At 42.9% G+C, this 70,636-nt stretch overlaps 3 protein-coding genes across 7 annotated transcripts; 2 read left to right on the forward strand and 1 right to left on the reverse strand.

Moving 5' to 3' along the window:
• Positions 1-2,427: 2,427 nt before the first annotated feature.
• On the reverse strand, positions 2,428-6,644 carry LOC148221981 (uncharacterized). Its single transcript, XM_088173723.1, has 3 exons — positions 6,444-6,644; positions 5,555-5,609; positions 2,428-2,655 (listed from the first exon to the last, which is right to left on the reverse strand). Exons 1-3 carry the CDS (start codon positions 6,528-6,530, stop codon positions 2,447-2,449), a joined length of 351 nt encoding a protein of 116 aa, XP_088029849.1. The 5' UTR covers positions 6,531-6,644; the 3' UTR covers positions 2,428-2,446.
• A 125-nt stretch (positions 6,645-6,769) lies between these two features.
• VDAC1 (voltage dependent anion channel 1) lies at positions 6,770-22,314 on the forward strand. 4 transcript variants are annotated; one of them, XM_088173720.1, is made up of 10 exons: positions 6,770-6,845; positions 12,391-12,435; positions 13,264-13,333; positions 13,892-13,941; positions 14,160-14,312; positions 14,403-14,455; positions 16,629-16,856; positions 19,829-19,979; positions 20,486-20,543; positions 21,386-22,314. In XM_088173720.1, exons 2-10 carry the CDS (start codon positions 12,409-12,411, stop codon positions 21,475-21,477), a joined length of 882 nt encoding a protein of 293 aa, XP_088029846.1. In that variant the 5' UTR covers positions 6,770-6,845; positions 12,391-12,408; the 3' UTR covers positions 21,478-22,314. The 4 variants fall into 4 exon arrangements, with proteins under 4 accessions (XP_088029846.1, XP_088029848.1, XP_014747278.2 ...); XM_014891791.2 differs by lacking the exon at positions 6,770-6,845 and adding an exon at positions 7,178-7,260; XM_088173722.1 differs by lacking the exon at positions 12,391-12,435 and having other exon boundaries at positions 6,770-7,405.
• A 944-nt stretch (positions 22,315-23,258) lies between these two features.
• On the forward strand, positions 23,259-29,475 carry C15H5orf15 (chromosome 15 C5orf15 homolog). 2 transcript variants are annotated; one of them, XM_014891794.2, is made up of 3 exons: positions 23,259-23,417; positions 26,227-26,813; positions 27,849-29,475. In XM_014891794.2, exons 1-3 carry the CDS (start codon positions 23,315-23,317, stop codon positions 27,978-27,980), a joined length of 822 nt encoding a protein of 273 aa, XP_014747280.1. In that variant the 5' UTR covers positions 23,259-23,314; the 3' UTR covers positions 27,981-29,475. The 2 variants fall into 2 exon arrangements, with proteins under 2 accessions (XP_014747280.1, XP_014747281.1); XM_014891795.2 differs by lacking the exon at positions 23,259-23,417 and adding an exon at positions 25,827-25,953.
• Positions 29,476-70,636: the final 41,161 nt, after the last annotated feature.

Consider the following 70,636-nt stretch of genomic DNA (forward strand, 5'->3'; position numbering starts at 1 on the left):
GTCTTACTTGAAAGACAAGATAATGATGATATTTTAAAAATACTGTGGCCTGTGATAATTTTGGATTTGGTATTTTTTCTGAGAAGTGAAGAGGGATGACACATTCTTCAATATATGCAGAAGAATGTATGCTAGGAGGTCATGACTTCAGTTTCTTTCTTCTCTTTCTTCTTTTTTTCTCTGAAGGAGAATTCCTGGAAGTGCTGGGTTAAGTGCAGTTGGACTTGATGATCTTAAGGGTCTTTTCCAACCTAAATGGTTCTATGATTCTAAGATCTCTTCAATACCTGCAGGCACAGCTCCTTGCAATAATGGCACAGTTGATGCCTCTGTGTCACTCACCACTTCCCTGTGGTTCCAGATGTCATAGAATTGTAGAATGGTTTGGGTTGGAAGGGCACTTAAAGGCTTGACACTGCCTGCCATGAGCAGGGGCACCTTCCACTATCTCAGGTTGCCCCATCCAAAATGGCTTTGGACAATCCCAGGGTTGGGGCAGCCACAGCTTCTCTGGGCAACCTGTGCCAGTGCTTCACCACCCTCACAGGAAAGAATGACTTCCTAATATTTAATCTAATACTCTCCTCTTTTAGTTTAAAACCTTTACCCCATCACTATCTGGCTGTGTGTATGTTGTCCATGCTCCGGTTTCAAGGAGGCCTTACCTGATATACTGAATTTCCGCCTCTCCTCAAACAATTCAAGTTGTAAAAGCCATGACATCTGCTTTGACAGGTTGCACCTCACAAGGAGCGTATGTATAATTTCCCTCTCCCCTGCCTGGGCTTTTTTGCCCCTGCAGTGCAAAGATGAGGTTACTGAGACCATGGGAGTTGCCGCTCCTGCAAACAGCTCTGTTTGAAGCAGACCACTGGATCAGGACAGCGTGAGAGAAAGTGTTGCAGCCTTTGCAGATTTTGTCTGGAGTGAAAAGGAAAATATATAGTGATGGAGAGGCTCTTGGCTTTGATTATTACTGGTTCGTGGAAATAAAAACAATAACCCAGAGGGAGAGAGCGAGGGGTGTAATAATGTCAGGTCAATCTCTGTTATTTTCCAAGATCAAAAGGAGCTGTAGGAGTTTAGCTTTTATTGCCTTCCCCTTTTGTTTTCTACTTTTTGTCTTTCTTCCTCAAAAATCAGTAAAGCCCTCTCTGGACTTCTCACACTCATGTTCCCCCCATTCCTGCCAGTCCCAAGCCTACTGCAGGCTGTGTGGCACATTACTGGTGTGGCACACTGGTCAGGGGTGCCCATCACTGCTCAGCCTGCCAGGTGCTACTTTAGAAGATATATGGTAATAAATCCTTTCTTCAGTGTTTTGAACCAGGGTTTGCTCTCTTGGCAGAGCTCACTCCACCGTGTTGATGAAGGATGTTTGGGTGCAGCCAGGACATAAGTCTGAACAGGGCTCTCTCACCCCAGAAATGTGCTGATCAACATCCATTGACAGAATTCCATTAATAACCTCTTTTCCCTTCAGTGTCATCTCTAGTGTTATTTTCAGTATCATGAAGGACTGAGTCTGCTGTGCTTGGGAAAACCAGGTCCTGGGCTGATTTATCTGGATAGGGCAGAACACAACCTTTTGTGGGGCCACATCTTGATTAAGTAGCTGAACAATGGCTGGAAACTCTGGGGAGGTGGTAGAGTGGACAAATGGGAATAGGAACAATCAGTGACCTTTCTGAGCTGAGCCCACATTTTGAACCAGCTCGTTCCTCCCCCTGTGTGAAGCTGCGGTAGCTTCAGCCTGTCCTGGCTGCAGCTGGGCTGGCTGGCATGGCTACTCTCTTGGCTGCTTGGCCCAGAGGTTAGTGGATCCTCAAGGATAACTTGCATGATTAGTCAGTCCACTGTGTTTTGTGAAAATAATCAGTTAAAACTACACAGCTATTTTAAAGAGTTTTAAAGATATTTGTCTCACACTGAGAGAACGGGAAAGGAGGGGGCAGTGACATGGGTGGGTGTGAGAGGGCTGTGCTGGTGGTGGTAAATAGCTCCTGATGCTCATTTGTAAAGACCAGCAGCAGCCCACTTCCACTGGCCCAGGTAAAAATTGTTTATTCTGACACAGTGATGCTCCGTGGAGCATTAGAGCTGTGTAAGCATCCCCAGCGCAGGGTTTTCTGCAGTGGAAACAAGCTGTCTCTGACATGGGCACAGCAGGTAGAGAGGGCTTGGCTCTGAGCAACACAGCCTGGGTGAGTTTGTAAGTTTAAGAGGCACGAAGATATGTTTACATAATGTGATACGCAGCAGTGAGGCATCCTTGCTTGTTTTATGATTCCATCAGCATGTTCTTGACTGATTGTCCTGGTTTAGAGCAAATTTGGGGGAAAACCTTCGGAAGGAGCCCCCAGGAAGCAAACCCCCACGACTCCTCCCCCCACCACCGGGTTCGGGAAGAATTTCCTCAGAGAGGAGTGAAAAAAACCCTGTTTATTTAACAAGCAAAACCACTCCCCAGTACAAAAAAAACCCCCAACACCAGATGACAAAAAACTCCTTCACCGCTCTGAATAGATGACAAACTCAGAAAGTCTCTCCGGCGAGTGGTCGCCCAGTTATCAGTCTCCGGCGCTGGGGGATGACTGCTGCAGGTCACAGAATGCAAACTCCCGGTGTTTCCCAGGTCCCCGTCCGGAACAGGTTCTGATGGTATTCAGGAAAGGAAGAGGGAGGAAAAAAAAGATCATTGCAGTGAGCTGGGCCCTGGCATATGCTTATCTCACCCTGCTAGATACTGTAGGGCAGCAGACAGAGGAAGGGGGACAGGGAGATAAATCAGCCACTATCCCAGTCACTCAGGCTGCAGCCAACACCCCAGGCTCGAGGCCAGCAGCTAAACCAGACAGCGAGCAAAAGCAAAGCAAAGCCAAGCCCTGCCAGCCAGCAAGCGAGCAAGCCTCTCATAAAACAGAGACCATGGGGGAGGTGAGCCGGCTGATAACAAGACAAAACAAAGCTTCACTTTCAGATTCAGTCCTGAAAGCACAGGACATAATACCAAGCACAAACACAACACACGATTGGAGATACAAGCACTATAACGTCACCCTAGGACACTGATTATGAATGGATTCCTTGCAGGTTAACAGGCTGAAAACATTTTTTTTTATTAAAGAGAGCCAAATCAAACTTTATTGAACACATACATATTGGATCTCTGGCTAATGAGATTTCTGCTGTTCAAACATGTTATGTGATATGAATGAAACTGCAGTTGAATCAAACTTAGCTGTTAATGTGGAATTCACAAGCTGCAATTTTTTTCTCACAGCTTTATTTTAGGCAGGTAAGTTATTTTTGGAGGAAATGACAGTTTTATACAATTTGGCTATGCAAAACTGATTAATGACAATAGTATTTACTGGTTCCATTTTATGGAGAAATTGAATCAGAAGCATACTTTGAAATGCAGAAGGGCTGATCCTTTCATGCCTCCCACCACTAACTCCTGAATAAAACACTTGTTTCGTGGTTTGCTTTGTAAGCTGCATGCTGCAAGCCCAGCCCCAGGACTGTCACTTGAGTGAAGCCCACATTTTCGTACCTGCAGTGACCCTACTGACTTTGATTTATTCCCAGCTAATTTGATAGGAATAGTATCAGAACCAGGGTCACAGCTATATCCATTAATGATGCAGAACAGAGCTTAAAAATAATCCTCTGACTGACATGCAGATTTATATAATGGAAGATGGGGCAATTCCAGATTTCTCCAGCAAACTGGTGTTAAACAAACTTCTCTAAGTGCTTGAGACCTAAAGCCTGTGATGGAAAAGAACATTTAGACAGAGCCTGTATGTGAACTATTTGTGGAATTACTGTTAGTCAAATCTATTATGATGCAGTCCCTTAATGTTCCATTTTCACCGGTTAAATTAAGCTGTAACATTACTAAAGACCAAGAACTTCCAAACTAAAAAAGGAGACTGATGTTTAGAGCATTTTGGAGATTTCTTATATGGTAGAAGAAATTTATAAAATTTAAACTGAAGTCACAAGCACAGATTTTCTACGTTGAGAACATCTGGTGTAATCCTCCTATTCTTCTGGCACTCCCCAGAATAATCTACAGTTCATAACCTATAGAAAAAAATAGAACCCAGGAGAACAGATGAGACTGATATCCAACTCCATATGAGGAGATTTGCTGCCATCTTTTGGTAGATGCATGTTCCAGAAATTAATGAAAAATTATCTCTCACAGATACTAAACATTTTCTCCCTCTGCTCATTCTTAGCCCACCTGCAGCATCAGCCCCTGGAGGGATTTAAAATTGTGTAGATGAGGCATTTTGGGACATGGCTAATGGTGGACTTGGTAGTGCTGGGTTAACAGTTGGACTTGATGATCTTCAAGGTCTTTTCCAATCTAAACAATTTCAGGATTCTGTGATTCTGTGCACTCAGCCTCTACTGCAGGGGCAGACTGTGAAAATTAATCTCAGCCTACGATATTCCAAGGAGCTCCTAATAACCCTGAGGGTGCCTGCGGGGCTGGAAGGGATTGATGTGGAGCAGGGGCTGGGCATATTTGTTCATGGTCTGGCTGCTCAGAGAAAAGCTGTAGGGAACAGGTTGCAATCTCTGCATGTCTACAAGTAATAAAATACTTCTTTACGCCCAGAGGTAATAAAAGAATATATTTGATCATATGGGGCAGCAACAGGATGATGCAAGGGGAGGGAGCAAGGTTGGGAGACAGTGCTCCACAAATCACTACTGTCAGATATACCTTTGCAGAGGGCAAAGAGCTGAGGCTGCACTTTGAGAGGGGCAGGTTGAGGAGCTGCTGTTCAGGGTGAAAGTGGACCCTGGTGACTGAGCCAAATGGATAATGGAGAATGTGTTGTGCCCCTGCTCCCCTCCATGGTCCTGCCTGCCTCTGCATCAGCAGCCCCCTTTCTTCCCTTGCTCCTCTGACTCCTGGAGGAGAGGTTCAATGCACCCCAGCAGAAAATTGCTCACTGTTTTTTTGCTGGGCTATGTTTTTTCATGGGACAGTGAGTGAAATCCAGGGTAGTCTTTGACAAGCCCCAGCATGCAGGAAAAGAGGGACCAACTGCTTCCAGAGGGAAAACCTCTCAAGAGGGTGTTGAGAGCTGATACTTCACCCTGACCGCAACTCTGTATGCTGGTTACAACACCCACAGTCATAGTGGTGTCTGGATCAATAAAATGACTGTGGTTAGAAGACCTTTCCAAATTTGAAAGAGACCTCTTATTTCCAGGGGCACACTTTATTTTAATGTGGATTTGGTATCCAGCACAATTCCTTCAGCCTTTGCTACCTCAGCTGCCTTTCTAAGGTCCACATGTGACTACACAAAATCCTTTCCCCTCTACCACCTTGTCATGCCAAGAAATTCCTCAGGTCCCACTGAATTCCACAAGCCACTTCATTTATACACTTCTGTTCAACATTAAGTTCCTTGCAGGGTTTATTTTGTTTGAACCCTGACCAAAGTTCCCAAGTGCTATGTGTGTGCTCAGCTGGATGACTCCAACATCACTCCTGGGCTGTGCCGGGGCAGGCATCACTCACCTGCTTGGGGTACAGCCCTGCCACGGCTGTGGGAGTAGTGCCCTTCAGAGAAATGCTGTTGGGAAAGCAAAAGCATGAGGCAGGTAAGAGCCCAAGCAGGGAAACTACCTCCTCTCACCATCCATTCCCACTAGGCAAGGGAGAAGGAGTGGGAAAGAAATTAAATTAAAAACAAAAACAAAAACAAAAACAATGTTCCCGTGAGTGAGATGTAAACTCTCAGCAATGATTCTTTTTTTAACACATCCCTTGTTGGTGGGGGCAGAAGGGTGACCAGCCAGACCATCAGCAGTTTCCTGGTTGAGATGATTCCCCTCTTGATCTTGGGTGATTCTCTGAGCGTCCCAGGGACCTCCAACAGTGTAAGACTGGGTTTATATCTCATCCTGAAAGTAGTCCAGCTCCATCTCTGTTCCCCTCCGATAGCAGAGCACTCCCTGCATGACCTTTTGTCACCGGGAGAGTGTTGCCCTGGACCCAGTCCAGCTTCTCTGTAAGCTGTGAGGGCTGATTCGTGTGTGTGAGGGAGAGTTAGGAAAGACGTCAGCTCCCTAATTCATGAGAGCCTCTCTACGCACCTCAGTCAGTCCCCACGGGGTGAGTCATGCTGCCTCCCTGACCTCTGGCCCTCTGACAGCTCCTTTGGACACTCACCAGATATCACACACAGCCTCACCTGCTCACAGATCTGCTTTCAAATTCTCCCTTCCTCCTTTCCCACCACTACTTGCCTCAACCAGGATATGGAGAACTGAAATTTTAACAAAACCGGGAGTTAGAATTAAAGTCTAAATTGAATTCTAGGTAATTCTAATTTAGCTAATTCAGACTAAATGGGAACTTTAACCGAATCAGTATAGTAGGGTTGGAAGGACCATTTAAAAGTCACCTCCTCTCGTTTCCCGCAGAGCTGGGGATCCTGACACCTAGGCGGCTGCAGGTGTCCTGGGTCGTACCGGGACTGGCACTGGTTCATCCGGGGGCCGGTGCGGTCCCGGGGGCCGGCGCGGTCCCTTGCGACGGTGCCGCTGGGGCACCACGGCCGCCCGGCGGACACCCCGGCGCCGTGCTCGGGGGGCGGCTCCGCAGCCCACCCCGCCCCGCCGGTCCCCGCCCCGCCGGTCCCCGCCCCGCCGGTCCCCGCCCCGCCGGTCCCCGCCCCGCCGGTCCCCGCCCGCCGTCACGCAGCCTCCGCCGTCGCAGAGCCCGGGGAGGCACCGAGTAGGGGCAGCCATCGCCGGAGGAGGCCGAGGGGGAGTGGAGCGCGCAGCTGCCGCCGGGGAGGGGGCAGGTAGGGCTGTCCTGGGCAGGCCCCCAGGCCGCTCCCTCCGAGCTGCAGTGCGGGGCGATGCGGGCGGCGGGACTCGGTCACGGGTCACCCGTGGGAGCCCGCAGCGCCCAGGGCGGGTTTGCCCACCCGCGGCCCGTCGCAACGGGGATAAAACTGTGTCCTTACGTAATGCCGGGCATTGCGACACAGGGGCCTGCTTGGGAGGCGTGGGTGGCCGGGACATCGCTGATTGCGGGGCAGCGGGCTCGGCGGGGTCTCGGCGCCGCATCCCGGGATGCCAGCGGAGGCCGAGCTCAATGAACCGGCCTCTGGCCCCGTGACGGGAGCAGAAAGGTCACTGGGCCACGGCGGGCGTGCGGCTCCTGATGAGCGCTTCAGCAAGCGGGATCGTTCTGCTCCTTTCCGGGAAGCAAAGGTCGAAGGTGGCTGGTAACTGGCTGGGTTTAGCAACGTCTTGGCTCTGACATCCCTTTCACCTCGCTCCTCCGCACCCCCGGGATTCTTCTTGCGGGTTGGCAGATTCATTCTGAAATGTACCAAAACCCCAAGTCTCAAGCTAAGTAGGCAAACTGATTTCTTCTTCCATTTTATTCTGATTATTCTCAGAATGTAGCTTTTTACTTGTGGGGAATAATGTCAGTTTAAAAATCCCCGTGCCTCTGCTTTCCCCTCGCATACCGAGCACTGTGGGGCAACAGCAGCAGCTGCCTCGATTCTGCCTTGACACAGTCCTTGCTGCGAACAACTCTTGCTGGAGGGGGAAAACGTCTTTGAGTCATTCAGTCTTTAGGTATTTGCAAAAAATTAAAAAAAAAAAAAAGAAGGGGTAACAAAATTTTCACAAAATGGAGTGCAGCTGACTCATCGTCAGTGACCAATGCAGGGTTGTGTCTCTGGGAAATATTTATAGTGATTCCAGCAGAAACAGATCCCAGCTTGTTTCTCAGATGGATTAGTGAGAATAGAGATGTGTTGCAGTTTGGTTGGTTGGGTGCAGTGGGTGGTTGAATAATCACCTTTCTCATGGCATTCACCTATGAATTTTTGTCAGAAATGGGCTTTTGCACTATAGCAGTGACATTCCAGAATAATGCCTCTCCCCAGTACTCTCCATCAAAGGTTTTCACTGATCCACTTTTTTTTTCCTGCGCACATTTTGGGGTGTGTGTATGGGGGTGTGAAGGTGTGGGGGGCATCACTGATGGCTGCTGTAGCAGCAGGAGGATGTCCCCAGCCCTATCACTGTTGGGATGGAGGCAGGATGCACAGCTCAGGCCCTTGTGGGCTTGGAATCTGCTGCAAGTAGGGAAAAGCACATCTGCCAGTGTAGCAGATGCTCCTTTTCTGTGTGAGCTGTCACATTGTGCTGGAAGACAAAATTCCATTTTAGTTACTCATCCCCATTGATCTGGTGCTGGGTGTTCCTGAAGTGGGGCTGGGAGCAAGGGACATGTCCCTTCCTGAGTGTGCTGCCGGGATGTGCACTAGCCTGGGCCCTGCCATGCTGGTGGCATGGGATGGGACAGCAGCACTGCTCTTCTCCTTCTCTGCAGGTATTTAACAGAAACAGTTTAATTTAACATGTAAGGACTGTGGTTCTGTGTTCTTCCCTTGCAGTTTAGTGACTATGATAGCTACAGCAAGCTGCAATATCCCCAAGTTCATTTAATTGGTACTTACATTTGATAGTTTAATAAGGGGCTGCCAGAGAACACTGCAGTTCTTAATGTATACCCATACAATTAGGAGCGGGCTGTCTCTTTCTTTAATTCCATAATTAGTATAGCCTAAATAATAATATTTACATTTGCTTTTAAGGGGTTTATTTCCTTTATGCTCCTCTGTTTATTGGGCTACAGAGGTACTGCATAAATCCTTCTTTAAATCTGCTCCATCATGCATGCAGTTCCAGAGCAAAGCTCCAGCAGGAAGGCTGGGATCCTGCAAATGTCACAGGGACGCTGCACACTTTATAATGCCTGCAACAAAAGAAATTATGGACTCCCTATCTTAAATGTTGAGTCATAATGGTGCATGGATTATATGATGTTGGCATAGTAGCAAGTCGGGACAAAAAGTGTTAAGTATTGTGTCTAATAATGCTGAATATTTACAAGCCACGTGCTTTTACTGGCTTCTCAATGAATGTGCCCAACTTGATGTTTGACCTTTGTATCACTGTGCATATGTTTACAAGTAAGTATGTTCTTAACTTTCTGCACAATGAGGCTGCTGAACCTGATCTGAAGCAGACTGTGGGCATAACTTGAAGGGATTTGGGGTCTGGACCATACAACCCGAAGTGTGAAGCCAGCACCGAGTTCCCCTGGGAGCCTGGGATGTTGTACAGGGACACTGGTGCCAAGTGGAACTGGTGCCTCCAGCCAGCCATGAGATGGGGAGGGAGCTGGGCTGTGCTCTGTCTGAGAGCAAAGCCCCATCATTTGTGGTATATTGACAAAACAGACACTGACTGGGAAATGACACTGCCCAGACTAGGGGTCCAGAAAGGTGCCTAAAAGCTGCTTCATTCCAAGGAATTATTTTTCCTGTAATGAAGGAGATAAATTACAAATAAATTAGTATTCTTTGTAACCTTGAGGCAGAAGACCCTCATATGGGTTTTTCCCCATGCAGACAGACTGTACCTGGTCCCATAACCCAATGCTGTCTGTTCCTCCCAGCTGTTCCCAGCAGCTGTAATATGTCCATCCTGCAAGTAGCATGTTTTCATGCTTGTGGAGACAGGGAGCTGGGATGTTCAGATCTACTGGTACCATCAAGAAATGGTACACGAGTTCAGATTTATTGGGGAAAAATGTGGCTAGATAAGGATAAATTTTTACTTTCTTAGCCTTGAATCTGATAGACTTCCATTGTCTTCACGAGAATTTTATTCTTATAATGGATTTGATTCTTATCTTAAATATTTTAGATTGTTCCTTTCCCCACGTAAATATCATAAACCTGATAAGCATGTGCAGGGAAACTTTAACCTAGGCGTGTATGACAGTTATCAACCAGAGATGAGTTTTCCTTTGATTGCAGCCAATCCTTGTATTTGCCAGGGCACCCTGTGGGTTTGCTACTTTTTGGACTGAATTTGTTTTAATTGCCAAGAACTGCATCATAGAGTGAAAACTTTGCCATCTGTGACACTGGAAAATATTAAGATTTGGCCTTCAAATGAAAATCAAATGAAATCTTGGGGCTTCCTCTTGGGATCTGCAGCTCCAAAGGGAGCTCCTGAATTTCTCCCTGTGGCACTTATAAATCAGACATTCCTGGAGGTACACTCACAGCAGCGCTTGGAGCTTATTCCTCCCCAGTTCAGGTTTTCTTCAGTCATCACTTTTGCTATGGTGTTTCTTATTCAAGCAAACCTAAATATTTTCCCACTTAGAACACATTACAGATATTCTACTTGGCCTGCTCTGTGTGGGCATTGAGGTCCATAGTCATGCTGAGCTATTTGCACCGTTGGACAAGAATAAAAGAAATGAATTAATTTCCGTCCAAACATAATCTGAGTTAATGTGCAGGGATCCCACTGGTGAAAACCAAGGGCACTTGGCCGTGGCCATTCCTTGATCCTTTAAGAGTTTGAATCCCTGCTAAGCATGCTTGTCTTACAACCTGTACTTGCATGGGATGTAATCAGTTTTATTTTCCATCTGTTAAACAAGAGGCTTCTTATTAACCAGTGAAAACAAAAATAATTATTTTTGTTTTGTTCTTTCTGACAACAGCAAGGTTAACCACCAGGTACATAGCTCCTAGCATTTTCCACACTTAGCAATTTTAAACACCATGCTCTGTGTGTGTTACGTGATTTGCCTTAAAAACAGCAGGTATTTGGCTTTCAGTATTGTCCCCTAATTACAGTAATTATCTAAGTGGAGCTGTCGTGTCTCCCACTGTTCTGGACTCTGACTGCAGCAGTGGAGCAGCCTGGCACAGCTCATGCACCTGATGAGCCTGACCGTGGCCAGACGTGATACACAGGCATCTGGGAACAGAAACTGTATTCTTTGGGTCTGGAGAAGGATAAAATATGACTGAGAAAGTCCAACCCAAAAGCATACAGCATTCATTTATGGAGAAAATATTTTGATTTTATGAAGTGACTCAAAGAGACTGTTGATAAAATAGATCTAATATATTCCAAGATGTAGGTGGCAGAGTGGTGCATTATTTTTCAAAGCAATGCTTTTTTGATTTTTCAGATGTGGAGATTTCTAATATTTTAAATTTTTGATTATGCTAAATGGCAGTATCCATCAGAGGGTTCTGTGAGGCTGGTCTGGTCTGGCAAGGCAGAAGCATTTGCTGTACACAGACAGCTCTTAGTGACTCCTGCCATCCCTCTCCTGAGTGTTGCCTGACTTTGGCTGGTGATTTCCAGGCAGGGCATTGTATCTGCTTCTAGTTACTTCAGTGAGGAGGAGAGGAATTACACAAATATAGTAATACTTTCTTAGGGTTTTTTTCTGCTTACGTTTTTGGGTTTTTTCCCTTTTTCTTCCCCCTTTTTAAGGCTGATTTTGTGTATAAACATTAAAACCCTGGTTTATATGTTTTCCCAAAACAAACCCAAAGCAGAGAAATTTAGGTCAAATATAAGCAGCTAAAACTGCTTTGGAATATGAATTAAAAAAGAAATAACTTTTTAACTGGTTGAGTATTTTGGGATACATTTTAATACTGGACTATAACTGGAAAGAAATGACATGCACCCAAGTACTCTGCAACTGAAGCTACATCACAGTACGTGTCCCTGTAGCCTACTTTATGTTCTGAATAGATTGTTTGCTTTTATTTAGCCACCAGATCTGTTTTGTTCCCTCTAGGATAGGGATTCTTCCTTTATGCAATAGCAATATCCTTTAACAGGCACCAGCTTGTTGTCTAGGGTGCTTGGGGCACTGAGTGACTGCTGAAAGTCCCTATCTGATCTTCATGGGGTGGTGAGCTTGCCTGAGAACTGCATCCTAGTCTGCAGCCAGAGAGATATTAAAGCACCCTTGTGTCCAGAGCAGATTTGTGTGGTATTTAAAGGAATAGTTTTCTTCTGACATTCAATACTGTGGAGTAAGAATGTCAGGCAGTTTTTTGCTGACATTGAATACTATGGAGTAAGAATGTCAGGCAGTTTTTTAAGCATTTGCATGTACATGTAGTAAACTGCTTAGTACTTTTGAATAGCCAAAAAGTTTGTGAATATGGAATTTTAGTGCAATATCTGGTATTGAGAGGATTAGCTTTATAAGTACGATTTATCTCTTTTGCTGTGAATTTGGAAATCTTGTCTACAAAGACAGAAGATGTGCACCATTTCAGATCGCTTGACTTTGTCTCCCCTAAAGAAGTGACTTTATTTGAATAAAGGAGTAGAAATTTTTGTACTTGGATAAGAAAGGAGATTCGCTTGGTTTGTTTCTCTAGGATCCTATTTTCCTATATAGGATCCTGTTTTCTCCTCTGCATATGGTGAGACAGTTTTCCCAGTGGCTGAGAAAATGAGATGCATTTATCTCTTTTGTAGGAGGCCACGGAACTAAGAATGTCAGGGCCTGCTGAAGATGGGAAAGTAAGGACCTCTGTGGCAGTGGGGGCATCCCTAAGAAACAAAACACAGTGGAGAAAGTTGCCCCTGCAGTGTCCCCACCACTGGGCTGTGCCTTGCAGGGAGCTCCAGTCTGCATTTTGCTGCTGAAGGAGGGTTGTGGCTGCCCTCCCAATGGCCTGACTTCACAGGATGGCCTCCCTGCAGTCTGAATTTTTCTCAGCAAGCTCATTTTTTCTCAAGAGCACAGAAAAACACTTAAAGGTCAATGTCTAAGGAGACATCTTAACCCGTTAGTACCGATAGCAAAGTCAAAGAAAACTGAAGCATAAGAATGACCATTTATTGATTTTGCTGTCATAAATATTATCCATTTGCTGTTCTGAATTAGAGAAAGAGTTCCTAATGGTAGATGCATGTTCTGGTTACATTTCCTTAGTGAATGAGTTGGGGCCCTAATTCTTCGCATCAGAATGCAGAGATCCATTGTGAGAAACAGGAGAAATATTTCCAAGAAATGGTTTGAAAAAAACGTAAATTATTCATGTAGTTACATTGATAAGAAAACAACAGTTAACCCTTCAGAAAGGCATAGAAAGTTCCTTTAATTTTAATATATATTTCTCTGCAGCCTCTTCCACATTCTCAGTGGCAAGTACATTGCTGGCTCCCTAGCAAAATGAAATCACACTATTTGCAATAGTTGTTTTCTTCAGGCTGTTTTTAAGTGGTGGGTGAGGGATACAGAGTGAAAGGGGCTGAAATGGGCTTAAGTTTCTTGTTGCTTAAAGGAATTAAGTAAGTTTCTGAACACTGGTTTCCTTTTACTACTTCTTATATCTTCCTTTCCAGAAAATGGCTGTTCCACCTGCTTATGCTGACCTGGGCAAATCTGCCAGAGATATTTTCACCAAGGGATATGGTAAATAAAACCAAAATAAGTTTGGTCCTTTGCTGTCTACCTGATTCTTGAAACTGTTAGGATTTTATTACTTTCCCCTGAGAAATACTCCAATTATTTCCATTAGAATCCACAGAATCGCAGATTCATATTGCCCTTGGTGTTTGGAAAGGGAGGGTAACTTACTTTCCTTTTGATAAAATTCTTCCTGTTCCCCATAGAACTGTTGCTGGTTTTGAGAGAAAATTCTGTGCTGTATTTTGGCTGTGCCCTTGTGCTGATAAACAGGATAACTGATGGCAGTAGTTTGCTTATGAACAGAATACTGCTCACTGTGAATAAAAGTGTTATTACCTAATTTGGTCCCAGTTGTATTGCTGAGGTCAATAGGATTCATCAGTCAAGTGCTATCTGAAGTGAGTACAAGCTGCTTCTTAGAAACACATGGTTTGATAACTGTGCCCTTGGTTTAACTATTTAGTAGTTCACAGGTGATTTAGAAGAGAGTTTTAAGAAATAATTTAGAAATGCTTTTCAAATCAACATATATATGATTCATATTTTTTACTCACTATCTAGGTTTTGGGTTAATAAAGCTTGATTTGAAAACAAGATCTGAAAATGGACTGGTGAGTTTGGAAGCACATTGAAATTGAAAACATTGCTATGGTTTTGTGATTACCGTGTATTTCTTTTCAAAATAAATATATTTGTATTTATATTAACTAATACTTAACAAATTATAATTACTGATATATTCTACAAGTATAAGCATTTGCTGGATTGCATATATGTAGGTATTGACAAATGCATATATTACATGTATAAATTATTTTTTTTCTTTTAGGAATTTACAAGCTCAGGTTCCGCAAACTCAGAAACAAGCAAAGTCAGTGGTAGTTTGGAAACAAAATACAAGTGGGTAGAATATGGACTGATGTTCACAGAAAAGTGGAATACTGACAACACACTAGGCACTGAGATTACTCTTGAAGATCAGGTAGTTTTTGGCTCCAAAAAAGCAATTTGCAAATTCACGTATGCTGATCTCTAATTAGAAATCCAACCATTGAATTTCTTTTCTGTTCAGCCTGCGCAGGGCCTGAAGCTGACCTTTGACTCCACCTTCTCTCCTAACACTGGGTAAGAAGTAAGCTAAAGTGACAAAAAACGCATTTTAAATTTTTTTGTCCTGAGATATCGAGACAAGTAATAATCAGCCTGTGTAGGATGAAATCATGTACATCTCACTTAAATTTTAGTGTTAATAATTCCTTTTTAATCCTTAACTTTAGCAAGCAAACTTAAACGCAATAGCTTGAAAATTATAGTTAGAATTAGAGAGTGAAGAAAAAGTTGTGACTTTGCTCCATTGTGTATTTCTGGCCATGTCGGAGGATGAGTTGCTGCCTTAATAAAAGCACTAAATAATTCAGCTGTAATGCAAAACTTAACAAGCTCCAGGAGCCAGTTGGCCACAGCTCTGATAGGTTGACACAGAACTGGGCTCTTGTCCCGAGCTGAATTTATCATCCGAATTCTTGCAGGCTACAGTGTGCTTTGGTCGTGGATGGGTATTTCTGACACAGTGATTGGATGCCATGTTTTATGTTGGCCAGAGGGATTAAGCAGCTGCTGTAGGTCTAGATGTTGGTTTATTTTTTTCCCCGATTATGTTTGTGCGAGACATGCTGCCAGTGAGTCAAAATACTCTGCACGTTAGCTTCCCAGATGAGCAGACTGCACTGCAGGTTCTCAGAGTAATAGTCCTAGGGGAGCTTTCACCCTGTCTTTCAGATTTAGTGTTCTGCATTGTCAATTGTTTTCAGTCCACTCCTAATTCTAGATTAATGAGATATTTTTGTTAATTAGAATAATCTCAAGTGGATTTTTAGAATTATTTCTTAACTGGTAGGATTTGTTGAGAAATTAAAAGGAAAAACCTTGTTCAAGAATGATGTTACAGGTCCAGAGCTATTTCTTGGGCACTCCACAGACACTGTTACGATTGCCTCAAGAGGACTGTTAAATGTGGGGAAATGGAGTGAGAATCAATCCTGGTGTGACCTGGCTTAGTTTGACAGTGATGCACTATGTCTGATTATGAGACTTCTTCTCCCCCTCCTTATTACTTACTGACTGTGATGAATCTTTCAGCAGGTAAAGTCATTTTTTGGAGCACTCTGTGTTCTTACCTCTCTGTCTCTATGACATTGGTGGGAGAGGTACTGCTGACTTTTACAGAAGTTGCAAATGATTGCTTTTGGCATTCCTGCACTTTATTTCTGATTCTGCAAAACACAGTAAATTCCTGGGACTGAGCTAATAGTAATAAACAAAGAGATCAGTCTCTGTGTGGGTCTGATACAGCACTGATACTGTTCTTGGAGGTTGTTTTTGTTAGCTGACATGAGAGGTTGATATGAAATTTCAAATTAGCCTGACTTTTCCAGAAAGATTTCAGTAAAGATTTGGTCAAAGACAGAAGACACTTGTAAAAAGAGATGAAAAAAAGTCTTAAATAAGAGTAGCTGAATATACTAGACATAACTCTGGCCTTGTGAGGGTCTGTACCCTTGTTGTAAATCAATCTAAGGACACATGAGAAAATACTGTTCTGGCCAATAGTATAAAAATAAACAGGTGACTCAGGAACACTTATTTCTGCCTTAATGCGGTAGCTTTCTGGTGGCTGTAAATGGCTGTAACCATTGAAGTTCACAAAGTACTGTAAGGATGGTGGGGATGTTAGAGCCACTGAAGCAGCCTGCTTGCCAGCAGAGACTTCCCCCCCGGAAGCTGCAAAGTAGTGATTTCCTAATGTCCGTCACAGTAAATAAAATTACGCAATTGACTAGGATTGTCTAAAAATTGTTTGCCTGGGACAGGCAAAAGTCGTTTGCTTGGGATAGGCAAGCAGGTCCACTACTGTGGACTTCTGTTGGCAAACCTGTAAACTTCTACAGTTTCCATTCCTTCCCTGTATGTACCTAATGTCCAAAACCATAGTATCAGTTGGAGATGAGGATATGGTTTGCCACTTCCCATCTATGTGCAGCTGCTTTTCAGAAAACAGTCCAGAAGTGCTTTGTGAGGCACCACACCACATTTTATAGCTCATTTGCAAAGAATTCACTCTAGCTGACTTAGGATTTTGTAAAGATGAACACTAAAGCAGTGACATATCATATGGCTCTCCAGGAATATTCACATTGTGTTCAGGAACTATTACACTGAGTTAAAGTAAGTGATATGATGGAATTGCTACCTACAGGTGTACCTTTCCAAAGATATGACATCTTTCTTTTCTCTTTAGGAAAAAAAGTGCTAAAATTAAGTCGGGGTACAAAAGGGAACACATCAACATTGGCTGCGACATGGATTTTGATATTGCGGGTCCTTCAATACGTGGAGCTCTCGTGCTTGGCTATGAGGGGTGGCTGGCAGGCTACCAAATGACTTTTGAGACAGCGAAGTCTAGAGTAACCCAGAGCAACTTTGCTGTTGGCTATAAGACTGATGAATTCCAGCTTCATACTAATGTGTAAGTACTGGCAGGCAGGCACTAAAAGGAATTTGGAAGGATTTTGCTGCTTACTAAATAAGTGAAAGGATCAGAGGTTCACCAATGGTGAACAAGGGAATGGTGAATTTGGAATTAATTCTTCATTAAAGATGTCAAACTGTATTTTTTCAGCTGCATTACCTTTTCTTTGAATTGTGTGGGTGAGGAACTCAATGAGCACCCAAGGGTTCAGTGTCTGTCTAGCAAATAAGGACTATTAGAATCCATTAGTGATATAATAAAAAAAGCAAGTTATAAAAATAGTCTTTGTGAAAGCTGAAATAAAAGCAGTGTTTTCCTTTTACACCTGTCAACATCAAACAAAATGGTAGTTTGATGTGTAGATGAAAGGGTTAATTAGAGGATGAACAAGAACAGGTGAAATGGAGTGACAGGAAGAGACAGAGACTGTGTTTGTTTTAGTTCTGGAAGGGATATGGTGTAAAAGTTTATTTGGCATTGCAACTTCTATTTGCACAAGTATTTGTCCTTTCTGAATGTATCAACAGTGGAAAACCAGGATCAAATTCCATGAAAACCTTAATTTCTCTGTCTCCTGTTCCTCCTAAAAAGGCAATTTATGTCTTTGGGGAAGACAGTTTTTTAAGATTAGGCAATCCCTAATCTGTTCTCCTGGTCCCCCCTTTCCGTGGCCTTGGGTAATTCGATATTTGGCATGTAGCAGAGCTATTCCAGGCTGTTTCTAGCAGGGGGCTGAACAACCATTCTGCCTTCTAGAGCTACTTCTATAAAGGCCTTCTGTTCTGTTACATGCTGTTTTACAGCGATCCGGTTTAGGAAGCTCCTGCTGCCTTACAGAGCAGTCGAACCCCCGCAGCCCAGACAGTATGTTTGAAGGATTGCCAAAGCACAAAAATGTGGGCAGAAAACTTCCATCAAAACAACATGTGGGGTCCCCTTCCACTCAGGAGTTAGAAGTTACTCCTTTAAATGCAATGACTTTCAACTTAGTTGTGCTGTAGCAGTTCAAAACATTGTGTTATTGGCTTTCACTATAAAACGCAATGGTTATTATTACTCTTAATTAAAGCAACAGCAAAAATTAAATAGCAGCAGAGGCTCGGATCTGTTTCTTGTATTCTCGAGGGTCTGTTTCCTGGGTTGCTGTTATTGTACAAAACCACAGATGTATGATATGAATAGAAATCTTCATATTATTAACAATAACTACTGTTAATAATAGATTAGTTAGGTGATTGATGTATTTCAGCTTTGAAAACGTGTCAGAGCTTTTATATAATCCCAGAAAGAGTTATGTGTGGAACTCCCCTCACTAGGCTGCTTCACATCTACACAGGTCAGTGTTTCACTGGGATGCTGTGGCAAAGCAGATAATGTAATTAGGTAGGGCTTAAAGTATGTTTTTTCCTGGCATTACACAAACCAGTTGCAGGCTCTAGCAAGTTACTTCCCTTAAGGGTGCCTTAATATATTAATTTTCATAGTGGGCTAGTGGTTTTTTCGTTTTGTTTTTTTTTTAATCTACAAAATGTGCTTTTATCTGCATAAAGAAGTTCTATTGTTATTAGAGTTAAAAAGAGGTTGATTTTATTATTATTATTACTATTATTATTATTTAATAATAAAAACAAGGGAGGTAGGGCTGGATAATTTCTAGTTTTAAATATGACTTTCCTCATTTTTTAAGCATAGCTCAGACCGCCCCCCCCTAATGTTGCAGGTCAAGACAGAGCTGTGTGGGAACCTTGCACAAAATCTGCCTGTATAACCAGCTCTCCTCAGTCCTTTTTAAACCCTCCTTTTCTTGAGAGCCAAGCACATGCAGTTAATGTGAGCTTCAGTCTTAATCTGAAGTAAGTATTGTAGTGTTTTTCTGGAAGAATTGCTCTAACAATTTAAAAGGCTGTTGCTATTGCTTGAACTTTTAAATAGGCATATGCCTATTACCGCTGTTTGTGCAACTGTTATGAACTAAAGAATATCGGACCAAAGGGGTAAAATGAAAAAAATCTACCCCTTTTTGTAATCACTAAAGGTTTGGTGTACTCTAATAATTGGAACCAGATTATTTCACAGTTTAGAAAAAAAAGCCCAGATCTTCCTATGATTAAAGCCTGTTTTCTACACAATGTTTGTATCCTCTCTTTAAGAAAATAAGCAAAAATGGAAATTCTGGAAATGCTCACTGGTTTATGAGGAGCGCAAGGCCTTTAGGAGTCTTTTGGTCTTGTTTTTATGATCTGCATGCTCTTAACATTTTGCCTTTTATTTGCCGCAATTTATTCCTATGTGACTTAAGGGGCAGTAGTAATTGGAAGTTGTGCTACTCATCATTCAGCTATGGGCCAAAAGCAAAATCAGTTTCATTTCTCTCTGCAAAGCAAAATTAGTTCCATTTATGTTTCTACTCCACAGACCATAGCACAGATGTACCATAAGGACTGTTGCAAATGGAATTCATTTGCAAAAGCCTATAGACTTGCACATTAAATTGGCATCTTCACTTGTGATACAGTTTCTCTGTGTCTGGTAAAAGCATGCTGACATGGCAGTTTTGGGATGACTTGGGCTCTGTGACTGGGATACAACCCTATCAGGGCACAAGGAGACATTTGCCAGGGAAAGTAATTATTTCAGAGACATGCAGGGAAAAATATATCTCTCTACTACAAAGACTCTCATCTACAGGAAAGGGAAAATTGGAAGCTGTCATTGTTGGTCTAATTTTTGGTAGTTTGTCATGAGGTTTTTTCAGTTTCAGAAGTTGTTGAAATATAATAATCTGCAATGAATTGAAGTTATCTAAAAATAACTTCATAACCAGTCTGGCCTAATATCTCTATCTTAGTTGTTGCAGGGATATTTAATGAAGTGTAAGTGGATGTTTTGCAAATAAAGCCCTTACTGTAAAAATGAAAGACGCTTGTTTCGGGGTAGTGTTTAAAACTACACCAATGCATTCCTTCCAGGAATGATGGAACAGAATTTGGTGGCTCCATTTACCAGAAGGTGAATGATAAACTGGAAACTGCTGTGAATCTTGCTTGGACAGCTGGAAATAGCAACACTCGCTTTGGAATAGCAGCCAAGTATCAGATTGACCCAGATGCCTCTTTTTCTGTGAGTCCTGTGCATGTACATTTATATGCATTTGAAAATATGTGCTTGTAACGAAAATGGAAAGCAGTCTTTCCATTAGCAGAGCACGGTCTTGATGCAGTTCTGTGCTGTGTAGTTGGCACATGGATCTGTTTGTTTTAGTTTTTGCAGCCTGAGAGCACAGCTGCAAAAACCGCAGCTGTGCAGCAGTTTTGGACTTTCCAAAAGAGAAACAGAATGTTTTATTGTATTACTGGGCACTATTTTGAGACAGTTTTTGTGTCAGTCTGGAAAAAATTAAGAATTATGTTAATAAAATCATTCTTTTCTACAGTGACTGTAGATTCTTTGAGATTTAAGTTATAGAAAAATTAACTCCATTTATTTGGGATTTAAAACTTGAAATCCTTTCATGCTTAAAAGCTGTTGCACAATTCTCAGGTATGGAGGACTTTGAAGAAAGATACTAAATTATTTACTAAATTTATTATTTATTACTAAATAATGCTTTATTGTTTCCCTTTAAGGCTAAAGTGAACAACTCCAGTCTGATTGGGTTAGGATACACTCAGACTTTAAAACCAGGTAAGTCTATGCAGAAAAAAGAATCAATAAAGTGATACTTTAATCTTGAAATATTAGAAGTTTTTTGGTGATAGAGTATGATGGATTTTGTAAGATTGCTCTTCTGTAAGATTGCTCTTCTGGTTTGGCGAGCCAGTGATGAACTTTTCTAGAGACTGTTCTGTTAATTTTGGATATCTGTTGGAAGCAGAATTATTAGAGACCATTGTCCACTGGCCAGTCAAATAGTTTTTCATGTTGATATTAAATATGTCTATGATTATTTGTGTCACAGATAAGTAACTAAATTTTTAATATTTCAGAGGCTTCCTATTGCTGAGTTTATTCTTCTTAAAAATGTGACTTTCTCAAGGTCCCCTGGCGCTAGAAGAGGACAATCTTACTGCTGCAAATTTGGTTTTAATGTAGTGTAATAAATCTGCTGCTAGAATACTGAGCAGATTGATATGAGATATTACAGCAGATGGGGCTTAGGCTTTTTTATACCCAGATTTTAAAGTGATTTAGAAAGGTATGTATCAAGGTCCTAGGTTTTTGTAATTCTTTACTCTAAAATTAGATCAATCAGTACACCACCAGCAGTGAATTGGCTCAGAGCTTTAATTACTCAGAGCGATAAAATGTGGAATCTGTCATCATGGTTTATTATAAATGTCCTAATTCAGAAAGATTTCTTATCTGCAAATTGTTTTAAAATGCCCAGTCCTTCCAAGGCCAGCTGCCAAATTCCATTAACTTGGCTACCCAATAAATTAAAGCAGTAACACACATGGCACTTCCTGAACATAAAGCTCATCCCAAGTTTTAAGTTGACTTTTCTCTCCCTTTTCTCTATTTTGCAGGTATCAAACTGACGTTGTCAGCTTTGTTGGATGGCAAGAATGTCAATGCAGGGGGTCACAAACTTGGTCTAGGATTAGAATTTGAAGCATAAGGAATGATTTCACAATTGCTAATCTGGAAATACAGCATAGCTACCTTCAGAAAATAGTGTACCTTTCAATGTTTTGTCTGGGGTGCAAGTGTTGCTACTATCTGTCCTGCTAGTCCTGGCTAAAGACAGCTAAGCTTTAAAAATTATGTTGTTAAAGAAGTGGAGACAAAATCATAAATAAAAAATCCTAGTTTTTTTCTTTATGTAGTTGCTCATCACATCTGTCAACTGCCACGTGATAAGAAGGAAAGTGTTGATTACCTCTACTAATACATTGATGGCACAGGGAATGTGTTAATGTGTTATAAAATGTAGAAATTGCAGACCACTGTATTGTACTGTTCATTGTGTATGCAAAATGTTCTAATACCTAAGGTTTCAGTCAATGAAGGAATGTTTTGTCTGAAAAAAGGATTTTAAAATTTATTCTTTTAGATATGTGTTTTATCAATGGTTTGTCTTACTTGGTTATCCCACACCTACTGCTGTCTCCAGAATGCTTTAGGTTGTCCACCTTGTTGAAGTCCTTGTGGAGGAAGTTTGATGTGACTCAGCCAATACTGCCTGTCCTGTGTTGTGATTCCTTCCCCTTGCACTGATGGAAAAGCTTTTAAAATGGACATAATCAGGGAAGAGTCTTTGCAACTGCAATCGTATAGTTGCATCACTAATTCTAAACCAGAGTTTTCTTTTATTACTTTTTTTTAGCAAGTAAATGGGTACATTTTTAGAGAGTCTTCCATTTTGTGTGGAACTAGACCCTAAAATGCTGTACTTGACACTACTAAAAATGGATAAAAACCCCAAACCTGACTTGAATAAAATATTGAAATGTCATCTTTTACTCTGTATTATTGTGAAAACAATTTCATCTACATTTGTGGCTCCAGCAGAAGACTGGCAACATCTTGGTACGTGCTTTGTACCACACAAACCAAAAATACTTAGTAGAATTAAATTCCAGACATGGCACTGTTCATAGTGTGAAGTTCTGATAACTGCACATTACTCATTGTTTTTCTCATGGATAAAACAAGACAACATGACTTATTTTTCTTCTATTACAGAATTCAGTAAGTGAATTACCTCTTTATAAACAAGTAAGTGTGGGCAATGAACATTTATGAGTTTGGATCAACTTTAGTGGCTGTTCATTAGTATTTTTATTTTTTCACGCGTCGGCCATTGCCGTGGGTGGCTGCAGATGGCAAGAGCTGCGGTGCAGGCTGCAGAGCCACCTCAGCGACAGCCCACAAATTGGGCAGTCCCTCTTACCAGGAGCCATTCCTGCGTATTTCCTATCTCACGCTTCTGGGAGAAGTGGACCCCTCCAGACATCACCGATCCAAAAGAACTGTGTGAAGTCAGCTCCCAGGAGCATGGCAGATGCCTGCAGTGAGAGGACCAGAACTGGCCGAAAGCTGAGATTGGAGGAGTCAGATCGGATACTAAAAAACCTTTTCACTGTCGGGGTGGTCAGGCACTGTACCGGCTGCTCAGGGAGGTGGTGGAGTCACCATTCCTGGAGGGGTTTAAGAGGCGCCCGAATCTGGCGCTGGGTGATGCGGTTTAGGGGTTACAGTGGCGGTGCTGGTGGAGGGTTGGACTGGACGGACTAAAAGGTCTCTCCCAACCTTGAGGATTCCATGACTGTATGATTCCACAAGTCACTGACCCCACGATCCCATGACTACCGTTCCACAAGTCCCCTATTCTGTGACACCGCCACGCTCCCCTTAGCTCCTGCGCGTCCTGCGCCTTCCCGCCCGTGCGCGTGCGCGTGCGCGGCCGCCTCACGAGGGGCGGTGGCATCGCCACGTCCGTGGAGGGGGCCAAGATGGCGGCGGCCGGTGGCGAGTGGCGGGGGTCGGTGCGCCTCGCCCTGTGCTTGCTGCTGCTCTGCGGCTGGGCCCTGGCGGCTCGCGGGCAGGATTCCCCCGGTGAGCGCAGCGGGGCCGGGAGGGGGGGCTGGCTGTGGGCTATGGGCGCTGCGCGGCCGCCCCGCCGGTCTGCCTCACCAGTGTCTTCGGTTGGGCCTCTAACGCTGTACAGCCTCGGCCGGCGCGGGTCGTGCCTTGAGGTGACCGGGCCTGGCCCTGGGCCTGGCCTTGGCCTCTCATCTGTTTGGGGGTGCGTTAGAGGCAGCGAGCGCTGGGCTGTGCGCAGGGGAAGGGCAGTGTCGGGGCGGGGGGAGGGAGGCCGCCTGCCGAGTGTGCACCGCTTTTGTTGCTGTGAAGAGCAGTTTAGCTGGTTACTTCATTCATCAGACTTGGGATTTTTATACTCTGCGTGCCTGGTTTTAGTCTCCCCTCCCCTGGAAATTAAGCTTATGTTATTCTTCAAGTTGACTCCTAGATAAGTGCTTTCTTTCTCCCCTTTAAAACTGCAGAGGGCTGTAACTAAAGGCTAATGAGAAATGCATGCTTCGGGGCAGTGAGTTTCTCTGTTTTGGATGGAGTACAGGCTGGGCAGTGAAGAGAAAGGAGTTAGTGAAGGAACAAAAAAGGAACTGTTCCATCCATCAAACAGTGCTTGTCAGTCAGTACCTCAACACCAGCTCTATTTGTGTTACCCCTCACCTGGTCTGATGGGTAGGCGGTGAGAATTTTGGACAGAAACCTGTAGGAAACGGAGTTTTTAACTTTAGGAGTCACGAAACAACTTGTTTTCTAGAAGCAGTTTTCCTGGAAGTGAGTTTTAGCCATGATGTGTTTTTTACGTGCGGTGTTTGTCCTGCTAATTCTGTCACCATGACTGAACATCAGTATCTGTTTCTGAAGCTGAGGCATCTCTGGATCTAAAATCATCTGACAGTGTTGTGTAATTGTAAACAGTGCAACCACCGTTTATAATGCCAAGTAGTTTGGGGTAAATATCATAAATCAGTTGTGGTTTAGCTGCTAAATTTCCAGCTGCTATTAAAACAAAAAAACCCAAGTATATTTAAGGAATAATAGGAAATTGCTTTTCCTCAGTCTGAAGGTGCAGCAATAGCCGCTAGGAGTCCCTTGCATTTAAGCATATATCCTTCAAAAACTTCTGTGTTAAAATGAATTCAAGAATGATTTGAAGTGTGAGGCCAGATGCAATACAGTTTTATAGGCAAAACATGCTTCTTTGTATTTCAGACAGTTTAGCTCTTACTCTCTAATAGTTTTTGTCTTTTTGGGGAGGGTAGCAGTGAAGCTGACCTCACAATATGCCAGCTAGCTATAAATATGAAATTACCTTGCAACTGCCTTTCCTCCTATTTATCTCTGCATATGCAACTAGCTGGCTTAAACCTGAGGAGAGATCAGAGTTCCCTAAACTTGTCCTAGATAAGAACTGAACAAGTTAATGTTGATATGATAATTCAGACAAGTAGTTTTATCAGCAACAATAAGTGTGTTAGATGTGAAATGGTTGACTTTAAACTTCAGCAGAGAGGCACTGTGGTGTCTGCTTCACGTTAGATAAGCTGAGTCTTCTGTGTTTTACAGTTGGTTAAAGAATAATTAATACTACAAAAGTGTGCCATGTAAACAAGAGCTCTGTTGTAATTGAATCTCAGCAAATATACAAGTTCCATGAATAACATGATTCAATGTCCCCTATATAATATTTTACTTACAAGTAACCTGATAGAAGCACTTGGTTGAATGCTTCATTTCTAGAGTCTGTAACTTTGAAGTGAGCCTTGAAAGTGTTTAATGGAAGTATTGTTGGTTTTGTAAAATGAAAAATTAGTTTGGCATGCCAAAATACAAGGCAAGTATGGTCTCCCAGTTTAAATGAAAATGCATGCTGAAAGTCTAAAATTTATTCTACATTTTTTAAGGTGCTTCTGGATTTGAATCTGGTAGTGATGTGCTGCAAACATGAATAATTTGCTAATTTTTAGGTTTAAAACAATTGGCTATTAAACTCTCTCTGCATCTTTTTTTTTACTATCCTTTAGATACAGAAAAGGGATAGTGGGCTCTGCATCTGGATTTCACCTTGTTTTTAATGTAGTTCTGCAAAGCCCTTCCAACATTGGAGAGACGCTGAATTTGCCTGAGGGTACATTGCTACAATGTTTTTTCTTACTTCATTACAGTAACTGCTGCCAACAAAAGGCTTTCCTCCGTGAGCCTGGGCAATGTTTCTTTATGGTTCAGTAGTTTCATTTGAGTTAATATAAGGTTGGAAATCTGTTTCAGTGTCTACAAATTTAATAAAAATTAGTGCCTGGGAAGAGGTGCTGGGACCTTGTGTAGGAGACTTTGCAGCATCTTATTTTTTGTTTGTAAAACATGCAATGGTGAAAGATGAAAAACTTAACTGCAGGAAAAGCTTTCCTGAGAACATCCTCCTTTGTAGACCTCAGCTCATTCTGTGGGAGGAAGAATTTGATAATGGAGAAAATGCCAATCGTATGTGATTCTGCAAGACATCATGAATGCACAGAGGGAAGGATGACATCTCTTTGAAGTTCTTATGCCTGGAAAACAGGTGTGCTAAGTTTTTCAGGGACACTTTGCCACACTAATCTAGAAGGCATGTGTTTCCAACCTTAGTTCTGTCCCACTCAGGACATTTCTTTGGAAGTTGCCAAAGTGCAGGACTGTGTATTTCTGCATATGAATACTAAAAAGTTTGCAGTGTGACATATGCTGTGTTCTTCATATGATTTCTTGTCTATGAAAGAAAGTTGTGGCAATAGTTTTCTGTCAGAGAAGTAAGTGCCTTGTGCATAGTGCTGATTGTTTCTCATCCTTTTCTCAGGTCCTGTGAAAGCAGATATGCTTACAAGAAATATTTCTTCTACAAGTGAGAATGAAACACTGAGTAGATCCCAAAATTTGACAGACAGCTTGCAGAGTTTAACCTCAGCAAGAAAGGAGACATTCCCAACAACAGTCAAAATCAATTCAGTGATGGCAGGACAGCCACTTATACCCAATGGTGACTCTTTGTCATCTGTTGTCCCTGCTAGTCTGGTATCACAGGTGGATGTTGATGCTTCTGAAGATACTAAAATTGAGGAAGAAGATCTTCTAACAGATTTGAAAGACACACTAAGTAATTCCCCACCCATCATAAAAGAAACTATGGAGTCAGATGGAGATGACTATGCTTATGAAATGACACCGAATTCCAGATATAATCCAGACCTTCTAGAGATGTCAGAAGATGACAGCTCTGACACCATCAGTAATTACAATGAGGAAATCAAGACCCTTGATGAAAAGATAAAAGCTGTTTCTGTCTCAGGGTTGGATGAAGAAGAAGATGGCCACTTTTTTTTTCATCTGGTTGTAGTTGCCTTCTTAGTAGCTGTTGTTTATGTCACCTATCACAATAAGAGGAAGGTAGGTGTGCTCTGAAAGGTTGAGAGAAACATCTGGAGTGTTTAATATAAAGTTGTGTTCCCTTGTACGTGTTTTTAAGAAGAGGAACTTAGCTTTTTGAAGAATGAAATCTTTGACCACTTGGTCTTGTGGTGACCAAGTATGCAGATCGTTAGTGTCATTTTTATCTGCACAATGAAAATGAACTTGAATCTAACATCTATGATAAGAAAATGAGTTAATTGGGAACATCAGTAATCAATCAGTACAGTAATGGACACTGGCAGTGCACAACATGAGTTCTCTAAGGGAGACCTAAACCAAGTTAAGTGAGGGTGAAACTAATTTTTTTCTGCACAGGAAAACAACAAATTAAGGGAGGTTTAATTTCAAATGGTCTAGGAATGCTCTTGTTATGATTGTGATAATCCTTCTAATAGTCACTTTAATGCGGTTTTTATGTCGTAGACATTCTGAGAGTGTTTTAGGAGATGTTTAATGCTGCTTCCAGTTTTACACAGAGAAGCTACTAAGTTACTATTTTCAGGTAAATGTTTCTTCAGTACAAATTAATTCTCTGTGTCTCAAAAATAGCCTGCCTGGTGTTACTCTATATTGCTAGCATTAAAAATTAACTTCAGCCCAACCAGACACAATAGAGGTGCATACACAAATTTACATTAAACCATAGATTACTTTTTAGATAGGAGGAAAGTTTAGTGTTTACTTCAGAGCACTGATTTAGCTGAGAATTTGCAGGACTCTGAAAACAAAGCAGCTAAAAACCCAAAACCTTCTTTACTGTGCATTTACCTATTTGTTATGTGCATTGCCAGTTCTTTATAGGGGAAGATGTTGAAGACTGTTGCATTTTGAAAATTTATCAGAGCACAGTTCAGATAAGTGATTAAAGTGATTGCCATAGTAATGCCCTTGCCAGCATGGGAGGTAAAACCAATGATGTCAGTACCACTGTACACAGTACCACTGTGAAGCTGTCTTTCAAATTCAGAATGTTTCTGCACAGCATCTATAAGTTGTCCCATTTTTCTTCAGATCTTCTTACTGGTGCAGAGCCGAAGGTGGAGGGATGGCCTGTGCTCCAGGACAGTGGAATATCATCGTTTAGATCAAAATGTTAACGAAGCGATGCCTTCCCTGAAAATAACCAATGACTACGTGTTTTGAAAGCACTGTGATTTGAGTTTGCTAAACTTATTGCTCTTTGCCTGCCCAGTTGTGTAATAATATTCAGGTATTCTAAATAAGCTGCTTGTACGGAAACGAGATGTACTCTTTTTGACCTGGATGTTTTGGAGATTAAATCTCATGGAACATCAAAGGCATGATCTATTTGTTTGCTACTTTGGTTGGGTTTTATATCAACTGTAAAGATAGACAGTTTAATAAATTAGTGCTCTTACCATGCATTAAGCATCATGCATTAAGCATCATTCCCTTCTGTCTGGAGCAGTCTTGATAGTAATACTACAAAAAAAAGTGCATAAAATATTTTAGGTCTAATAAATTAATGACTTTGGCATCACTCAATCAAATTAATGATCTCTTTGCTAATCACTTACATGGCTCACAAATTCCACTATATTGTAAACTTAAAATATAATTACTTTTTTCTGTGCTTAAGTTCTGATGCTGCAAGTCTTTAATCTCGTTGTTTTCTGATTCTGTTTTCTTGTTGCATAATTTGATCCTATTTTGGCAAAATAGCTGGAATGGCAATTTAATAATTTATGTATTCATGCCATAAATAATTTAAAAATAATGATGTATGACCCATTTTATTTCAGAAGTTTTATACCGTATATTTCCTAAAATGTTTAAGGTGTTTGTGAAGGTATGCAGCTTCTTGACTGTCCTTTTTTTTTTTTCTCAGATGCTATTTATGACTACTTAATTGTTTCTGTAATTAATGAGTGGAAAACAAGTCTTTTTGAATAATCTTACTAAAATATAGATAGCTGACAGAATTTCAATACATCAGAGCTTTCTGTTGAATTTTAAGACAGTTGGGAAATGGCTATGTGATTTGTTATATTATAAATGGGAGAAACTGTAAGAATAACTTATTTAGTTGGTTTTCTGACCTAGGTAACAGTCAGGTGAAAATAAGGGTGTGGGGGCTACCAGTCTGTGGACAGTGCACTCTCATTTTTGACAAACATTTATGCATTAGTGTAAATCAAGTTTCTGCTACAGTAGATTTTTTTTGTTGTTATTTTTTCTTTTTTTTATTTGTATTTTGTACTTTCATTATTTATGTTTTCATGAGTTGTAAAATATAAAATTTTAGTTTTCTGTACATTCTGTTTGTGATTTAGTTTTCAGACTGATATATTTGTAAATAATGGTGAATCAGAACCCCTTAATTAATGACTTGGTATTCAAGTAGTTATGTAACCTTTGGAAACAAATCAGCTTCATGCCTGTTGGCATGAGGAGTCTGAAGGCATGATACTGTCTTAGGAATGAAATGCTAGAAGTTCTATATTCTACTGTTATATGCATCCTTTTTATAAGCACAGGAAGTAAAGCACAAACAAAATATCCCAAAACTCTTTTCTTGCAGTAATTTTTATTGTATTTGGACTTGTATCACTTAATATTTTGAATAAGGTTTTTAAAATAAATTACAATAATAAGCCTGTGTTTCTTATCTCAACTATTTCACTGCTTTTTGTGTGCTTTTTTTACGATAAAGGACTTGCTTATGCTTGGAGTTGGAAACCATTTCAAAACCGTCTGTTGCCCATACTGGAAGGTTCGTTATATGTATCTGTTAAATGGTGTATAGGGTAGATAGCAAGGCTTAAATTGAATATTTTAAGCTATGGGAACTAATATGTTCTTTAACATGATTTGTTTAGCTTAAGTTGTTTAGTCTATAATTCTGAACATACCTGGACATACCTTTGAAGTGTAACACTGCTGTGGTCAAGATCTAAAAGGAAAGGTTACTTTTCAAACCTTCTTTTGGATGTTTAAATACTGAAATTTGAGAAGATGGCTAATTTTTTGCTAAAACTACTGAACCCAAGAAGTTCAGCAACTTTGTCCTTAAAAAAGTTACTGTTTATGAAGTGTAGTGATTATGACAGTAGAAAATAGTGCATTCACCCTCGGCAGAAGCTAATGTTCCTTTCAACTTGGTACCACAGGCCTTACACAGAACCCACAGTGAACAACCTGACTGTGCAGAAGTACAGTGATACCCCACATGAGAAGTTTCATTTTCTCTTCAACACACCCAGTGAATTAGGCCATAAGGACGAATGTTGCATTTTCAGCTACTTCCCTCACTGTAATAGCTACAATACTGTGGAAAAAATATAGAAAATTAACATCAGTCTAAATTACTAGACATAAGGCATATTCTCTTATTTTCTGGAGTTCATATATATGAACTTCATCCATGTTGGCTGTCTTCCAAAGCTCTTGAAGCACAGTTCAACTCGTGGAATAAACTCAATGTAAATGCGTTCTTTCAGCTTTCTGAATGACTAGCAGTGTCTTCTTTAAGACTATATGTTTGAGGAATAATCTTGCATTGCCTTGCCTTGCTTCCTTCCAATTGACCTTTCGATAGGATAGGCTGTCTCTAAGGAGAGATATTTATTAATCTTTACAGGTTTTAAGCTGTTCCTTGCAATAAACCCACTTGACTTCTGGAGGAGGAATGCCCACAGCTGATGGCATGATTGACAGCTTTCCCTAAAAAGCTCACAGAAGGCAAAGGTCTGGTTTAGCTCAGTGTGATGGGTTGATTTGGGAAGAAGAAACTCAGAGAGAAGTTCTCTCTAAGGGAGCTTCTTCTGTGGGGGTTGGGACAACTTCAACAACCAATGGGAGAAAGTTGGTTCGCTCTGTGAACACACATTTTGAAGGAGGTAATCTGGAACTGAGTCTGTGCCTTTCCGGCAGCAGTGCAGTTTTCCCCCTCCATGCAGGGGGGAGGCTCGGGAGGCCGCTTGGGCCCCGCTTGCAACTAAGGGACCCAATGGCCAGGAGGAGGAAAGGCTCCTTGTAAGACCTCCACGGCTTCCTCCTCCATGGGCCTACGGCTCTGGGGTGGGGGCCCCGGTTCCCGCTGCTGTCAGAAAGGCCAGACCTGCCCAGCTCCCATGCGGCCTTGGGGAGGCAGCCGGGCCCTGTCTGGAAGCAGGGATGGCCATGAGCGGTCTGGGGCTGCAGCCCAGCCCCAGAAAGGCTGATTGACACCTCAGCTGCCCCCCCCACCCAGCACGGCCTGAGCCTGGCCCAACTCTTGCAGTTGTGTTAAACTTTAACTCTTTAGTGCTTAGATAAGATTTGCAAAACCTCCGGCCTTGTTTTGAATATGAAAGGGAATAAGAAGATTTCTGAAGTCAGTGAAGCACGAGTTAAGTTTTTTAGATGGAAGAAGAATGAGGAAATGCTGTCAAGATGGCTGAAAATATTTTTGTAAAATTGTAAGGATGAACTGATGTACTGAATATTCTTATAAACCATGAAGAAAGACATGGGAGGTTGGAAATGTTCCATTTGATGGATGATTTGACCAAAAAGCACTTGTGTTGGGAATCTTTGCCCTGAGGAAAGAAGGGGATTTCAGTTTTTTGAGGATGAAGCATGAACAGAGAGAAAAGAAATGAAGAGAACCTTTGCTGTGGAACATTTCATTCTTAAAAGTAATACCCCATGAGACAGACATGGCCCGCAAGCACAGCTCTGGGAAGGCTGTGGAGTTGGGAGGAGTGTCACGATTGCAGGTTCCCGGGCGGATGCAAATGGTGAAAAATGAAACCACGAAAAGACTGTTTTCTTCCTTCTTGTAGAAAAAATCCCTACAGCTTCAACAAGAGGAGGCTTCTCTCTCCGGAAGTGAACTGAAAAAGACTAAGTTAGGAACTGACTGAAGTAGTTGTTGTATGTTTGTTTTGTTGTTATAAGTTAGGAGAGGGAAGGAAGGAGTGGTCTGAAAAAATCTTATTCTGAATTTGTTTTTTTCCCCAATCTTTGTTTGTGTAGTTAATAATTTTCTTTTTTTATAGTCTCTTAAGTTTTAGGCCTGCCTTGCTCTTTTGCTCCTGGTTCTGTCTCACAACAGAAAAATTAGTTTATTTAAATTAGCAAATCAAAACAAAGACATAATTTGGTGCATTAGCCGGAAAACAAAAGTAAACCAAGACAGTCAGTAAAACAGGTTGTTTTGCAATCAGCACATTTTAAAATGCTTGTAGGTTTAGCTGTGCAATGACAATACTTGTCCCACAGATGTGCGACGTTTATTCGGTATTTAGGCCTAATGACCTGCAGCTCCCTTGGGCTGGACTGTAAGTGTTAAATCAGTGCTCCGCTGAATTGCCCATGTAGCTGTTCTCTGAAAATGCTCCTCATGAGGTTACCTTAGAGGAGAAAATCACATGAGCCTTTTGCTTGTGAAGTCATACCAGGACTGAAACCTTTTGAGTTGGGTAAGTGATGTTTGAGGTCATGAAATAATGGTTTGCACATGTGTCTTCTACAGCTTTGCCCCACTCAAATACTTCAAGCACTTAAGATGACTAGTCATCCTTTGCTTGCTCTACTGTGGTGCACATCCTCTGTCACAGAAGTAAGAAAAACTTCTTAAAAATAGAAATATTTTTTAAAATTATGTTTTTCACTGATGATAATAAGGGCAGCTTATGAAAATCATTTTAAATTCAAAGGGAATTAATATGAATTTGAAATCCTTGAAGTTCTTTAAACAGTGGGTTTATTTTGGGGCGTTACCTAAACAGATGTTGGGTAACTAATTGGATACTAATTTATTTAAGGACTTCTGGTGAGTCTGTCTCTGTCACGTTGACAGTTACTGCAGCAAGTTGCCCCAGGAGATGGTTTGGTCACAGCAAAGTTTGTGGATGCATCACAGCAAATGATACTGTCATGATAATATCAGTGTTTTTGAAACCTATCCACTGCTGATGCCCAGCATTCAATAACAGAGGCTACAGTGCCAGTTAACAGAGGTGATTTGTGTCCTGAAAGAGACACCCTACCATCCAGTCCCTGCTGTGTGGCAATGTAAAAGTGCAGCTGCATTTGTCGCAAGGTGATCCCGGAAGCAAAATAGGGAAATCACGATCTCTCAGCTCCACCCTGGCCCGGGGTGGTGCCGAGTTGTTTCTCTAGCTCCCTTGTGTGTCATTCTCCCATGGAGAAGGGACCTTGCTTGCCCTTGCGCAGGTGGAAAGGTTTGACAAGCACGCAATGACTTTGACTTTTTTTTCCCAAGGATATTTTTTCATTCTCAATAGCCTTTGGACTATTGCCTGAGCAAGGGAAGTGCTTGCTGGATTGGCTTAGGTGGTCAATAAATAGGCACTAATAAAGGGGGAAAGGTTTTTCCTGATCTGGTTTTACAAGGGCTCTAGCAGCACCACGAGAGTGTGGCATGTGTCATCCACTGTGCAATACAAGAGCCATTTGCTGATGGGGCAATCAGGGTTGAACTACTGGGTTTTAGTTTCTTTAATAGAATTTGCTTGTGGAAAATTAAGAGCAGGCAGTCAAAAATTCATGAAATGCTGAGATCAAATAGGTAAAAGCAAGTGGATTTATGTCATGTCTCACCAACAAGAAATGTCTTGATTAATTTCTTTAGTGAAGAGAGGAAATTTTCTCACATTAAGGTGAATTATGACTTCCATCAATATTCTGATAAAAGGTATAAAATATTCCTGAAGAGCTTTCTGATTAAACTTCCTGAGATGAAAGTTCAAGCTCTATTTATGCAGATTCTTGTTAGTGGTTGAGTTTTATGAAATGAGGAAAGAAATAATGAGTAGGATAGTTTAAACAAATGATACATTTCACTTTTACGATCCAGGAAATCAGGTATTTTAAAATATTAATGGTTTAATTTTCATTTAGCACCAGTGCATATTATTCAGCTCTAAGTCAACTATCCTTGGCTGCTGCTCAGTTGTATACAAGGTGAAGAGAGAAGGGTTTATCTGAGCAGGGTGCTTTGAGTTAGGGGAAATTAATTTGCAAGGTGGAGATGAAAAATGTCATATCTTAAATGAATTTCAATGCTATAAAAATAATAGAAAGGGAAAAGAGAGAGTTCTCTAGCACAGGCTCCTATTAATAAAAACATTGGTCAGTGGTTTTCCTAGTTATGGTCAGTTTAGGAAACCTGCGATGAGCCACAGTGGGGGAGATTTTATTTGCTTTCATTGTTCGTGGAAACCTGGCATGCTGAGCTAAGATAAACCTGGTTTGCAGCAGGTACTTGCTCAGGCTTCAATTTCCTGTCTAAATTTGGAGGCAGTGAAGCTTCTTGGGGTTGGGGGATAGGAGGGACTTTTTATCTGGCAGCTGTTCATGTTCTAGAAGGAAAGGAGCAGGATCTCCCAGCAGAGCTCCTCACTTCAGCTGTTGTCAGGGAGTGAAGGCTGCAGGTGTATGGTGGGAAGTCCTGTGGGCAGCACTGGCCAGGACCTGGGATACTGAGAGCCTGACAGGCCCAGGGGAGGCTCTTGCTGTCCCTGCCTTGCCATGCTGCCTGCTCTGGAAGGTAAGTGGGTTCCTAACCCAGTGAAAAAATTCTTTTTTAATCTTACTGCTGGGCTGATTTTCAAACATTTTGGGGTGCTGAGCTGGTTGACTGTGCAGCCAGAGCAGTGCCAGAGGTTCAAGGCAAGTGATGGAAGTGTTGAAAGCAGAGGTGGGGCTGATCCCTGTTCAGTAGCAGCAAACTGTTCATTTTCATTTCTCATTACAGTTACATCATCATTACCATCAAGGTTTCTTGTAAGCTTGTGTTGCCCCATGGCAGGGGAGGTTGGAACTAGATGATCTTTAAGGCCCTGTCAACCGAAACCATACTGGGATTTTGTGATTATAGAGTTGTTTCTAAGTTGTCTCATAAAGCCAAGCCCAAACAAGAACATTTCACACTGTAGTAGAAACCAGGTTAGTGATGGTTGCTACAGTCTCAGCATCATGATTTTTGTTGTTGAGAGGCCAAGCCACACCAAGGATTTGGAGTCTCTTCTGGTTTGCGTTGTTTCTTGTGGAAATTTTCTTGTGGGGAATTCTCTGAGCAGACTCTCTGGGGAAGCTGAGGGGTGCTGCTGCTCCATAGCAGTGCTGGTGTGTGTGTGTGTGTGTGTGTGTGTGTGTGTGTGTGTGTGTGTGTGTGTGTGTGTTGTCTGCAATACCACAGCACCCTCTGTGCTGTGCAGCTTCGCTGTCCTGTCCCAAATCCAAACTGAAGCTGCATTTTTTGTTCCTACAAGGCTGAGTAGCTTTATGGGAGAGCTAAATCCTCATGCAAGGTTGATAGAGTAGTAATCTTCAAGGCCATGTAGCCCAGCCTCCACAACAGCAGAATTAACAACATCATCGTTGCACCATTTTTTTTTCCATCAAGTGTCCTTTAAAGAGAAGTCCCTGTAATCGTTTTTGTCAAACTTTTCTGATGCAGACTATATTAATGTCCTTATTGTAATAAAAAAAAGGGTTAATACAAGAACTTCTCAGTTTCACTGTTTCCAATATATCTAACTAGAAAGGGAAAATGACATCTCTTCTATAATTGATCCTTAAATCCTTATCAAAATAATTTAGCAACCTTCTAATATTTATTTTTAATTACAAGGTCTGTTGCCTTGTTATTAACACTGAAAATCACTAATCTATGCTGTTTCCTATCTTGATTAAAAATAAAATATGTAGATTGTGTTATCCTTATTGAGGTGCACTCATTGAGGTTTTATTAAAGATTAAGTGAAACCAGATTTAATCCTTTTGTACTATTCTGTAAACAATGTTGAACTGTTGGTATTTAAGGAAGCTGATAGGGTTAAAAACTGGAGTTGAGTTTCACAGGTGTACCCAGGCTACTGAAATATTTAAAATTCATGTTACATGAATTGGGAGATCCTTGTGTTTGTTGGTCACAAAGCTGACCCTCATTATCAGCTGGCTCTGCAAGGCAGTAGGATTATGTTGTATATTCTTGTCAGCACCTCCAGCACCATCTTGCTGTGTCATATGGTGGCTTGTGAGGACTGATGAAAGTGCTTTTTGTTCCTGGGGAAAATGTTTGTGCTCTCCCCATAACTGTTCCCCCTCTCTGCAAGTTTGGGACAGTGAATTAAACCTTCAAAAGTACCCACATAGCATAGTTTTTTGATTTCAACAAGCCCTAATGACTCCCTTTAGACCCTTTTAGGTTAACTCGTGCTTATTGTTAATAGTTAAATTTCTAAAGTAACAGGGTGAACATTTTTGAGTTGCAATCACTGAGGCAAAAACCACTTGATTATCCTTTATAAAGGTGCAAAGCTTTTTGAAGATCTAAAATTGTGCTTTTAGTATTAGCTGACAAATTCTACCAGTTAATCTGGAATAGTTTTTAATTTCTAATGCATGCTGACTGTGAATCCTAACAGCTGGAGTGCCAGATGTTCAGAAAAGGAGAATTACATTCCACATTGTTTGGGGAGGAAAAAAAAGTTGGAACAAAGGGCATAATGGCATCATGCAGAAATTAAGCCAAAATCTTCCAAGCTGCAATGTCACATTTTCAGCATCATTCCTGGGAAAGATTCTCTGCACTGGAATAGGTGATTCCTAGAGAAGAAAAGCTGTCTTTGATCCTGAGTGTAGAGGATTTGGGCTGGGCTGTACCACAAACTGACAAAAAGGCTCTGTGACACACGATATCTTAGCAATTTTGGTTCAGTTTGACAGGCAACCTTCTTTTGTGCAATTTCTTATAATTTTACCTTAACATAAGGTGTGCAGTTTATCCAGGGGCACTGACTGGGAGCAGTTCAGGGACTGGGGAAGGGGGTCATTTGAAGTCCTTTACTGTGGCTGAGTGGTTTGTGAGAAGGATGTCCTTTCACATCATCCTTGGTCTGCATGGGACTGATATGCAAAAAGAGCTTGTTAAAGAGAACCAGAACAGCAAACTGGGCAGTTTCTTTATCTTCCAACCCCAGAAAAACCCTATGCTTGCCCTTTCTTATTTCAGTATTAATATTTTGTGTATCACAGCACAAACAAGATGTATTTTGCTGCTGGTGGGCAGTGGCTGTGAGAACAAAGGATCCTTCTGTCATCTCTGGCACTTTCCTGGAGTGCTGCTGTTCCTGCTTAGGCCTGGGCAAGCAAGCATTAAAACTATTAAATAAAAGTTTTATTGCAAAAATAACTCAGTGGTGAGGCAGAGGATGGTATTTTATCTGGAAAGCAAGCTTACATTGCTGGAGCTGTGAAACCATAATTTCTGGGAACAACTTTTCTTGAAGTAATATCCAGAAGAAAAATAATAATCACTTTAGATATTAAAATAAGTTTATTTTTCACAGCTTTCCCTAATGATCCCCAGTCCTTGAAGCAGCCAGCAGGGGGGAGTATGGCTGCACCATGGAAGGCATCTGGCTGGCAAAGGGCTGGAAAAGTGCAAAATAAGTTCAAGAGTGAGTGTTAGGATAAATTCCTTTGGACAAAACTGACACTGAGGCAGACAGCATAAGCCCATAGGCAACTGAGATGTGACAGGGTGTTAAGGGGTATTTACTTACTTTTAGAAACCCCTCAGTTTATTTTATTAAAAAAAACTCTTCAAGAAACAAGAGTTTTTTACCTTGGAGTAATGCTCTCTATGATCTTACACTGTCTTTTCCAATCTAAATTATTCTGTCTTATTCTTACACTGCATTCCCAGTCCTTTACTTTTTAGTTTTACCCTGATAAATGTGTGTCTCTAACATCAGAAGCTCTTATGTATGTATTAATCCATCTCAGCTGTAATAAGTTAATGAGAATAAAAACTGTCTTTACTCAGCAAAATATCCTCCAGCTTTGAAATCACACAGTTCTTCACTAACTCAGGGAAAAATAAATCTGTTTCCTCAGCCTAACATTTATTTCTAGTATTGTGCAAGAGGAAAAACATTGGAAAACAAAGCCACCAATCTCCCTAAATGTTACTGTGTGAGAGCAGAAATTATTAGAAAGAAAAAAAATGTTCCTATTTATAGGATTGTAATATGACGAATTTTACCTTTCAGCACCTAACCTTTTCTAGAGCAGTATACAAATGATAGCTATGTGCTTGAGTAAATGCAGATTTAGAAATACATCACCAAAACACCAGTTAATCGCTTAATTACATGCACACTGCTAATACCTCATTCTTGTTGAACTTGATGTCTGAAAAGCAGTTATTTTATGTCTGTAAATCGTTTGCCTGCCTAATTACTGGCTTAGTTATTTCTCCTTCCAATTACACATGTGCAGTAGTCGTATGGGAATTGCTAATGCTTGTGGAACTGCAATATTGGGCAAAGATGTCTCAGAAACTCAGGAGAGAAATTTCTTCATTTGGAAGAAATATAAAAATTCTTGGTTCTACAACAGCTGCTGTATCTGGGGTGATCTCCAGTAAAGGCCTCTTTCCTTCCCCAGTACTAAAGTCAAAGTGCCCAATGCTGAAAAAGGCTCCAGAGCAAGAAGCTACGCTGGGAATTGTGCCTCATCTGCAGTATCCATTTGTCATCCTCCTTGTTTAAGTCTTTACATGCTCCACACGGGTCCTCCAATGGCTCTTGAGCCACCACCAAGGGCCAAGAGAACCCTTCTGAGGGCTGTGGAAGATGAGTTATTCTGTGCCTAACAGCTGAGAGCAGGGGAGAGTCTCCCATCCTCATGCTCAGAAACCCCAGAGCAACTCCAGTCAATCCTGTATTGCTGATTCACTTTCACGTTTACAGCAGTAATTAACTTCTGTTAAAATTTATTGTAACTCCCACCAGGGAGCACTCAGAGCACAGTTCTGCTAATGTTCAGAGGACTCTGAGTGCCTCTGAAGCCTGGTAGTCCTTCATACTATTCCTCTTTAAGCTCGATGCAAAAAATAAAATTCAATATAAGAGTCAAAACAGTTACTAAAATTGGTACAGCCATTAGCATGCCTCTTTACCCAAGATTGAGGTGATAGATTTTCCACCAAATGTTAATCAGAATCGCTAAAAGTAGAAGAAAACTATCGTGGTGGCACCCACCAAGCTTTCAGGTTAACTTCCTGCTTTATTTTTCTGTAACTTGCCAATCCTAGAACATAAAACATGACCCAGAGGTGGAAACATCATCAGCAAAGATAATGATAAAAAATTTCTATGTATTTCTGTCCAGTTTCTTGTTGCTTTGAGTTCTGTTTAATTCCTTCCTACAACGAATTGCAAACAGATGTAAACAGGTAATTGAGGGTTGAGACTTTAGAGATGATGGTCCAGGCTCTGATGCTCTTTCTCAGGTTGGATTACACTTCCTTCAAAAGCAATCCCATCAGCTTTGGTACAACAAATGAAACAATATTGTAGGGATAAAAATGCCCAAACTAAACAGAGCACTGTATGCAGTGCTGTAAAGGAAAGCTGTTCCTAATGAAACGCCTCAGACAGCTTGTGCTGATGTTGCAGGAAGAACAGTTTAACAGGTTTGCTTCTTTTTGCCAGATGGTCTCAAACTTGTTTGGGTTTACAGAGCTCTTCCCCTCTCTGTCTGAATTGCTTCTGAGATTAATGTCAGCGGTTTCTGCAGGAGGCTCCTCAGAGGGTGAGGAGCAGAGGGCACCATTCTGTCTGAGTGAAGAAAGTATAGAAAAGCAAATGCAGAAAATCATGGGGCGTTTCTGCTGCTTGGCCTTGGGTTGGGAGCAGGGGAATGTGATTTCTTCCCCTCTCTCTGCTGAAACCTTGGCTCGAGGAAGGATGCCCTTCTGGGGGTATGGGTGGCAGCTGCCAACTGTGAAAGGAAGAAAATACGCCACTTCTCTAAAAGTAAACAATTCTTTTTCCTCTATTCATGGCACTTGCTGCAAAGCATGTCTCAAAATGCCCCGCTGATTGAGGGAAGGGATTGCCTACATTCCTTGTCGAATTAGGGAACACTTCTTGCAAAGGTGGAGCCACATTAGTGTTCAGGTAGATCTTGCAGAAACACTCAACAAGCCTTTGGGTCTGAAGGTTTCTCTGCTGTACCAGCAAACCTCCTCACACTGCCATCAAGTCCCTCAGCCTGGTTATGTTCTCCCCAGTCCCTGGAATGCACAGCTCGATCAGCTTGGTCTTGCTGAGCCTTAGTTTGCTGTGAGGAACCCAGCATGAGGACATTCAAACCAAGCAGCCAGTTTTCTATTTCAGGACAGATTGTCTTGAAATATTTACTATAGAAGGGCTGATGGAACCAGAATTTTCATGTCAAAATGTCTGACTGACATGTTGGTTTTCAAATAGCCCTTTGCCCTTGAGATACTTAAAAGCTTTTCCAAACACATCCTTCTATCTCTGGGGACATAATCAGCTTGTTGCATTTCTGGTCTGCTAAAGATTGACCTTTTGCTTCAGGTGAAAATATTTGAATGTCACAATTCCTTCTACTTCCTAAGTGGGGCATTTACAGGTTTTTATACCAGCAATATGTGGTATTGCAGCTAGTTGGATAAAGGTCTTCACTACAGAAATTATTTACATAATGCATCTCCTATTACCATCAATCCTAAAAAAAAAAAAAAAAAAAAAAGGAAGGAAAAAGCCAAACCCTCAAATATTTTCTGCTTTTGAAAACACTAAAAGCCTGTTGCTTCTAGCGCTTCTAGCAGAGCCTCCTCATCCTCTTCCACACCACTGAAGGTTAGACCATAGTTTAAACTTCATGTGCAAAGTGTAATTGCCTCAAACTCAGAATTTCAGGAACACTTGACATCTGAAACTTTAAAAATTATGTAGCTAAATCCCTTCCTCTCCACTTAGAGTTTTCACTATTTCACTAGATTTTAGGGCTTACATTTAAAATTTTGCCTTTCCCTTTTTTTGAGACAGAATACCACTTCATAAATAAAGATACGAGAATTATGAAAACTCTAGAGAAAGATGGGTTTTGTGGTGATAAATTATGCAGCAGCCCTGTTAGTGAGGTATGTTCATTAACAGCATGATGCTACATGTATTTTATTTGAAGCCAAGCTGCAAGATGAGCCTTTCCTTGCCTGTGCAGCTGATCCACACATCCTCATTAAGCAGCAGGATCCAAACTTTGCACGTGCCATAGCCTGGTGTGATCCCTGGGAGGGTTGAGGGGCTGGGCCACAGCTCCATTCTGGCAATGCTGCTGCTGCTGCTGCTGCTGCCTTCAGGGTTTTTTTCTGATTCTTCTTCTCCAGCTGGGCTCAGGTATGCTGTCATGTAGCTACATCTCCTGGCAAAAACCCAGCAATAAAACTGCGAGATGCCTACAATCTGTTTGAAATCTCCAAAATATCACCACCTGCATCCTGTGACTAAAGGATGTAAATACTTCATTCTGTGCAGAGCGGCTAAAACTTTCCTGAGGCTCAATTGCCAAGTGAGCAGTCTAACTTTTGCAGAGGTTGTAAATCCTTTTTTACCCAACACTGCAGCTTTTGTCCCTTTTTTTGTTTTATTTGTTTTTGTTTTTTCCTTTTGCTCGCTTCTCTTTCCAGGGAACCTGTTATTCAAAGCCCAGCCCAAGGATTTGCACAGCCCTGGGCTACTCCAGGTTACAGCTATCCTGGGGGTTCTAGATGAGATGCTTTGAAGCAAAATTGTGAACAGCACCTGACTTGTTCTGTATTACAAGAGGGAGAGAGGCTGTTAAATTAAGTATGTGTTTTCTAGTCCACCCAGGTGTCTTTTCCAGTTGAAACACTCTCTTAATCTGAGGTAGGAATCTGATATGAGCTATTAATACATTTATTTCTGAACAGTGGTAATGGGATATGTAGAATGTGCAGGCAATAAAAACATGGACACTTTCCAACTGCTCTTGGCAAAATGCTTGATTTGGTTGAGACTTATGATAAGAAACCATCTCTGCTGGAGGTGGGCTTTCAAATACTCAGACACGTGAGAAGGGATATACAAAGGTGTTTGTGGTGGAAGAGCAGCAGTCACAGCAGTGGGGCTGAAGGTGTGACAAACTCAAGCAGAGCTCATCCTTTCGGACAGCTGCAAAGTGGCCATGTGCCTTGACTTTGCTGTTCTAGAATTTACTACAAATAATATTATTCCACTGCTGTTCAAAGGCCCAAACCTCACTCAGAGCTGTGATGAACTGAACATGCTGTTACACTGTAAAAAAAACAAAGTTAAACTGCTCTTAGCCCATCCATGTGATGCATCTCACAAGTGTTCCTGAATCATGGTTTTGAAAAGTTAAGATTTTTGCTAAGGGTAGAAGTAGTTTCCATGACCAAGATGTAAGTTAGGTAGGTAAATGGTAGGTTAATAATTACTAGATGCTTAGGCTAGAGCTAATTGGTATAATTATCTGCTATTATAAATTTACGTACAGAAGAACGTAAAATAAGTAAACTGTTAATCACAAAGCATGAAGCCTTGGATCGTGCCAGAGGGCCACCAAGACCTGATGAAGACTCTCCTGACTTCATCCTTCGAGACCACCGACCCAATTCAAGAGATGAACTGCGCACACGTGAAGGACTAATGGGCTCATTTTAATATGGGATGGGGATGGGAGGTGCTGGGGTTATGCATATGTATTGTATGTAAGATCTTGGGGAATAAATAGAGGGCAAAGAACCTTGTTCGGGGTGGTCACGCCTTTTGGAGGTGACTCCCGTGCCGCCCGCTGGTGAATAAACATACCACTTTCTAACTTTAATTAGTTAGAGGGTCTTTGTCCGTGATCATACCGTTTTTTTAACGATTCATTCCAAGCCTATCCATGTCGTGCAAAGTATTCAGCACTTTTCTCTCCTGCTTTTGACTATGATGTTTGCACAGCAATTGGTATTTTGGGGAGGTTGCAGCATTGATTTATACCCAGGCAGCTTAATCCTCAAAGGGAATTTACACTTCAGTGGCAGCATCATTTACAAGGAATAGCACGTTGCTTGCCTAGAAGATCATCCTTGCTGTAACTAATTAACCCAGAATGCTTAAGTGCTTTGTGCAATTGAGGGTGGAGTTCCATTTACCTCCAGTTAGGCAGAGGGAGCCTAGTGAGCCCCTCACTGTAGAGAGGGAGAGCAGCTCCACTGCTCAGGAGCATCATCCCAGGGCTCTGCTAGAGTTTTTAGTAAGGGCAGAGCTGCCACAGGGAGTCTGGCAACTAAAATTATTTCCATTAAAAAAATCTCCCACGAAGGAGTATTCAGAATACTTAATAAGCTGAAAGCCATGATATCTGTCAATCATGTGTTGCCTCAGAGTTTGCATTTAAAGGGCAGAGTTATTAGGAATACTTATTATTAAAGGAAATTACTAACTCAGTTGGCTCAGATCTCACTGAGAAACAAGATTATAGATGGGTAATGTTACTGTGGAAAGCCGAGCATTTTAATCATAACCCAGCATGGAATAATAAAGTTTCAAAAGCCACGCTACCAGAAAACTTAACAAAACCCAGGTGCTAGACAGGGACTTGAATATTAGTGAATGAGGTAATTCCCTTTTCTCTCCAGTCCCTCTGGCTAGCTCTGGACCAGAGATGGATGGGAAATCCTCCTAGACAAAGGCAAAAAACCAAAGGAGGCTCTTTTCTCCCGTGGGAAAAATAGTCCACAGTTTATTGTGTCATGCACTTGGTGAGAGGAGAAAGAGAGAGAGAGAGAGAGAGAGAGAGAGAGAGAGAGAGAGAAGATGGCAGGCACTTTTAAACTCGGGGAAGGGGAGGGGAGGAACAGACAAGCGAACAATGGGACGCCACCAACAGGAAGGGTGTCCTGGGGTACAATGCAAAAATGTGTATTTTATCACCATCTGTTGAAATGTGGGAGGGGTGGTGATCCTTATCTCTGTGGGAGATATCCTCTGCTGATGTGCCATCTGATAAAATCAGGGGGATGATCATCATTATCTTTTCACAACTCATCCTTCCTCCAGAAGATATCTTCTGTTAATGGGCCATTAAGTCCTATTGTATGACTGATAAGATTACATCATCCCATTGGGAGATGCTCCAGACAGGGGCAGGAGCCAAGCCTTTCCTACCTAGATAAAAAACTGGGGTTTGAGACGCAAAAGTAGCCCTTTCCACTGGATCCCAGAGGAAAGTCAGACCTTTTCCACATCATTGCTGGACCTTCGGAGGAAAACTGCACCTTCTACAGGAGCACTGCTTCAACTGAACCACATCTGCCATCCAGGAGGACTGCAGCCACCATTTATACGGACTGCCACCAACACCCTGACTGACAAGGTGTCAGGTTGTATTCTGACCCTGTCAGTGGTTTTTCTTTTGTATTATTGCATGTATTTTATTTTTTCTCTTTTTTTCCTATTAAATTGTATTACTTGAGACTTGGAGTCTCTCACTGTTTTTGCTTTCAAACTGGTACAGAGGGGCAAAAGGAAAGACTCTACCATGCCACAACTTGGGGGGGGGAGAACGAGATAAACCATTCAGTGCAAATATAAAACAATTCTTAGTGCAATACAACATCTCCCCCTTTTTTGTTAAATAAAATTAAAATAATGGTGTTGGGTTTATTCTGATTCAGAATATGCATTTGCCCACCACTGATGATTTGCGGGCAAGTTTGACTGCTTTTGGTTTATCAACTCCATATGGTTGACTTCTGCGGTAGTAGAAATTAGACCATTAATTGCTTTGAAAATTAAGCAACGTAGAATTCCGAACTCCAATACTATAAGGAAAAGAACAACAAAAACTGACAAAATTGTTTGAACTGTTGAAGTTCACCACCCCGTGAATCCCTAGCCTTTGAACAGCTCACTGAACCAATCCTCGATTCTTACTTCACCTGTCCGATCAAGCTTTTCATGTCTCAAAGGGCTGTGTGGATGTTGGGAGCTTTTCAGGTCAGGTTCATGCAACAAAGTCCTTGAAATTCCTGGCATTCGTGTCCATGCAGCAGCAGAAGGAAGTCTATGGCTGCACGATTTTGGAGTGTGACCTGCCTGGTAATTTCTTAGTACTTTCTACCAGGCAGGTAGACATAGGTTCTCTTGCTGCTGCAGTGGACAGGCGGACCATCTGTGCCAGGGTCACCCAGATGTTTTGGTGTGTCTGAGGGACAATCCACGCAGCTGTCAGACAGCTCAGTGAGAACAGGATGACAACTTGGATGGGGCTTATCGCGAGGCTGGGTGGGTGGTAGGTTTTTTTCTAAAAAGCAACAACAAACATTTTAAAGTACATTAAAGGTCATTGTTTCTGCCAGAATGGAACCAGATCTCAGGAAGGTTTTCTCTCCTCTTTCTATCAGCATCTTCTTTTTGAAGCAACTGCTACTTACTTCTCATCCCCTTCTGCTAGAGCTGTATTTTTGGGGATGAAAGGTTTTACCCACTTTTGCGATGTCCAACGTGGGCCTGAGGGGGTAGATATGCATGCATAGCCACACCCCCAGGTAACAAGTTCATAAGGGACCCTGGTCCTTCAAGTTTTTGGGTCCCTAATTCGGACAGGTGGACGCTGGGACAACTTAAACTGATCACTGCTGTTAAAGTGACATACCACTGGCGGACTCATATTTTCAAATGAACAATTTAGAAAATTGATGGTAAACATGGCTTTGCAGAGCTTTTGCTGTGGCGACATCCACACTGTTTAATCACTCTGTCTAGACAGGACTTGCTTGAGCATCTGGTGGGCACACTCAACCACACCTTGGCCTGTAGAGGAATGGGGGATGCCAGTTTTATGTTCCACTCCCCACTGCTGGACAAACTCTAGGAATTCCTTGGATTTATACACTGGGCGGTTATCCGTCTTGATTTCCTTAGGGATCCCCAGCATTGAAAAGGCTTGCACTAGGTGTTGTTTGGCATGCACAGCCCTTTTTCCTGCTTGGGCAGAGGCATAAATTGCACCTGAATATGTGTCAATGCTTACACGTACATACTTAAAGCGACCAAAACTGGGAAGCTGTGTTACATCTGTCTGCCACACTTCGCAGCTCCCAAGGCCTCAGGGATTAACCCCAATACCCAATGGCATGGCCTGGAGCTGGCAACTGGGACAGGTAGCCACAATGGCCTGGGCCTGACTCCATGTTAGTTGGACCTGATGGATCAGACCTGGCACATTCTGATGGTATTGCTGGTGACTCAGCTTTGCCTGTTGGAACATGTCTGGGAAGCGTGCCTTTTCGGCTGGGGCAGCAAGGAAATCTACTTTACCATTCCCTTTGGCGATTTTGCCTGGCAAATCGGTATGTAACCTTACATGCGTCGCATAGAACGGATGCGCTCTATGTGAAACAAAATAAATTAGTTTTGAGAGCAACCTGAACATGTCTTTGAGAACTGCCTGGAACTTTGAGAACTGCTCCGCCCTGGACACTACCCTTGCCACATAGGCTGAATCAGTTACCAAATTAATTGGCTCCGAGAACTCCTCAAAGGCTCTCATGACTGTGGCCAATTCGGCGACCTTGGGCTACCCCTCCACAAACTCAACATCAGCTTCCCAATGCTGAGTCTGGGGATTTCTCCAAGTCGTCACCGACCTGTGGGATGCTCTGGACGCGTCAGTGAACACTGTGAGAGCTTTGAGCGGCCTATGGCTCCTTTTCCCACGAGGAATGACGTGGAATTCCTCATTAAACAATTTGTGTGCACCTCTGCAGCTGTCCAGAGATAAATGGAGGTTGGCATTGCTTTGGAGCAGGTGCTCAAACATCTCTTTGGTCAACTTCTCGGGAGAGTTCTTTCCCTCCTTAGAAAGTTAGACTGGGAGGTGAATACACACAAAGTCACAACCAGCCAGCTCACGCAGTCTTACCCTGTCTTTCCGATCAGCTGAGCCATCGGCTTTTGTGGCTTGGTGATGGTCTTGGATCGTTGATGGTAGAGGAAAACCCACTCTATGATTAAGAGTGGATCTTTCTGCCCTTTGACCCATTGGAATAATAAACCATGCAAGTGTGGCAGCTTTCCCAGGACAATGAATTTGAAAGGCAGCTTGGGCTGATAACGATGAGCCTGCCTCTCAGCCAAAGACTTTTGTGCCTTTTGGATTGCGGCTTTTGCCTTTGGGGTCAGTTCCCTGGGAGACACCAGCTCTCTCTCCCCCTTCAATAAATTGAGGAGAGGGCCTGGATTCTCATTGATGAGGCCTAACCAGGGCCTGACCCAATTCAAAGACCCACACAGGGAATGGAGATCCACTAGGGTTTTGGGATCACTAATGCTTTCCAATTTCTGTGGAACAATGGTCCATGTAGTGATCTCCAAGCCCAGGTACTTCCAAGATGGCCTCCTTTGGACTTTGTCTTCCTGCAGTTGGAATCCAGCAGAGGTTAAAATTTTATCCACTAGGTCAAGTGTGTGTTGGAGTATAGAGTCATTATGGGTGAACATAAGCACATCATCCATGTAGTGGAGGATGATGACTTCCCTTTCTTGGGTGCTCACTGGGGATGGCAATGAAGCCACGTACCAGTGGCAGATGGAAGGACTGCACTTCATGCCTTGCAGTACTAGTCTCCAGTGGCTGCGCTTCACTGGGGCTTCTCAAATGATGATAGGAACCAAGAAGGCAAACCGTGAGGCATCTTCTGGGTGTAGGGGAATTTGGAAAAAACAGTCCTTGATGTCCAGGACAGCCAATTGCCAATTTCAGGGAAGCATCGTTGGGGAAGACATCCCAGGTTGGAGTGACCCCATGTCCTTAATTACTTTGTTTATTTCCTGGAGATCATGGAGGAGCTCCACTTATCCTTCCCTGGCTTCTTAATCATGAAGGCCGGGAAATTCCAAGGGTTGGTTGTCTCTTCTATGTGGCCTTTGGCTATATGCTCCTCCATGAGCTCCTTGAGTGCTTTACGTTTTTCCTTACTTAATGGCCACTGTCCTACCCATCTTAGAGTGTCATCCAGCCGTGTTATCTTGTGAGTAGGGTGCTCCACAGTGGCTACCTCTAAAAATCCTGGGGAGTCTTAAGGATAGCTAATTTGACCCCCCCACTGGGATATGGTGTCTCTCCCCCACAGGGGGCGCTTGTAATCAGTGACAAACAGACGGACACCTGCCAATTTTTCATCCAGCCCCTTGATTTGTACAATGCTTTTGGAGATCTTTGCCAATTTGAACCCTCCTACATCTTGGATTTTGCCAGCCAAGGGTTGCAACTCCCCATGTGATGGCCACATCCTTTCAAGCATGATCATCACATCTTCCTCCATGTCAAACAACCCTTCCAGGTGGAGATGGTCTGACTCATGGGTTAGGTTGCATGCCATTGAGGGTTTGTCCTTGCTAACCACTTCTGCCCAGTAGACGACAGGTGCTTTTTCATCTACTGGGACCTCCAGTGGAATAGGAATGGCCTGGGCAAGGATTTGTCCCTTGGCCAAATAGAAGGGTGGCTGAGGGCAGCACACCAGGAGAATGAGGTGAGTTATGTCTCCCTTGATGGTCATGGGAGCCACCTCAGTCTCCAGGGGTGTGTGTGCAGTGTCTCCGATAACAAAATACTCACTGCTGTCCAGTCCCGTATGGTTTATCATCACATCCTGTGAGTTGTCCAGCAGGTCCACTGCAATGATTGTCCAACCAGTAGACCTGAAATGAAAGTCTTTGGTAGTCACAAGCCAGAAATGCCTGTGAGGCTGCCAAACTTTGTTTCTACAGGTGTCATTTTAATTTTTCTACTTCCCCGAATCCTGCTTCCCTTCCTCTCCATTTTTTGTTACAGGAGAGGCTTTCCCCACTGTTGAGCCCTCCCCCGGCTTTTCTGTTAAGAAAGAGGCTTTTCCCACTGCGGTGCCCTCCCCCTCTTTGGTTAAGAGAGAGGCTTTTCCCACTATGGAGCCCGCTGTATTTACATCATGGAGTGGGGCGGGTCTGCACTCTGGTCTTAGCTTTTTTGTTTGTTGGTATCTCCTTCTCTCTGATTTTTCTTCCTATGTCGCTGGCTTTCAGGACAGTCTCTGGCAAAGCGTCCTGGCTTCTTGCACCGGAAGCAGATGACATGTGGAAGCTGCTCTGGTAACATCTGTTGCCTCTTCACTCCTGATGTTACAGCTGCTGCAGTCTTTGGGTTTGTCAGTCCCAGCCTCCTCTCTGGTGCACAGAAGAGTTCTGCTTTCTTAGCACATGCTTTGATCATCTGTGCTATAGTAGGTGGAGGATCGATAGGCAGTCCTGGAATAACCGTGCAGCAGGCTTCGTTGGCATTTCTCTGAGCCATGTCCTTAACAAGTTCTGCCTGAGCCGCTGGGTCATTGACTTGTCTTTCCACCTGTGCATGAAGGCAATCCAAAAACTGAAAGAAACACTCTAAGGGATATTGTTTGATATTAATATAACTATCCTTAGTTTCAACCGTTGGTAATTGGTTAAAAACCTTCTCTGCCACCCCACAGATTTTATCCAGAATGAATTTGGGTAACACCTGAGTTTGGTCCTTGGGGTTATACCACTCCCCTTCATCGCATAGGTGTTCATAGGTGATGTTATTCCCATTGGCATCTGTTGCACCCTGGGTGCTTTGCTTAAATTCCACCAAGAGTTCCTTCAGAGATCTCTTTCAAGTGTTTTCCCACAGGTCAAACTCTGAGGGGGTTAGGAGACACTGGAAGAGATCTTGGAGGTCAACTGGGACTAATTCATGGAATGTTAGGGTAGCTTTCAACATTCCTTTAAAGATTCCACTGCCTCGACCAAATTCTCTTTGAATTTTATGAATTTCCTTTTTGTTTTGGTAGGAGAAAGGCTGATAGCTTCTAATTCCATTTCTCCTACCAGTATATATGACAAGGCAGCTGAGGGTATAGCTTCCTCTACCTGGCTTTGATATCCAGGATTCCTCCCCCCTGCCTCCACCACTGAGGGGACAGGAAAGGGGCCTATCCCCCCCACCCCCATCCCCTGCAGGAATGGGGAGGTGGCTCTGCCTGCACCCCGCTGGAAAAGGGAGGCGCCCTGCCCTCGCACCCCCTGTGGGAACCGGGAGGTGGGGCACTGCATTCCCCTCCACCTCAGCAACTGAGAGGCGGCCCACTCTCCCTGCACTGGGACTGGGACGGACACCACCCATCTGTGCACTGGAGATGGGAGGCAGGCCTCCCACCCCCCCACCATGGGAACCAAGAGGCAGGGCACTGCCCCCGGGCTGCTGCACCCCCGTGGGAACCGGGAGAGGCCCCTCCCGTGGGAGCTGCGCAACCGGTCCACCTCCCGAGCCAGCCGCTCCGAAAGCATGCCAAGCTCGCTGCTGCCAGCTAACTCCAGCCCTGCTCAGGCCCCGTGCATTCCCGCACGCGTGCGGCACCTTTGTCACCCCCAGGGGGAGCCCACTCCCGCTGCAACTGGAGGCTATTTCTGGGTCCCTGCTACCACTCGCATGGGATACTCATCCCTTCCTGAGGACCTCGGCACTGCTGAGAAAGAAAGTCCCTGTCTGGAAACTGATCCACCTCAGGCTCAGGCAGGATGCCGGTCCACCTCTGTTGGCAACTGCTGAGTAAAAAGGGAGCTCTTGACATCAGAGTAGCTGTACTATTCAAAGGCTTATAATTCACGAGTGGAATCCAGCTGTTCTCGTGGGGCCTTAGACCTAATGGGAAGCCTCACGTTTGGAGCACCAACTGGGGTAATTCCCTATTCTCTCCAGTCCATCTGGCTAGCTCTGGACCAGAGATGGATGGGAAATTCTCATAGACAAAGGTAAAAAACCAAAGGAGGGAAAAATAGTCCACAGTTTATTGCGCCATGCACATGGTGAGAGGAGAAAGAAAGAGAGACAGAAGATGGTGGGCACTTTTAAACTCAGGGAAAGAGGAGGGGAGGAACAGACCCGCAGCCAATGGGATGCTGCCGACAGGGAGGGGTGAAAAGAAGGATTCTACCACGCCGCAACTTGGGGTGGGGGAGAACAGGATAAACCATTCAGTGCAAATATAAAACAATTTCTTAGTGCAATACAACAAGTGAGCTCATGGGAACTTTTAAAGGATTGAATTCATCCTGGGGCTTTGCTCCTCCAGTAGTGAGTCCTTACTTCTGTCTTGCATGCGTTTGACACACAGGTAAATGGATGCACAGCATTACAGAGCAAGGGAGAATTAATCCTAGGGGGTATAAACCCCCAAAGGACCAGATGTCCAAACATTAGGAATCTCAGGAATATGTGTCCCACAGAAGCTGCTCTTTTGGCTGCTGGTTCAGTTCACAGATGCAGTATGTTTTACTGGTTTGATGCTCTTCCTGGAAGAACAGGACTCAAGTGTGTACTCATGATGAGATTAGGAAACCAAAGGGAGAGCCCTGGAATGTAAGAGAGCTGATTTGTTGTGGGTGTATTAAATAAATAATAATAATAATAATAGAAGCAGTAGTGGTAACAACAATAGTAGTAATAGGAATAGTAATAAGAATTATAACAAAAATAACAATAACAATAACAATAACAATAACAATAACAATAACAATAACAATAACAATAATATTCTGCCTATTTCCATATATTTCCTGGGATCTCATAATGCTAATAAGATCTTAATGAAATTCTGGAAAATTTTGGTTTCAGTCATGAAACCAGAAGGGGATGCTCTGGTCTTCTCCAGAATATCACAGGACAGTGGCTCTCTATGCTGCTGGTTAATCATAGTTTCTTCTCATGTAAAGAGAAGTTATGAATATGTGGAGGCATATTCTCTTAGGCAGGATTTAGTGCCTAAACTGTGATCAGTGTCAGTAATGAGATAATACCATTCTTTACTCTTCTCCTGTCTGTGCATAAAGAACAGGCATTATCAAATACAGAAGAGGTGAGTTTGTTGCCAGCCAGGAGAACTTTTTGATTATATTCCTGTGAAGGAAGCCTGATATTTAGACCTAATGGATGTGTGCTAGTGATTTCCATGGTGGAAAAAGATACTAATCTTCTATTCGGGAAGACATTTTAGGTCCATTTGATTTGGTTTAGCTTGTTTCCTGAGCTGTAATTTCTGAACCTCATGAATCTGGGAGACAAAGTGACAGCTGTTGCAAGTGGCTCAGTGCAGAGGCTGATTTAAAGAAAATATGGACAAATTCCTTTCAAAGAGTCTGTGTGGTCTGTGAAATTGGATTCACAGCTCAACAATGTGAGAGGATGCATGAAGAGGCCATGCCTAATCCCAAATACTCTCTGAGGGAACTGTCACTCACAGATTTCAGGTTTTGTGGCCCAACAGTTTCAGACTCACCAGTGCTTATTAATGGTCCTACCCAGCCATATTCTCATTCACTGTGGAGTAATCTCCTTTAGGTTAGAGCATAACTCCTTAGCTTTTCCTTGAACATTTTGCCCCCATGTTTGGAGGGATGCCTTCATGCCTCACTGAACCATCCTGCTCTCCCCCAGGACAGGATTGCTCCCTCCTTCATGGCATGTGCCTGGACCACACTATCACCCTTCTTCTTTTTTCCTTTGCACTTCCTACCTCTGAGTTATTGAACTGTGGAATTATTGTTAGGCAAACTATGGGTTCCTTCCAGCTAAAGACTTTCAAGCCCTTTGCTTCAGTTTGTTGGTTAAACCAACAGATACAGAAATGGCACCATGTCCTATTTTGTAAGCAGTGAAGTGCTGTTGTTAATAAGTAAATGAAGTAGGTAAGTTTTCTTTTTGATCCCTGAAGATGAGATTAAATAATATCTCATTACTTAATTGGACACATGTCCGATTTTAGTGATTTGTTATGCCTGAGACATGGCAGAGGGAAAGAAAATGTGTGACTGGGGAATACCCAAGGAAAAAAAAAAACAAATAAAAAGGTTGTCTTTCTTGGATATAGCTTTTGAGTTTTAATTAGCTAATATATACTCTAATGTTATCTCAAGAAAATATATATTTTTTTTGCTAATTAGTTAATCCCTTTCTGGTGCTAATAGAAAACTGTGTTTCGGGGTGGTTTGTTGTTGCACAGCTGAGGAGTAAGGCAATTAGTAGTAACATACACAAAAGCTGAATCTCTAAACTTACACAAAATGTTTAACGAGACAACTGGGATACATATGATCGGGAGCCAAATGTGTTGCAAGCTGCTTGCTGTTATTAAACCAAAACCACGAAGTTTGGAGCATCTTTCTTATAACTGCCCTGCTCCTCCCAGGCAGGGTCAAGCCTCCCAGGACAGTAGATGTTGGCATCAGGGTGCTGTGGGCTGAGTTCCCTGTCCAGATGTTTTACAGAGCTGTTGAGTACTTTCTCCTGCTGCCAGATCTCCAGCAAAGTGAACAGTTTTGTTGTAGGCACTGGATTGCAATGTCGATAATTGATTATTTCAAGTCCTACTGAGATCTTGGCAATCAAATTGCTGGTAGAATGGAAAATCTCAGCAGTGAGGTAGAAGACTGTTTGTCTTGGAACCTTGTATTTTCTGAAGTTGTATGTTTAATTGATGTGGCTGTTATTTCACCTGGAAGAAGGTGCATTATCAAATAAACACACTTAAGTCAGGAGCCTTATGAATTCCTGTAACTCCAGTCTTAAAAAATAAAAAAAACCCCAAGGACTGTGTGGATCTTGACTTACAGCCATCATTCATTGAGCTGAGCCCCAAACCCACATTTGAGGGCTCTTTTCTCTGCAGACCAGCTACCTGCCTGTGTGCAGGCTTTGGGTGGAGAAGAGCCAAGTTGGGCAGGGCTTTTGGGCACTGCTGGCTTGGGCTGGGCTTTAGGTGCAGCTACTTCAAACCTGAGTTTCTTCTGGTGGTGGAGGGAAGTTATTCCCAAAGTGCTTGTGGTGGAGGGGAAAGCTGGGTCTCCACCTACTCATGGGAGTAATGCTTAATTCAGGTCCATCAGCCTCAACGGGATGGGAACCATTTTTCCTGGACCATTATGGGCTATGAGATTTATAGTTCATCCAACTGTGTCTTGGATGTGAGTTCAGCTCTTTATCTCCTTGGTGATAGGATGAGACTCAGGTGCTTTGTAGGGTGGAGACCTATAGGTTCTCATTTTATTTTGTGCAAGCTGGACAGGACTCAGAGGCCCAGTGTGCTCCATGTCCAGTGCAGCTCATGAGCAGGTGCTTAGCAGAATGAAAACATTGTTATTTTGGATGTCTCACTGACTCATATCTATGAGATCAGGATTAAGCCCTAGTTTCTGGCTTCTTGTCTCAAAACTTACTTAAAATTTTTCCATTCTGATTTCATAGAGTCACGGAATGGGTTGGAAGGGACCTTAAAGCTCATACTGTTCCAATCCCCTACCATGGGCAGGGACACCTTCCACTATACTAGGTTGTTCTAATCCCCGTCCAACCTGGCCTTGAATTCTTCTAGGGATGAGGCATCCACAGCTTCTCTGGGCAATAATTTCTTTCTGATATGCAACTTTCACAGTGGAGTAATGTATTTTTATTTTTGTTATAGAGCTGTCGTTAAGAAACAAAGCTGTCTTTAACAGCCAATGTGATGCTGCTGCCCCACTTGCACCATCTCTCCCAGCTGCCCTCCAGCAGCATTAGTCTAAAACAACTAATTCTCTTCAAATGAATAACAGTCCATAATGAACTCCCAGTGTGTTGGTCTGGAAAATGGTCAGCTTCCTAGCAGTAAATGGCAGTGTAGTAAATTAGAAAGGCATTTCATAACTTCAAAATTGATAATTAAAAAAAATATGTTAATATATTCAAAGGAAATTCTGGGATCCAACTGTGCCAGCCAATGCAAGTATTAAAGCTAAGAGTCAATGAAGACATAATTTTGTGATCATATAATTCAGAATGGCTATGTATTCTCTCTAACTATTTTTTTTTTTGCTGCAACTCTATTATGGATAGCTATAAAACTCTGTTTATGCCTATTTGTTCCTTTTCTTGGCCCTTATTTAAAATGTAGTTTTTAATAATTAATTTTAAGCTGATGACATATCAAACTCTGCAGGTAATAAGTATGTTAATAGGAATACACTCTTTAACCACAGGCTTTCTCAATGTATTACACATCAGTTGCTAATTGGAATTGGAGACATCGCTAAAATATCTTCTGAAAGTTGGGTCTGATCCACCGAATCATTCTTCTGGATCTATGTCAGTTCAATCAATTTTCTGACATCTGGTCCCTTTCCTGTTCCTTACACCCAGAATAGCTTCCACATAGTTTGGATCTGCAGAATGCAGAACTAAAAACAGCTAAAAGTGACAGAAGAGATCCAGGACACAGAAAGTGCAAATTTAGTATCTTAGCTTGGTTTCCTAATGAGACAACGCTTGTGGTATCAGGCTTGCAGTGTCTATGCTTGTGTGAGGGTGTGCCATTTCTTCTTGCCACTTTTGAACCTCTTAACACATTTTAACCCTATTTTCTGATAGTAGAGTCTTTGAAATGATATTCCTGCAAATTTAGTGAAAACATGCAGCAGATAAAATCCTTTTCAGAGATTTAGACTAAGGAAAGGCTAAAGTATTACCTCAAATCTTTGCTGAGCAGTGGGGAATCAGTAAAGGAGAGGGATCCTCTTGCAGGGGTGCTGCAAGTGAGCAGAAATCTTCCCCAAAGCTCAGGCTTTTAAATGCAAGCAGGACCTGCACTGGCTGTTGCAGAACTGTTTTTTTAGATCAATAGGATTTATAGCATTCTCTGAGACTTCACCCTTGTTCCCGACTAGCTCAGATGTTAGGAAGAAGCCTCTGGGATCCACTACATGGACGTGAATAAAAGATAACAAAAGAGGCTCTTTCCCCCCTGGGGAGAATCTGAGGTTTATTTCTTGTGGGCTTCCAGGAGTGAAAAGAGGGCGAGGTCAGGGGACATAGGTCTTTTCTAGGGTCTGTAAGGGGGTGGGAAGAAATTGGATCTAAGCCAACTAAGCATGGCCAGAGAGGAGAGGGACCAGACCACAGGACACCACAGGGGTCACGGAATCTACCATTTTCAATACATCTAGTGAGTTACAACAAGGATTTTCCAAGTGAGTCACAAGCCCTGTTATTTTTCTTAACTGGTATAAGACATCTTTCATACCCTCCATTTTATCTTTGGATTCTTTATCTTGGAGTCAATCCAGAAATAAAGCAATCAGAAAGTTTTGCTGTGTGTACATCTTAATATTACTGGTCTGATGTGCAAGGCGGTATTTCTGGCTGCTGTAGTGTGTTGGCACATCTAATTTTTTTTCATCAATCCACTTAAGCAGCCCCATACAGGGGCTGTGCCAGGCAGTACTTGGCTTCCTGTTCCTCTGTTGAGTTTATTGTTACTTATAATGCACTCACAAGGCTGCTGCTTGCTTTCATCTTGCCTTTTTACTGCCTTGCTTATTTTTGTCTTCATCTATGGTTCTCTAAAGAGGTCTTTATGAAACAGTGTCTGTCTGCTATGCACATTTCTTTTATTAATAATTCATTAATCAGTTTAGACCAGAGGGAAAAGAAAAGGCACCAAAATCAACAACTTAAAGTGATCACAGCTCAGGAACAATGCTGTGCATATTTTGCACCTCAGCCTGCATCATTTGCTAGTGCTACCTACAATACTCCTGACAGAGAGCACTAGAACTCTGTTTTTGTAGATCTGCTTAAAAAACCCCAAAAAGTTCTTTCTTGCTACATGGAAATACACTCCCTGGGAAATCAAGTGATATTGAGCAAAAATGGTATCGTGTTTCTGGAGGTGGTGTTTGATTTTTTAGGGATGCAGACATTTTTGTGTGTTTACCCATATCTGCTGGGCAAAGCAATTAGAGATTCATCAAGAATTAAAATTCACTAGTGGCTGAACACTCATTTCACTGAAGCTTCTGGTAATGAAGTCAAAATTGTTTCAATGACATGCAGGATTCAATGCCTAATTCTGATTAGGCAGTTTGCTTTTAAGCCTGTATGATTTACCAGTTACTTTTAATACGTGTTGGAGAGAGAACAGGCTTCCTTGGTCCAACTCACTCTGAAGAATCACAGAATGGTGTGGGTTGGAAGGAATCTTAAAGATTATCCAGTTGTGACCCCCTCTCATGGGCAGGGACACCTTCCAACAAACCAGGTTGGTCCAACACCCATCCAACCCAGCCTTGAACACCTTCAGTGATGGGACATTCACACCTTCTCAATAAGCTCTACCCGATGGCAGTGCAGGACTAGGGCACTGGTCTGTGGAACATCCAAGGAAAAGCAAGATGGCAGCTGGACAAGGTTGTGAGACCACTGCTATTTTGCTCATATCTAATTACTCCCGAATAAGTGCTGTCTAAGCAACAATGCTGTTTCCAGTGCTCCTCTGGCAGCTCATGCAGGGCAGTTTGATCATGCATCTTCTCCCCAGCTTCAGCTGTGCCCAACTCCTTCACCCTGGTGCACACCACTGAATTGTTTTTGCTATTTTATCATAAACAACTTTGCTCAACGTGCCTCAAAGCCTCATGTGAAGATTCCCCTTTACTTCTGTCCTCCAGACAGAAAACATTTGCTTGTTTTCCCTATAACCTTCAGCATGTTTCATGCTAATCCCACAGTGTTAAAGCAGTTTAATGCTCCATTAACTATTTTGGAGGTGGTCTGGGAACTGCATGTGCTAACGACTGCGTACTCATTCCTTGTGAAGTTCTCAGCACAATGCGTCTGGTCATCAAAGAGAGACTTTGACCTCTAAGGAAAGTTAAAGGGTTTCCTCTAGTTTGCTTCTGACCTGGAGCTTGACCCCTCTAATCCTCCTTTCAGTAGGCACAAAACACTACATTATGAATTAAAGAAGCTTGAGCAGCTCTGCAGAGGCAGACGAATCCCCAAATACATAAGATGTTAAAAAAGTTCCCATACTTCATCCAAACTTCTGCCACGAAATCAGAGGAAGGGATAACATGGTGAGTTGGTAATTTATTTCCATATTCCTTAATCATATTCCAGAAGGTGTTTGGTTTATGACCTTTAAAACCACCTTAGATATTGATTGATAAATGGGTAGCAAATAAATTTAGCAAAATAAGCTATTTCAGACTATGGAAGGTCAGCAGAGGGCTGTGCAATCACACCTTCCATTAATATGTTATATTTCAGTCAAAAACTTCTAAATGCTGAAGGTTTGCAGAGGGAAATCCTATGGCTGTGATGAATGGGTTTCTTCTAATAGCTGAATGGGAAATGAAAATCAAAGCTAGGGGAAAACCACTTTGTTTCTGCACCACAGAAGTTGGACAGTAGTTTTCTTCTGGCACAGGGGCAAGACAGTCGAGTCAGCAACAAGCAGATTACATTTCAGCTCAAAGACCATTTGAATAGCCTTGTAAATTAGTTAATTGACAGAGATTATTCATAATAGCTATTATTATTATTGATATGAGGCTTGAGCTGAGGAGGAGGACACAAGACAGGTAAACTAAGTAGGCATCTCTGCTAGCAGAGAGGGGAGGGGGGGAGAGAGCTCAATGATGTCAGCTCTCCATTTACCACTGGCAACTCTTCTCAGCAGCTTCAGTCAAACGAAGCTGACTGGGCAGGGGACTGCACCTCTTTGAAGAGGAAAAGTTTGTTAAATTAATTGCTAGCTGCACATTAACTCTGCTGTGTTCATAACCACGTGTAGGGCTCTCCTTTTTGCTGGGGTACAAAAAGTCAGATTAAAGGAGAAAGCAATGCAAAATCTTCTTGTGGGAGAAAGATGATCATTCTTTTATGTTTAAAGCTATGGAGCTTTGGATGGGAGCCTGAGAAATTTATCTAGTGGGTGGCATCCCTGTCCAAGGCAGGTGGGTTGGAACTGGGTGATCTCTAATCAAATGCAATCCTTCCAATCCAAATCATTCTATGATTTTATATGGTCTATATTCTGTATGATCTATACTCTATGTGTTCTATATGATACAATATGATCTGTCAAAAGCAGAATTGAGGGAGAATCATTAAAGGAGAATGTAAAAATTATAAAACATTTTGAGGTGTTTAAAAAAAAAAAGAAATAAATAAAGTCACTTTCTAAGAGCTGTGGGTCAGAACAGCCTGGATAAAAATCTCTTGGATGGCTCCCACAAGGCAAAGTTGCCTTACAGTGATGTGACCTGGCCTAATGGAAAGTGTGTCTGCCCATGGCAGTGTGGTTGGAACTGGATAAGCTTTAAAGTGACAATCCAAACCATTCTGTGATTCAATGACTTGTGGGACTGGGATTTGCATAGGACAGGGAGTTGGGATGGCTCTGTCCCCCAAGTAAGAGGTTACTGGGGCAGGCTCTGGTTTGCTTCTACCAAATGAGTGGTTGGGGTTGCCTCAGCCTGCTCTCCCCTGGGACTGACAGGAGAATGTCTTGGAGCCCCCAGCTGCTGGGAAGACTAATCAGAGATGTGTCATTGCCCCATTTTCCTGGTCCCACAGGAGGCACAGCTCAGCTGCAGTCTTCTCCTGGCACCTAAAATTAAAATGCATGACCTCTGAGGGAAAGACTCATCAATCAATGTGCACAGCAGCAGTGTGGGGACAGGTTGGCAGGAGCAGAGTAGGGGCTGGCTTTGTGGGAATCTGTGAGGGTTATGTTGGCAGAGGACCTGCTGTCTTTGGAGCAGGGACCGGTTATTAATGCTTGAATTGCCAGTGATGTTTGCGTCTGATTTAGTATCACTTAAGTAAGTGATATATGATTTCAATTAGGAAGCAAAAATGCTTACTGCATCTCCATGATATGTTTGGATGGAGAAAAGTGCTTTGCACAGTCTTTCTGTTTCGGGGGAGGTAAATGGAGCACAGAGTGTCTGTGGGTTTCTTGCTGCAAAGTTATTTCAATGTCAGCTGGGAAAGCAAACTGTTGCTTTTCAATTTGTTGTTCCAATTGCCAAAGTCACTGCAAAGTCACTGGGGTGGGCTCAGGGCTCTGCCTGGCATCAGAGCCAGTCTGGTGAGTGCCATCAGGGGATGCTTTCTTTTGGGTTTAGTGCTCACTGCCATTTGGAAAAAGAGTAGCGCTTCTGTGTGGCGCTGCACTGCTGACACTCAGCATATCTTTCAGGGTTGTAAGATCCCTGAGTCTTGTAGAAAAATGAAAAGTTTATCCTTGTCACTAATGTGACGTTCATCAATGTCTGCATTTCACAGACTGCAGCAGTCTGAGGAGCCTCTGTATTTATTAAAGTGCAAAATCTTTGCCCTGAAATAAGGGGCCAAAACAAAACACAATGCTGACCAGAAGCAGGCAGTGAAATGAGGGAAGGCAATATCAAGTGACTTTTAACCAAGACCAGTCCTGTAATTCTTGAGTCATTAACATCTGAAAGGGCTTTGTGTAGAAGGTTACATACATATTTCTGCCTGGAATTAGCACATGACACACAAAGAGAGCTATATTGATGTCTACCGAGGAGGTAACACCTCTTGTTCCTCCAGCTGTACCCTTGTGCCCTTATTCTACTTCAAGCCTCAAACTGAGATATCAGTGCCACCATGTGCCACCCAGTGCCTCAAAAATACCCTCAGACCCTGAGTCTGTGTTGCTAGTGTTTGCCTTCATCTCCTGTTGTGTGTTTTAGCAGGAAGCAGCTGGAAATGAGCTGTGGGATGTGCAGCCCAGCAGCTGCAAGGGAAGCAAATGGCTTTGAACTAACAGTGGGCAGGATTAGACTGTATATTAGGAAGAACATCTTCAGTGTGCTTGAAGGTGTTGACACAGGTTGCACAGAGAAGATGTGGCTGCTCTATCCCTGGAAGTGTTCAAGGGCAGGCTGGATGGGGCTTGAAGCAACCTGATCTAGTGGAAGGTGTTCCTGCCCATGGCAGGGGATTGAAATGAGATGGTCTCTAAGATCCCTTCCAATCCAAACCATTCCATGATTCTATGTTCCCATGATTCTGAGATCACTGACAGAGAAAAGAGAGGGGTAAAAATCAGACTGTATTTAGAAACAGGTGAGAGAATATACAATGCAAAGAACAGCCAAAGCCAGGATCTGTAACTTGGTGTTTCCACACTGCCCAGCACTCCTGCTTGGATCAGCTAGAACCCAGCACTCTCCAGGTAGTTGGGCTTCAGGTGTAAAATACACAGAGTACAGAACACGTGTAGGTGTGGGTTTGCGTACCAGAGCTATGCTGGACCTGTGGGAAAGTGAGAGTTATTGACTGTCTCCTCACACTATCCATGTGAATGTTGCAATAGCACTGTGGTTTTAAGCAGGTTAATTGACACTAGTACTATTATACATAGAAAATAAATGCCAGTGGTGATTTTAAATGCTGTTTTCAGAACTTGATTGCTGCTATCTCTCCTGGTGAGAGAAGTTCTCCTGTTTCAGCCAAATGAACTTTCAGACTGCTGAGCTAAACAAAAGAGAGATAATTTTCCTTTAAAATAACATGGTGAAGTACTTAAAAATGAATAAGGGTTACCCTGTGCTGATTAGAGAAGAGCCCCACAGCAAAACAGCTCATCTCTCTCCCCTGGAGGGAAAGCCCTTAAGGCCCTCCCTCCTTAATATGTGAAGTGTTTCTTTGCTCCCGGCATGCTTTTCTGTTACTTGTTAATTTACTGTACCCCATTGGACCTTCCCCCTTTGTACCACCCCTGAGCCCTCAGACCATTTGCTGTTGCTCTACCCCGCCCCTCTGGCTATAGTATATCTATCCTGCTCACTCATACCCTGGGAGCCAGTTTGTGCCTGGACCCTTCAAGGAAGAAGAATAAACTCAATACCTTTGAACTGCACACGCGGCTCCTGTCTCTTCCCTCCTTGCGCCAGCCAAAGCGGGATTCACCAAAAGAGCTGAAATCACTCCCTGCCCGGGAGTGAACCAGAGGACAAGCCTGTGCCTTGGGAACGTCCTCTAAGGGCACTTCTCCAGAAGGTCGTGGCACTCCACCATCGCCCTAGGGCCTGCCAACGACACCTCTGTAACGCAATAAGAGATGATTTATTTGCTCAGTGTGATGCATCACCAATTGCAGCAGTGCTGTTTTCCTACCAGATCCCATCTGATCTGGAGGAAGAGCAGATTTCCTACAAGAGGCAAATCCCAACCTTAGTGTTTTCCTGTGGTAGCTGGGACCTTATCTTTCTCAGTGAGAAGATAAAATAAATCTTTTGTGGGAGCTGAGATTACTGGAAGTGCTGGGCAAGGCTGCTCTACTGACTACTGGAATGTCTTCTTGATGGTCTTTTCCAACCTTAATGATTCTATGATTCCAAGATCATGTAAAAAACCACCATTCTTCCTCTCCTGCCACCTCCTATCTTGTCCATGACCATTCCTGCTTTATCTGCACTGTCCAACACTTTCCTGTGTCACTACAACATGCTCACTCCAACTTCAGGAAGGGTTTCCCCCTTAATAAAATGCTTTTTTTTTACATTGTGCTGAACTTCAAAAGACTTGAGAGCCCAGCCCTGTCCCAACAGCCAGGATCAGCTCCTGAACATGTTTTCTATCCTCAGTCAAGGCATCCTTCAGGTCTGGGTTTCCACAAGCCACATTTTCAAGCTGAAGATGAGGATGACAGCAAACTTTTCAGATTCATGCACTATTCATGCAGCCCGCTGGGCTCAGTGAAGCCCTTAAAAGATAATAAGAAATTAATGAAATGTGGCATTCTACAACTCCACTCCAGTTTCCACCCAGGGATCTCTGCATTTCACTAATATTTATCAACTGAGTCTTGCCATAGTCTGGTGAGGTCTGAGATTAATTTTAGATCTGGGGGGCTCTTGTTGTGCAGTGAGTCTGTGCCAGGCTAGGGGTAAAACTTCAGCTCCCGTTTCTGCCTGTTAATTGCTGTGTGAGGACACAGGCACCCTGTTTTGGACTTCTCACCCTCATTTCTCTCCTTAGGATGTTATGGATTTTGCTGACAGAGTTCCTAGCACCACCAGGTGCCTCCAGCACTGTGGGAATGAAATGAAAGCTTTGCATCCAGTACCTAAGAAGAGGGAAGCAATATTAAACACAGTTGTGAGTGGAGATTGGTTCAAGTGGAAGGATAAAAGGGGGGCTGAAATGGAGAACAAGGTCAAAAGTTGTACCCTATTTCTCAGCTCTCCTGGGGCAGATGGAACTGAAGTATCTTGGGACAAAGTTATGGATGAGAAAGGACAGGAGATTAAGCAGGAAAGTTTAGGGAAGGACAGACCTGAGTGAGAAGGGAACGGCAAAAGCAGGACCTGGAAAGTGACAAGAAAGAGATGCAGGAAAAAGACCTTGGAAGATTGACAAAAACAATGGTCTAGGAAAATGAGAGTTAACAGAAGGGATCAGAACTCCCCTGTAAGCATCCTTGTGCTGCTCTGTCTGCAGGGTGATTGTGGCTGAGTCAGTCCCTGAACATTTCCCATTTTTAGGGAGGTGTAGATATTTTTCCAACCCAGATAAAGCGTGGTAGAGGCTCTGTCTAAGATCACCCAACACCAGGACTATTCTCTCTTGCTTTGGCATTTGGAGGTCCAGCCAAGACAGAGTGACCCTATCAATGCCCGTGCTGAGAAGCAGGTCCCTCACTGTCCTCTTGAAAAGATGTGCTAAAGAACGTTGCTGCCATGATTGATGTGGCTGCATATCTGCAGCCTATTATGTGTAATGATGAATAGGAAAGAAGAGGTCCATAATATTACAGGTTATTGAATCTGTCTGTGTAGCCCACAGATACGAGGAGGCCAACATTCTTTGCTTCAGAAATAGGAATAATCCAAACCTACAGGCTAATTCCCTTTCATAGAGATTTCATGTTTTGTTGCTTTTTTTTAAAATAAATTGGCCATTTAGATTGAAAAGGACCTTTTTGTTCTCTGTGCTTCCTAAGCAATATTTGGAAGTAAGTTCCTTTTGTACTTGTATGAATTTAATTTAAAACTGTTTGTTTAGATCAGTGATATTAAGAAATGAAACACTTTTCCCACATAGCTGGTAGCATCCTTGCAGATGCAAGGATGTTAAAAAATGCCTGAATGACTCCACTCCAGGCCGTGTTGACTCACTTTCATGATGATAAATATCAAATAATGAAAGAGTCTCATCGTAGGCAAATGTTAGATAATTTACCTCTACCTCTCAATACCTGATCCTAACCCCTAACAGACAGTGGGTGTCTTAGTCCCAGAAACCCCAAAGTGTGATATTCTTTGTAATGTTTCCTCCTGTTTTTAATTATAAACCTCAGTCAGTTCTGTTGATTTTCTGCACCTTCATATAAAATCCTTGGAAAAATCCTCATCCCAGCAATTTAAACTAAGACTGGTGTAATTTCATTTCTCCGCCTACTAAAATTAGATTCCCTTTATATTGTGTACAGTTGTTTACCATCATCCTGCTGCAATAAATAGAATACCTTTGTGGCTTTTCTGCAAAAATCAGTTTCTAACTTGTGACAAGCCTTCACACGACCATTTGGCAGCACTGGGTGCTCCTCACACGGCATGTTCAAAGTCACGAATGATTTACATTTATGAAATGTCACTTCTTGCCAAGGTTACTTGTATGAAAATCAGTGCTTATAACAGTTACTCAGGCTGGGTTTTTTGCAGTGTCTCACCCTCTTCTGCTGGTTTCTGGGGGAAGCTGAGCCTTAGAGGAATTCGGGGTCACACAGAGCTATTCCTCTTCTCTAGAGCAAAGTGAATCCCCATGAACAAAGCAAGTGGTGATGGTGATACTGCCTGAGTGTACCTCTTCTTTTGTAGTCCCAGGCCTCTGGCATTGATACACCTTGTTTCTCAAAGATAGGGGAGAAAGAAAGACTTTCAAAGCACTGAATGGCATCCTGCAATGCAAAGCCTGAGGGATGATGTATACCTGAAATCTTGCTGTGAAATCACTCTTTCAAAGGAGTGGAGCAAGTGAGGGAAGAGAGTGTTTGGCTCCAGTAAATGAAATAAGATGTCTGAGTGAAAACCAAGAGCTCCTGAAGGGTAGGACTAAGCAAAGACTCTCCATTTTGGGGTGCGTTCATCATCCAACTCTGGAAATTTGTGACACTGAGATCTCCTGGCTGAGACCTCCCATAGGAAGTGCTTGCAGTGACCCAGGCTAGTGGTCAGGGCTGGCTCCCCTGTTCCCTGCTGCAGAGCAGAGAGGGGCTCTTTGGGGGACACTTCCACATAGATTTGAGCCACCCAGTACTGTACATATCACCAAAAATGCAGAGGGGTATATCTCATTTGCCAAGGTGCTCTGCCTCTTGCACCTTCCTGTGTGAGAAAAGGATAATTTATTTAAATTTATAATGGCTAACGGGCTTATCTAACTACAGTTAAAATAACTTGATGAATTACTTGTGTGATATTTGGAATCATGACTGTGAGAACAAATTAGCTGACTGAAAACTGGAGACTGATACTGCTCATTAATAATGCATTGAGGGATGCTGGTGCTGGGTGAGCAGGTGGGCTGGCTCCAAAGCATATAGATGGGGTGTTTCCATGCTAGAAATGTTCTCCTTGTGCAGAGATTGTGGGAAAGTTATAGGTCTGAGTGGTCAGCTGTGCAGAATCAGGAGTCTGTGTTTCATTGATCAAGTGTTCTCTTCCTGATGCTCAGAGTACTGGAAAACTCAGCTGGAAAAGCTGAGGACCATGTCCCAGGAAAACACATCTCCATCCCATGGGATGGACATTTGATAAGCTGAGGACCATGAAGAGCAGGGGGACTGAGGAGCTGGAAGATCATGTCGCAGGCAAGTGTATGGCCATCCCACAGAGAAATTTTGCTTTTAAAATGTCTCCAAAAACATTTGACTGTTGCCACCTTCACTTGTGCAAGTAATTCCAGCAAGGAGATTAAATTTTAGAGTTTCTTTTGAATATTAAGTGGTACCCTGGGCCACTTGCTTTTAGCAGAGCAATGCTTTCCTTCTTTTAGGTCTTGTTTAACAGGTCAGTTAAAATGGTGGATGTATAAAGAAAGCCCTCTCATTACCTGGATGTCATCTAGTAGTCATTGCTCTACATAGAAATCAGTCCTTGCAGCACAAAAGAACAGGAAAATCTTTAAGTACTCAGGATTGCATTAGCCCTGAGGATTTGCAGATGGCTTGGTGTGCCATCAGATAAGGATGATATAATACAAACAGGGCATTACTTGAATAAATGGGGGCTATAAGTGAAGTGACATGATTGCTTGCTTAAGATAGTTGAAGCAAGTGGAGAAGGAAATTATAATTTATATATTGCTGATTGTCAGGTTTATTTTAAGGACATAATTTGAAGATTGTCAAAATCAGAGAGGTCCTGCGCAAAAGAAAGTCATGAAAGAAAAAAGAAATTTCTACCAAAAAATAAATATCCAAGGCCAAGAAACAGGTGGGAAGCAAAGGCTGGAGAAGCCAAAGGTAGGAGCTCCTGTTCCTAGAAATGGACAGAACTAGGAGCCAAACACCTGTTGTGGTCAGGAAGGGCACTGGATGTGTCTAGCTCATCCTTCAGGGGTGGGTGCTGTGAGGCTTTTTCTCGTCCCTAAAATGGGGTCTTCACCCTTCCTCCGGTCTAGCTCAGGTGTTAGGGTGATGGCTCCAGGGCCCTTGCCTCATGGACGTAAATAAGATAACAAAAGAGGCTCTTTTCCCTGATGAAGTTACAGGGTTTATTTCTAGTGGGTAGCGAGGAAAAGAGGAAGAAAGAGGGGAAAAAGAGAAAAAGAGGCAGAGGTCAGGGGGCACAGATCTTTTCTAGGGTCTGAAAAGGGGGGCGGGGAGAAATTGGATCCTGGCCAGCTCTGTATGGCCAGGAGGGGAGAGGGACCAAGCTACAGGGCATAGCAGGGGTCACAGAATGTACCATTTACAATGCATCTTGGAAATGCAACATCTCCCGGTTTGTTGTTTAACAAAGTTGAAAGAAGGATATTAGTTTCATTCAAATTATGATTTTGCCCACCACCCTGTGAGTCCCCAGCTTTTGAACAGTCCATTGAACCAATCTTCAGATTAGGGTAGCATGGATGTTAGGAGCTCTCGAGGTCAGGTCCATACAGCAAAGTCCTTCAAATTCCTGGCAGTCATGTCTGTGCAGTAGTAGGAGAAAATCTATAGCAGCACGATTTTGGAGTGTGTGTGCCAGGGTCATCCAGATGTTTTGACGTGGTTGAAGGACGATTCATGCAGCTGCTAAACTGCTCGGTGTTAACAGGAAGACAACTTGAATGGGGTTCATCACAGGACCTAGAGAAGAGAAGCTTTTCTCTAAAAGGAAAGACAAACATTATAAAACCTGTTAAAAGCCTCTATCTGCCGTAATGTCATCCTTTAGGAGGATTTCTTTTTCTTTTTTCCAGCGGCGTCTTCTTTTCGAAGCCACAGCCACCTGCTCCTAGTTCCCCTCAGTTGGAGCAGGATGCTTGGGGACATACGGTTTCACCCACTTTTGGGGAATCCTCCGAGGGCCTGAGGGAGTGGATATGCACACATAGCCACGCCCCCAGGTAACAAGCTCATAGGGACCTTTGATTTCCCAGGTTTCTGGGTCCCTAATCAAGACTGGAGGATGTTGGGATAACTTGAACTGTTTCCCACTGTTAAAGTGACGTACCACAGGTGGACTCATGTTCTCAAATGAACAATTCAGGAAATTGATAGTAAACATGGCTTTGCAACTGCTGTGGGGACATCCACGCAGTTGAACTCCTCTGTTTAGCCAAAACCTGTTTGAGCGTCTGATTGGCTCGCTCAACTACACCTTGGCCTGTGGGGGAGTGGGAGGTGCCACTTTTATGTTCCACTCCCCACTGCTGGACGAATTCCAGGAACTCCTTGGATTTATACGCTGCGCCCTAATCAGTTTTGATTTCCCTAGGGATCCCCAATACTGAAAAGGCTTGCACTAGGTGTTTTTTGGCGTGCATTGCCCTTTCTCCCGCATGGGCAGAGGCATAGACCGCGCCTGAATATGTGTCAATGCTTACATGAACATATTTGAGGCAACCAAAACTAGGAATGTGTGTGATGTCAGTCTGCCATACCTCACAACTGCCAAGACCTCGGGGGTTAACCCCCATGCCCATTGATGGCATGGTCTGGAGCTGACAGTTGGGACAGGTGGTCACAATGGCTCCATCCTGACTCCGTGTTAGCTGGAACTGACGTGTTAGACCTGGTGCATTCTGGTGATACTGCTGGTGGCTCAGCTTTGCCTGCTGGAAGATGTCAGGGAGGCGTGCTTGTTCTGTTGGGGTTGCTTGTTCTGCTGGGGTTGCAAGGGAGTCTGCCTGACGGTTCCCTTCTGCAATTTCGCCTGGCAAATCTGTGTGTGATCTCACATGCATCACATAGAACGGGTGTTCTCTATGAGAAATCAAATAAATTAGTTTGGAAAGCAACCTGAAAAGCTGCTCATTCTCGATGTCTCTGAGCACTGCCTGGTCCGCCCTGGACACTACCCCCGCTACATAGGCTGAGTCTGTTACCAAGTTGATTGGCTCTGAGAACTTCTCAAAGGCTCTCATGACTGCTGCCAGTTCAGCTGCTTGGGGTGATCCTTCCACAAACTCAACATCAGCTTCCCAATGCTGAGTCTGAAGATTTCTCCAAATCATCACTGACTTATGGGACACCCCTGATGCATCCGTGAACACTGTGAGAGCTTTGAGTGGTCTCCGACTCCTCACGAGGAATGAGGTGGAATTCCTCATTAAACAGCTTGTGAGACTGGGCATGGACTGATATTTGTCCTCTGTAGCTATCCAGAGATAACTGGAGACTGGCATTGCTCTGGAGCAAGTGCTCAAACATCTCTTTAGTCAATCTTTCAGGAGAGTTCCTTCCCTCCTCAGATAGTTTAACAGGGAGGTGAATACATGTGAAGTCACAACCAGCTAGTTCATACAGTCTCATCCTTGCTTTTCGAATCAGCTGAGCTATTAACTCTTGTGGCTTAGTGATAGTTTTGGATCTTTGGTGGGAGAGGAAGACCCACTCTATGATTAAGACTGACTCTCTCTGCCCCTCGATCCATTGGAATATCAACCCGTGTAAGTGTGGCAGTTTTCCTAGGACATTGAATTTGAAGGGCAGCTCGGGCTGGTAATGATGAGCTTGCCTCTCTCCTAAAGTCTTTTGTACCTTTTCGATTGCAGTCTTTGCTTCTGGGGTCAGTTCCCTGGGAGAAAGCAGCTCTCTCTCCCCTTTCAATAAATTGAAGAGAGGTTCTAGGTCCTCATTAGTGAGGCCTAGCCAGGGCCTAACCCAATTCAATGACCCACACAGGGAATGGAGATCTGCTAAGGTTTTTGGATTACAATTAATTTCCAATTTCTGTGGAACAATGGTCCGTGCAGTAATTTCCAAGCCCAGCTTCTTCCAAGGTGGCATCCTTTGGACTTTGTCTTCCTGCAATTCAAATCCAGCAGAGGTTAAAACTCTAACCACTAGGTCAAGTGTGTCTTGGAGTAGAGAGTTATTGGGGGCACACACTAGCACATCATCCATGTAATGTAGGATGATGGCCTCCCCTCTCTGAGCAATGAGGCCACATGCCACTGGCAGATGGAGGGACTACATTTTAATCCCTGGGGCAAAACTTTCCAGTGGTAGCTCTTCATTGGGGCTTCTCAATTGATGGTAGGAACCGAGAAGGCGAACTGTGGGGCATCCTCTGGGTGTAGGGGAATGTGGAAGAAACAGTCCTTGATGTCTAGAACAGCCAATTGCCAATCTCTGGGAAGCATTGTTGGAGAAGGCATCCCAGGTTGGAGAGATCCCATGTCCTCAATTACTTTGTTTATTTCCCAGAGGTCGTGGAGCAGCCCCCACTTGTCCTTCCCCGGCTTCTTTACCAAAAAAACTGGAAAATTCCACAGGCTTGTGGTCTCCTCTATGTGGCCTTTAGCCAATTGCTCCTCCACAAGCTCATCAAGCGCCCTGAGCTTCTCCTTACTCATCGGCCACTGTGCTACCCACTTTGGGGTATCATCTAGCCATTTCAACTTTTGGGTAGGGCGCTGTACAGTGGCCGCCTCTAAAAATCCTGAGGAGTCTTAGGAATAATCAATTTTACCCCCCACTGGGACATGGTATCTCTCCCCCATAGAGGGCATTTATAGTCTGTAACAAATGGACGGATGCTAGCCAATTTTCCATCCGGCCCTTCAATTTGCACAATGCTTTTTGATATTTTTGCCAATTTTACTCCTCCTACACCTTGGATTCTGCCTGCCACAGGCTGAAGTTCCCAATGTGATGGCCACATCCTTTCGGGTATGATAGTCACATCAGCACCTGTGTCCAGTACCCCCTCCACATGGAGGTGATCTGATCCACGGGTTAGGTTGCATGCCAGAGAAGGTTTGTCCTCACCCACCACTTCTGACCAGTAGACTTCAGGTGATTTTCCATCTACTAGGAATTGCGCTTGAACAGGAATGGCCTGGGCAAGGATTTGTCCCTCAACCAGGTAATATGGTGGTAGAGGACATCGTGCCAGGAGAATGAGGCCAGTTATGCTTCCCTTGATGGTCATGGGAGCTACCTCAGTCTCTGGGGGTGTGTGTGCTGTGTCCCTGACAATAAAGTACTCACTATCCAGTTTCATGTGGTTTAATGTCACGTCCTGTGTACTGTTAGGTAAGTCCACTGTAATGACTGTCCAATCAGGTGACCTGAAATGAAAACCTTTGGTAGTCAAAAGCCTAAAACGGCCTAGTGGCTTCCAAACCTTGTTAATTGAACATGTAATATTTTCATTGCCATGCATCCCCACACCCTCTATGCCATCCTCCCCCTTTTTGTTTATTAAGAGAGAGTCTTTTGTGAGTGTGGACCCCGCCGTATTTATAGCCGAGCGTGCTATTGTGTTAATGGCGGGTACACGCTGTAAAGCTAGTTTTTTTGTTTGTTGGTCTTCTTCTGTTTCTGGTTGTGTGGACAGTCTCTGGCAAAGTGTCCTGGCTGCTTGCACTGGAAGCAGATGATGTGCTGCAGCTGCTCTGGTGACATTGGT

The sequence above is a fragment of the Sturnus vulgaris genome, chromosome 15 (assembly GCF_052056855.1).
Source record: "Sturnus vulgaris isolate bStuVul1 chromosome 15, bStuVul1.hap1, whole genome shotgun sequence".
Taxonomy (NCBI): domain Eukaryota; kingdom Metazoa; phylum Chordata; class Aves; order Passeriformes; family Sturnidae; genus Sturnus; species Sturnus vulgaris.

Coding starts and splice junctions, on each gene's coding strand:
- LOC148221981 (XM_088173723.1), bottom strand. CDS start 6,530: ATGAACCAGTGCCAGTCCCGGTACGACCCAGGACACCTGCAGCCGCCT. Junction 5,610..6,443: donor TCTGCGGGAAACGAGAGGAG/GTGACTTTTAAA, acceptor CTTTCCCAACAG/CATTTCTCTGAAGGGCACTA. Junction 2,656..5,554: donor CAGGGCTGTACCCCAAGCAG/GTGAGTGATGCC, acceptor GAATACCATCAG/AACCTGTTCCGGACGGGGAC.
- C15H5orf15 (XM_014891794.2), top strand. CDS start 23,315: ATGGCGGCGGCCGGTGGCGAGTGGCGGGGGTCGGTGCGCCTCGCCCTG. Junction 23,418..26,226: donor TCGCGGGCAGGATTCCCCCG/GTGAGCGCAGCG, acceptor TCCTTTTCTCAG/GTCCTGTGAAAGCAGATATG. Junction 26,814..27,848: donor CCTATCACAATAAGAGGAAG/GTAGGTGTGCTC, acceptor ATTTTTCTTCAG/ATCTTCTTACTGGTGCAGAG.
- VDAC1 (XM_088173720.1), top strand. CDS start 12,409: ATGTCAGGGCCTGCTGAAGATGGGAAA. Junction 14,313..14,402: donor AGATTACTCTTGAAGATCAG/GTAGTTTTTGGC, acceptor TTTTCTGTTCAG/CCTGCGCAGGGCCTGAAGCT. Junction 19,980..20,485: donor ACCCAGATGCCTCTTTTTCT/GTGAGTCCTGTG, acceptor TTTCCCTTTAAG/GCTAAAGTGAACAACTCCAG.